The 72,089-nt window shown below is 46.1% G+C and overlaps 1 protein-coding gene and 1 long non-coding RNA gene across 2 annotated transcripts; one reads left to right on the forward strand and one right to left on the reverse strand.

Annotated features, from left to right (window-relative positions):
* Window positions 1–11,135: 11,135 nt before the first annotated feature.
* LOC132248601 (endogenous retroviral envelope protein HEMO-like) lies at window positions 11,136–41,417 on the forward strand. The gene is made up of 2 exons (XM_059722218.1): window positions 11,136–11,233; window positions 37,891–41,417. Exon 2 carries the CDS (start codon window positions 39,599–39,601, stop codon window positions 40,913–40,915), a length of 1,317 nt encoding a protein of 438 aa, XP_059578201.1. The 5' UTR covers window positions 11,136–11,233; window positions 37,891–39,598; the 3' UTR covers window positions 40,916–41,417.
* LOC109285855 (uncharacterized) lies at window positions 28,936–45,431 on the reverse strand. The gene is made up of 6 exons (XR_009459888.1): window positions 45,032–45,431; window positions 32,231–32,435; window positions 31,855–32,057; window positions 30,415–30,738; window positions 30,254–30,322; window positions 28,936–30,050 (listed from the first exon to the last, which is right to left on the reverse strand). It is a non-coding gene; the product is annotated as an uncharacterized LOC109285855 (long non-coding RNA).
* Between the last annotated feature and the right edge of the window lie 26,658 nt (window positions 45,432–72,089).

Consider the following 72,089-nt stretch of genomic DNA (forward strand, 5'->3'; position numbering starts at 1 on the left):
TGGTTGAATGTAGTATCAGACTTAACTGATTTGGGTCAAGCCAGTTCATGCAATGTCTGTCCCAGACCCCTTCCTGATTTAACTTTAACTTTAAACCAGAGTCCCCCAGCATGCTTAACAGCCCTGGGTAGGGCTCTTAGCTCCACAGCACAGCTTTCTCTGCCCCTCTGCTCCCTGGCTGGAGCTCTGGCAGAGACTGGCAGGCACAGCAGTATCTGCCTGGCTTCCCCCTGCCCCATTCCCCCCTGTCACCACTTTCTGCTCAGGCAGGGATCCCTCCCTCGTCTCTCTCCCACAGTGTGGACCATGGCCAGCATGTGGTATGCTAGCTGATGCTGAGAGGTGTCTGTAAGGCAGACAGAACAGTGTCCACTTAGGGTTTTTTGGAGCTAATCAACAGATAGCAGGTAATGCCCCTCCGTTCCTTTGGAAAAAGTTAAGAAGAGCTTAACCTAATGAGAGACTTTCATTTTGCTGGCGGGCTGATAACTACTGTGTAACTCTGCTGTGTAAGTAAATGCTGTGCAACTCCCTGCTGGCTTCATCCCTCGTCAGAGGTGTAGTGAGGGAGGGGACCCTCCCTCAGTCTGTCCTACCAGGGGCTGGCCACAGCCCCCTCACCTTGCCACTGTGGAAGGAAAGGGTGGGCTTCTCTAGCACCCCCCAGCTTCTAGCCTGAGCCACTGCAGGCATGTGTCTACATTTCCTCAATCCAGAGGGGATGTCTTTACAGTTACAAACCAGTTCAGCCTAGCCAGTTTAGACTAACCTGCAAAGATTGAATCAAGTCAGGCTTTTTGAATGTCTGTCCCTAGCCAATGGGATCCTTCAGAGGAAAGTTATTGTGCCCTCCCCCCCTCCCCCCCCAATAATGCATTTAACCAACTAGGTAATGCTGTAGTTGTGAGAGGACCTCTTTTAGATCCCTGCAGCAGTAGATTTAGAATCTAGTATTGTGACAACTCCTTTCTCTTGCATACAAGTGCAAACAGTAGAGCAATTCCAATTCTGGACTCATAAATTGAGCACCCAGAGGCTTGCATTGCTGGGCAGCAGCAAGCCAGCTCCTTCAATGGCAGGCTTTAGAGTACAGACAGGCCAGAGCCTCAATGTAGGTTTCAGACAAGAAATTGGTAGATGCACTTTTACTACCACCACCCCCTTCAGAAATCTATTGGACTGAACACTAGCATTTAGGCACATAGCTCAGACCCACAGGTAGTTCTGCAGCTCAGTGTTCAATTCCTTGGAAGACAATTTGCAGACGCACACAAGGCTACTGGATCTGCATAGTTATGGGTTACAGTGGCTCTGCTACAGAAGTCAGTCCTGGAAGCAGGCTACTTGGCTAACCTGCACCTCTGGATCCTACCCTCACACCCTGATATAAAATGCATGTGCTTGCTTTAATTACAGGTAGCAGTCAAGAGACTGCCCTATGGAGCTTAACTTCTAGGGTAAAAAGATGACACGTAACAGGAGGAGGGAATGGAGAAGAATATGAGGCAAACCCTGTATCTAACTTGTGATCCACTAAAAGCTTGATAGTTCAAGCTACAAAAACACATTTACAGTCCTTAATGACTAACCAATATACAGTAGAGCACCTTAGAAAGGACAAACTCCTTTGACTGCGCTTGGGGGGGGGGGGGGGGGGGGGAGTGGAACTAATGACTGATTAAGTACTGCAGTTCTCTGACGCATTGTACCTGTGTCTGGTGCAAAGGTGTAATCAATACTTACACCTTCACCTCAACCTGCCCTCTGCATAAACTAGTGCAGACAAGTAAGACTTGCTTGACTACATTGAGTAGGCTCACTGAATAACATAGAAATGAGGAAGTAAGCAAAGGCAGCAAAGTTTAAGTATGACAGTGATCAATGACAAGGTGAATGCAGTGTGAGCCTCTTAGAGGGACAATGAGTAGGGGAGATGAACAAGCCTAAGGGAGCAAAGTGAAAGAACCTGGGGTGCTTGGTGGAGCTGCAGAGGCAAAGAGGCCCACCAGCTCAATGCAAACTGGACCAAGAGGTGTGAGCCTGTTCCAAATAAAGCTGCAAAAACAACCTTGTGCAACTGACGCACAATGCCTGGAAAACATCAAGAATATTCTAACCTGCCACAAGTGAAGTACAGGGATGATGGCACTGTCAATAACATGCTAGTGCTGCTGCAAGTACAGGACCATATTCCCAGCTCAGGGAAGGCAAAAACCCCTACAGTCCCTGCCAGTTTGACCATGGTGTTAAAATTCTTTCTTGATGCCAAATGTAGCAATTGGTCTGACCCAGAGTAAAGAAGAGAAATGCTTTAGCCAGGAACCTTTGGATTCAGGTCCTGGCAGGAGCATTGGCATGCTTCAATCAAAATCCCCTGTCTTGGCTGCAACCAAGGAGCAATGCTCCCAGGGAAGTTGGGGGCAGGAGGACACCCTGAGACATGTAGCAGCAGGAGTGGGGAAAAACTCCTTCCCAGCCCATATGACAACCAACAAATCCCAGAAACATGGGGAAAACCAAACACCCTTCACTCTGCACTTCAGCTTGAGAATTGCAAACACAGCATCACTTAACATACACCCCAACTGGGAAGCCAGAGTTCCCCTACCATCTCAGTTTTTGAATGACTTGATTTCCTTGAATTGCCTCATCCATCTTTTCCTCCTGACCTTGGCAGCCTATAATAAATACCCACCATATCACTGCTGTACTCTTTCTTCCCCCCTCCCCCCCATCTTCATCCAACTCAAATCTGCTACCTTCTTCCTTCTTAAGCCAGAGAACAAGTGTGCACATTTTTTACCTGTGTAATACCACTGTTTTTCCCCACCCCCTAATGCTATCCTTCCAAAACTGTGTATCTCTTAATGCTCCAGTGATAAGTTGTCACGCAGCCTCAGTAATACCAATCAAGTCAGTCTGCTTCACAGTCTAGGACTTCAAGTTCATGCTGTATGTTCCCTTGCATTTGTGTACATACATCTGAAGTATTTGACATTTTGTCTGCCTCCATTTCCTTCACATCCCTGTTTGCTGTCCTATAGCTCTACCCCTGAATTGAGCTGCTGCTTGCATTCTTCTTTCATCTTGATTTTGTTTGGCCCATGGCAGGAGGGTTGTGGGTTCTGGGGTGTGTTTGTGTGTATCCCCTATGGAACCTAGTTTAACAGCCTTCATAGTAGGTTAGCCAGACAATGCTCAAAGAACCTCTTCCAGTTCTGATCAGATTGGACCTCATTGCTTGCTAGCAGTCTTCCTTCACAGATCATCTGCCCATTATTGAAAAATCCAAAGCCTTCACATTGACACCACCTCTTAAGCCATGCATTTATTTCCATGATGCAATGGTCCATACCTGGCCTCTTGCCTTTTGACCAGGGGGATTGATGAGATACACCTGTGTTCCACCCATTTAATCTTCCTGCCAAGAGCCCTATAGCCTCCCCTGATCTTAGTGTCATTCCTGGCGGTATCACTTGTAATTACGGGTGCATCTACATGTGGTGCTACTTCACTGTAGTGATGCACTACGGTGACATAGTGACCATATACGTCTACATGTGACCAGCAGCTACTTTGCCATAGCAGTGTGCTCCCTTGTGATAGCGTGCTGCTACAGTGAAGTAATGGCTAAAAATAAGTGTGCCCGGCGTACAGTGCAGTACAGGTGCAGTAGCAACATCACCAAATGGGCATGTGTAGACGCACCTACTATGAACAAATAGGAAAGGGCAGTATCCTTGAGGGATGGATGAGCTTCAACAATATATGGCACCTTTTAAAATACATGCTTCAAGTAAACGGCACGCTTCCCAGGACTCCAGGATCTTGGTAACAAAATGGTGTTTTGTCCCTGCAGGAGAGAGAATCCCCAGCCACTAGCACTCCTCCTCCTCCTTGGTGAAGTGGTCTTGGAGCCCCCATCCTCTGGGCCCTGAACTTCTTTGCCTTCTGGATTGCAGAGTCTTGTCTCTGGTCTTTGCCAGACACTAGTCTTCTCTGCCTCTTTCCACAGCTGTTCTACTGCAGAGTGCCTGAAAGTGGCTATTGACCTCAATCTTGGGTTCTAGAGACCCTCCTTCTGGTAGTAACACTGCAATGTGTCTCTTGCTCTTTGGGATTTTCTGCATCAACTTCTTCTCTTGACTCCTGTCCATGATGTCTTCATTTTGCTTGATAGCATGTAGTGGTGATATCTGTGCCTCCAACATCCAATTTTTTCCAAGATGGGATGCAGATGGAGTTGTTGTTGTGACCTTTTGGGAGGAACACAACTATATTGCATCTGATACAAACAGTTACTACTAATCCATTCTCAGATGGTCTCCTATGATTCCTAGAGGGCACCTAGGTTGTAGGAAGCCTGAGGGGAGGGAGAGGAGAGCACTATTTCACTTGCAGCTTTCATCTGTCTTCTAGCTCCCTACTTGGGTAAACTTCCTTTTCACAAGGGCTGCTTGGTCTGGGCCTGCCTGACTCACCTTAGTCAGCTAGACTAGTCCCATCTGAAGCAAAGCACTCCACACAGCAGCAAGTAATAAACCCTGTTGGGCAGTTGTTCCAAAACAGGCACTAATCAAACACAGCACAAGTCAGATGCTCAGAATTTCAAGTTTTCACATCACCAGCTCCCAGCAAAACTTCAAGGGAATCTTATCACTCAGCTGCTCCTCTCCCCTGCAGCTCTGAGGCAAACTCCTTGTGTTGGCTTCTCTTGTTTGTTGCTTTGGAAATTTCAGACCAGTAACCATACAAGTAACTCTTTCCAGTTATCGGCACTTCTCCTTCAGAAGTCCTTTGCAGCTTCTCACAGTTGTTTTTTCACTGGATTTCCTTGACTTGGTCAAGGGCATTATGTACCAAGAGGTGTCATGTCTCAAGTTCCTTGTTTACCTATGACAGAGCAGGAAAGTACTTGAATCATTGCAAGATCCCTCCCAACTATGGCCCTGTAAACCTATTTCTGCAGCACTGATGGAGGCTGTATTGGTAGCATTAAAACTGCTCTTGTTTCTTTTACTTTTGAAATGATAGAGTTGAAGGCTGGAAATTCAAGTCTAATTTTTTCCACAATTCAACTGAGGCCTTGAACTAAAAAAGTGAAGTATAGTCAGTGTTGATAGAGCACTTTCAGTGCTGTCATCTTTTAGGTGCTGCAGCCTCTATGCTGAAAGCACAAAGATACCATTTATTTTAATTGCCGACAGTATGGCTAGGCCACAGTGAAGTCATTCACAAACTGCTATTGTTGCATGATTTGTCCTCTCCAGTGCTTTTCAAATTAAGTCCAAAGGTGAGGTTCACCAGGTTCAATGGTTAATGTCTCAACTATCAAGTTGGCTAGACCATGGCCACCGTCATCTGTAGGCAGATTTATAGCAGTCCAAATATGCTTCTTTCCCCGGTATCACCTAGATTGTTACGCTCCTAGATTGCTGGCTTGTGAGCTGACGAGATTTTTTTTTTTTTTTCATTACAATCAATTCAGTTGGAACATGCTGACTAAATGCTAGTGGTATTTCTAGGGTTGTGTGAAATTTCCCTGGTTGTTTCTTTTCAACACTGTTTCAACTCATTTTGAGCTCAAAACAACAAAATCAAAATGAAGGACTTTGAAACAACCTTGGAACAAAATGAGGGCAGTCAAAATGTCTTAATGTTTTGAATTTCGAAGCTCAAGCTGGGCTTGCCTGCAGGGAAGCAAAGTAAGGAGAGGGAGGGGGAAGAGAGGGGAAGGACTGCTCTCATAGTGACTGTGTAGCTGGCCAATGACTGTTTATCCTTCCTCAAGGTCCTTTCCAATCCCAGTGCTCTGGGGGAGGGATGGAAAAACAGCATGAAAGGCAGCATTGTTTGAACTGACCTGCTTTGTCACCCATGTCACAAGTTTTGCTTGTCAGCAGCCTGAGGTACATTTTCCCAGAAACCCCTGGACTTATCACCTTGAAACTTGGCAGTCTTCATGGCCTCAGAAGGGGCTACCATCCCTGCACATTTCACCTGAATCAGGCAATAAATGACAAAGTTATAGGCAGTTTTGTGCTTCCCCATTATAGCCTATGGGCGAAACATTGAAACAGCAAAACAGTTTAAATGGAACAAAACAGAACAGTGGTTTTGAAATGAAATGAAACTCAGAACTAAACACTGTCCCATCACAATGGAAGTGGAAATGAAATGGTGCTGTTTCACACAGCCCTAGTATTTTCTAAGAAACCCCAGAAATGGATTTCTTAGTATACTACTAGGAGTATATACTGTAGCTTTAGAGAGGTCAGTAGCAAAATTCATTTGCCTCTGCAGAACTAGGTTTTTGTCATAAAATTGTGTGCATGTGATGGGTGGATAGATGGGTGGGTGGGTTGGTTGGTTGGTTTGTACGTATGTTTACCTTTTTTTTTGGTTGCTTGACAGGTAAATGATAGCTAGTTCAAGTACGCTGCTCCATTTGGAACCTGCTTCCCACATAGTTCACGAATAATGTTACTATTGTTTGAAGTCGGCATCAGCTGCTGTAGTATACTTCCACTAGATTGGGCTTTTGGCAGTATAAACACCAAACAAGTAACATCAAATGAAAGCTTTTGGATGACTTTACATTAATAGAGACAAAAATCTCACAAATGGCACTGCATATTCTCCGCTGGAGCCATTTGTCCCCTTAACTGAGGCAAATGCTATAGTAGAACTACATGTGGTCACAAGACAACATGAAGCTTTGTAAATATTTCTGAAAGCCTGGTGCCCAGAGGAATGGCTAAGGGAGAAGAGCAGCCCCTCTTTGAGGCAGGAGATGGATATCTCATTTGTGCCAAACTTTTTATGTCAGCACAAAAGCTGAGCAAATAGACATCAATACCCTTCGTTGCACCACATGAAAGGAAAATCAGTGGTATAACAAAAGATGGTAATAGACTCTTTCACTTTATTGCAGCGGATATCTATTATCTCTGTGGCATTTTCCCTGCTGCCAGACTGCCCTGGGTTTAGCTGGGTGGGGAAAAGTCCTTCCCCGCTTTCCCCATTCAGCCAGAATCATGCCTCGGGTCTAGCTGGGTGGGGAAAGTGGGGGGAGATCACATCGCCCCTTATCCCTCACCATCAAGGGTGGGACTAGGGGCGATGATGTATTTCACTCAGTGAAGTGGATCAACTGTGCCACCATACCTTGCAGCACAGCTGATCTGCTTCATTTGGCAATGTCTGTTTCTAGCCTGAGAGTTCCTGGGGGGCTTGGAAGTTGAGAAGGGTAGAAATACTGCTGCCACCTGCTGGGGAGGAAAGGAATCTGAGTGGAAATGACAAATGGGCAAGCCTAAATGGGCATAATCTACAGTGTGTGTAAGACAGAGAGATTTTGGGACTTCTTGCTTAAGAATGACTATATTGTAACGTTTGAGAAAATGTCTATACAGTTAGGATCATGTACATGTGAGAAGCAGGCAAAATGAAGTACAAATCTTAGGTTTTTTCTCTCTTGAAAACTTTGAAAAAAATTTTTCTTAGATGCAAATACATACCTTTTATGCATTAATATTCTGCACTAACCGCTCAAATATGCATCAGTGTACACTACAAAAAATACATATTTGGAGCAGGATTGACCAAAATGCCATTTGTATCAAGATTGACTAAAATGCCATTTGTACCACACCAGCTGCAGATGCTTCCTCAGCCTGACAAAGGGCATTTATACCCAAAAGCTTGCAAAGAACGATTTTTCCAACCATTTGAGTTGGTCTAACAAAAGATATCAGATTTTACCCAAAGAACCTTGTCCGCCTGTGTCCTTAGACCAACATGGCTATAACCTATACCCCTGATTAGCCTCTGCACTCAAGAAAGAATATGCATTTGCATATAAATCCTGTGTCTAGTCAGAAGCTTTTAAAACAAGGGATCTAGAGAAACCTACTCAAGTCTCAGCTTCAGCAGTGTCCAGAAAGGTGGCAGATACTATCCAGAAGAACTCTGGAGAGAGGAAGCAGCAAAGGGAAGGAAACGAGCCCTGCAGCCGGACCTACCTAACTATAGCATGCTTTGGTTCTCTGCTCAATGTCTCCTGGGAGTCGGACCAGCTTGCTCATGCTCCCTGGTCCCCTCTTTGCCTCCTAGCTCCATCTTCCATGACTTGATCTTTAGGGTTTTGGGAGGCTGCTGCTAGAGACTGGGGTAGTCTCTCCCTGGGTATCCTTTCTTGGGTGTTATCATCTGGGGTTCTCTGTCCCAACTTCTATGGGGCGGGCTTTTCCTTTAAAACACCTCCAGTTGAGCCTTGGGGGGGGCAATAATCATGACCTCCAGCCACCTGCATAGTCATGCCGATGCCTCACAGATGTTATGCTCAGGGGGCACCTTGTCTTGGTATATAGTCTGGCCTACTCAGTTCACCAGCCTCTTGTCAGGGTCTCAGCCTTCCCTGCTTCTGTCCCCTTTTTCTATCTGGAATCCTTTTAGTTTAGGCTCATGACACTGGGCCCCAGGCTATGATCTCCAGCCCACTTAGATTCTGGGTCCCTGACCCTGGTTTCATTCCTGAAAGCTATGGCTCCTGGACCTTCTGACCTCTGGCTGTATCTGCTTTATGCTCTGCCCTGGCATGATATTAAGCCCCAGTGTGCCCCACAGCACCCCCCTCCTCCCCTGCCCATGGCCTGTGCACATGCCCCTACAGCCACACTCAGTCCACTGGTCTAAACCTTAAATCAAAATATAAGCCCACTGGCTCTGTGGCTTCTTAGGCAAGGGCCCACACTGTTCAACATCTTCATCAGCAACTTGGACAAAAGGGTAAAATGCACCCTGTTCAAATTTGCAGATGACACTAAGATGTAGGGAGAAGTGGGCATGCTAGAAGGAAGGAATAGGCTGCAATCAGATCTAGACAAGCTACAGGGGTGGGTGGAAGTTAACAGGATGGGTTTCAAGACTGACAAGTGCAGGGTACTGCACCTGTGGAGGAAGAACCAGCAGCATACCTACACACTGGGGAACTCCCTTCTTGTCAGTGCAGAGGCAGAAAAGGATCTTGGAGTCATTATTGATGCCAAAATGAACATGGGCCGACAGTGTGGGGATGCGGTCAGGAAGGCTAACTGTACCTTGTCATGCGTCCACAGATTCATCTTAAGCAGGTCCGAGGAGGTGATCCTCCCCCTCTATGCAACACTGATCAGGCCGCAATTAGAGTACTGCGTCCGGTTCTGGGTGCCGCACTTCAGGAGGGATGTGGACAACATGGAGAGGGTCCAGAGGAGGGCCACCCACATGATCGGGGGCAGCAGGGCAGGCCCTACGAGGAGAGGCTAAGGGACCTGAACCTGTTCAGCCTCCACAAGAGAAGGCTGAGGGAGGATCTAGTGGCTGTTTACAAACTAGTCGGGGGGGACCAGCAGGCATTGGGGGAATCCCTGTTCCCCCGAGCACTCCCAGGAGTGACAAGAAATAATGGTCACAAGCTGGCAGAGGGTAGATTCAGACTAGACATCAGGAGGCGCTACTTCGAAATCAGGGCGGCCAGGATCTGGAACCAACTTCCAAGAGAAGTGGTGCTGGCTCCTACCCTGGGGGTTTTTAAAAGGAGGCTGGATGAACACCTGGCCGGGGTCATTTGAACCTAGTACTCTTTCCTGCCATGGCAGGGGGTTGGACTTGATGATCTGCTCAGGTCCCTTCCGACCTTACCAACTATGAAACTATAACAGACCCTCCTCCTCCTGGGTTATTCTTCACTGCAGACACCTTGCTGAGGAGCAGGCCAGAATGCCCTTTAGCCTGAGGGCAAGCCTTTCCATTGCTGCAGTGAGGTCCCCCTTCATACAGGTCTTGCCAAGGAGTTGGCAAACAAACAGGGGCTCCATGGTCTGCACTTCACTGCACTCATATGCATTTGTGTCATTAGAGTAACCCCATTTGATCATGTTTGTTCTTATTTTTCCTATGCAGGCGGTTTGGGCATCACCATGTTGATCAGTCTGTATCAACCCCTCTGGGAAGGTCCTCCTGGGGTTCCAGGTCCATTTCAGGGCATCTGATTGTGTATAATCTTTCCTTCCATAACCCTAATCATGCCTTCTTAGCCATTGTGTCCAACGGTGCAACACTGGTCACACAACTCTTTTGCACTTTAAGCTGTTTGGTTATCTTTGTGTGACCATAGAGTGGATACCTGGCATCTTCCATCTGCCATGATCTTTTACCCCTGGGCCCTGCCCCTTCCAGCCAGTCTAACCTATTAGCTGGCCTAAACACAGAGGCTGCTCCTTAGACCCTGCCTGGCCAGTTACCTTCATCCAGGCCACAAAAATCTGTCCCTTTTAAAGGGCACTTGCTGGCTATAGCTTTGTAGCCCACTCCCAGTAAATGGTGAAAATTCCCTATTACACTGACCCACTGTTGAGATCCTTCGCTTGCTCCAATAGATGACCACCTTGATCAGGGCCAGAAGGTGGTTGAGGTCTTTTAGTCTTGCTTGGCCATGGATGGAATACACATTAATAAGCATTAAAAAAAAAAAAAAATGCATCCAGAGCCTCAACAAGAAACTCAAAATGGCCATAGGGGTTGCAGCTAGTAAACACAGCCAAAGTAAAGGAAGCCAGTTAACTGGCTGCTTGATAGGAAAACCTACAAGCTGTGCTCTGTTCCTAGTCTCAGACCTGAGACTAAAACACCTGCTAATGTCGGGCCTAGTACCCAACTGTCTCCTAGAAAAAACGTGATGCTATCTTCCCACTAAAGTATGCTCCTAGTTTCATTTTGTGTGGCAGTTGCTCACCAGGAAATAAGCAAGATCTGTTCTACCCATTACTGTCAACCATAATAAAAATCTTTACTCCAAAGAGCATTCCCTGCCATCAGCTTCCATTGTTTGGGAAATGTTCTCTATCTACTCCTTTTTTTTCCTTTCTGTCAAAACAGCTTTTTCTACTGATAACATTTTTATAAGGCTGATTTTTTTTGTCTCATAACTTAATTCCAGTGGTGCGTTTTATGTCATCCAAATGAATCCACGTCTAGAGTAATTAGACTTTACTCGGCTGTAAAATATTAACTTCCCCCACATGATGCCTCTGTGCCTGCTGACAACCAGTCATACCCAAGCACAAAGTGAATCAATGGCACAAGATCTAAATTTGGTCTTTGATCTTGTTTGAGATTCGAACGCAGTGGTTGCAGCAAATCAGTTCAGCAATAGAGTACCTGTGAACAGGATGCATCAGAGCAGCCTGAGGTAGGGGGAGACTATATAGTTTTCAGACTGGAGAAACCCTACCTACTGTTTGACTCATTATCCAAACAACAAATGACTGAGCAGTTACCTGTAACAAGGTCAAAGGTACTTGGAGTTGCAGACTTGCCTTTTTAATGTTTTTAGTTTTGTATTTTTGTTTATCATATTTTAACATGCCGAGAAACTCCATGTCTATCCTATCCCAATCGATAGGTAGAGATCCCACTTTTTGTTTTTTGAGTCTCAAATGTTTTCAAGATACCTGGGTGGAAAAAAAGTCTATCAGCATGCCCTGAAAAACTGTTTGGACTGTATGAAAATCTGTTCCACAGTTGAGGGCTCCACAGAGAGGATGCTCTACTGTCTTAAGCCAAGTGGGCTACAGCTCCAGTATCTTGCTTATCTGTAAATGTGGCAGTATGGCATGGAGAGAGGCAGGCAAGGTGCTATGCCAGATGTGACACTGGCAGTAATATATCTTCTATACACATTAATAGTCAGTCACTGTTACTGTCTTGGCATGCAGTTCTCTCTCATAGGCATAAAGGGTAGTCTGTAAATACAGATATGGGACTAGAACATCAGAGAAGCATTTTGGGTGACACATACACTCCAATGCCAGTTGAAACCCTTCCACCGATACCTTAACTTCTAGCCTAGAAAATGACTTGGGAGAGGCAAAGGTTATTGTAGAAGCAAATGCAAATATTAGTCTTGTGAATCATGTTGTCGTGATACCTTACTAGTTCCTCCTATAACCCCTGTGCCTAAGACTTGGGTATTAGAAGAAGTCCCAGGCAGGTAAACTTTAATTCATATGAATGACAAACTTGTGGGAGGCTTTATTGATCACATTCACTCCTTCTCTAAAGACGGCACTCCCGCTTTGAGCTAATAATGCTAACTTGCACAGTAAGCTTCATCTTCAGACCAAACCATTAGTGCTTTTTGACCTTTTGCTTTAACATTACTATGAAAATGGTTTGAGATCCTGTACAGTAACCCCTGCAGAAGTTGGGGGGTTTTTTTTATTTTTTTTATTTTATTTTTTGCTTAGCCTTGCCAAAATGGCCTATCACTCCCCATAGGAATGAAATGGATGCCCTCTAGCGTCTGAACTGTGAAAACAAGGATTTTCTTTTAGTAGCACCAGCTAAGAGTGTTCTCCTTTAGCTCAAGGGATAGAGGCTTGTGCTTCTTAGAGAAAAATGAGAATTTTAGTCCTTTCCTCCCCCTCCCCTTTCTTTGTGTGTACTATAACATGTTTTTATACTGTTAACAGTATATCCAATGCTAATGGTCCCACAGTCCCTGAGAGGCTGCTCATGCAAACAGAAGATGCGATACTACTCCTATAGCATCCTTGGTATAATTGCCATCCTTGCTCCCTTTCTCTGCCTTTTCTAGTTCTTCTGCAGGGAGCAAATTAGAAAAGCCAAGGCTGTAACTGAACTCCATCTGGCTACATGAATCAAAGACAATAAAAAGTCCTTCAGATATATGGGGAATTGAAAGAAAAACAAGGGCAACATTGGACCCCTGCTAAACCAGCTGGGGCAGCTGACTACTGACATCCAGGAAAAAGCCAATCTGCTTAATGATTACTTTGTGTTATAGTTTCATAGTAGCTAGGGTCAGGAGGGACCTGAACAGATCATCTAGCCTGGCCCCCTGCCACAGTCAGGAATGAATGCTGGGTTCACAAGACCCCAGACAGGTAATCATCCAACCTCCTCTTGAATTTGCCCAAGGTAGGGGCGAGGACCACTTCCCTGGGAAGTTGGTTCCAGATTCTGGCCACCCTAACTGTAAAATATTGGCTCCTAATCTCTAACCTAAACCTATTCTCTATCAGCTTATTACCAATGTTCCTCATCACCCCAGGTGGTGCTGGGGAGAAAAGGGCTCTGTCTATTTGCTGTTGATCTCCCCTGATGAGCTTGTAGGCAGCCACCAGGTCCCCCCTCAGCCTCCTCTTGCTGAGGCTGAACAGGTTCAGGTCCTTCAGTCTCTCCTTGTAGGGCCTGTCCTGCTGTCCACTCACCAAGTGGGTGGCCCTCCTCTGAACCCTCTCCAGGCTGGCCACATCCATTTTAAAGTGCAGCGCCCAGTACTGGACACAGTACTCCAATTGTGGCCTGACCAGTGTCGCATAGAGGGGGAGTATCACCTCTCTGGACCAGCTTGAGATGCATCTTTGGATGCATGACAAGGCATGGCTGGCCTTGCTGGCTGCGGTCTGGCATTGGCGGCTCATGTTCATCTTGGAGTCAATAATGACTCCGAGATCCCTTTCTGCCTCTGTGCTTTCAAGACAGGAACTCCCCAACCTGTATGTATGCTGTGGATTCCTTCTCCCAAGGTGCAGCACCTGCATTTGTCTATGTTGAACCCCATCCTATTCTCATCTGCCCACTTTTGTAGTCTGTCTAAATCTAGTTGCAGCCTCTCTCTCCCTTCAAGTGTGCCCACCTTGCCCCACATTTTATCATCAGCAAACTTGGACAGCATGCTTTCCACCCCCTTGTCCAAGTTGCTGATGAAGATGTTAAACAGTGCGGGCCCAAGGACCGAGCCCTGGGGTAGCCCACTGCTCACATCTCGCCAGGTTGAGTATGACCTGTTCACCACTACTCTCTGGGTGCGCCCCATCAGCCAGTTTTTTTTACCCATCTGACTGTATAGGCATCAATGCCACAGTCACTTAATTTATTAATGAGAATGGGGTGAGAGAGAGTGTCAAAGGCCTTCTTAAAGTCTAGAAAGACTACGTCCACGGTGACACCATCATCCAAGGATTTAGTTACCTGGTCATAAAAGGCAATCAGGTTGGTCAGGCAGGACCTGCTTTTGGTGAACCCATGCTGATTGCCCCTGAGCATGATCTCCCCTGCTGGCCCCCCACAGATGTGCTCCTTGATGATTTTCTCCAAGATCTTCCTGAGGACTGAGGTGAGGTTTACGGGCCTATAGTTACTTGGGTCCTCCTTCCCCCCCCTTTCTTAAAAATAGGGACCACATTAGCTAGTTTCCAATCCCCTGGCACCTGACCAGATGACCACAAATGCTCATATTATGGAGCCCTTGGCCCGGCTGTGACCCCTGCCAGCTCCCTCAACACCCTTGGGTGGAGGGCATCTGGACCTGCAGATTTAAAAATGTCCAGCCCTTCCAGAAGATCCCTAACTACATCTGCACGGACTGAAGGCCTGACAGAGCTATCCCCAAGATTTTCCCTACCGCTGGTAGGATGGATGTCCCGGTCCCTGTTCAAGAAAACAGAGGTAAAGAAACTGTTAAAAATATCAGCTTTCTCATCTGGCGTAGCCACAAGGTTACCATTTTGAGTCATGCAGGGGCCCTACGTTGCCTGGTGCCCTCTTCTTGCTCCCAGCGTACTTGAAAAAGGCTAGCGTCCAGGATTAAGGACAACAAATGTCCTGAGTTCCATCTCTGCCTTGGCCTTCCTAATAGCCCTCCTACACTCCCGGGCCAAGGAGGAATACTCCTCCTTGGTGATAGCTCCTCCCTTCCACTGGTTGTACGCCCCACTTTTAGTCCTCAGGCATTCCTGAATGCCCTTCCTGAGCCAAGGGGGTTTTTGAGCACTCTTACCCCCCTTGCTTCTCTCAGGGACTGTTACCCTTTGGACCTGTAGGATCGCCCCCTTAAGGTATGACCATCCCTCATGGACTCCCATCTCCTCTACCTTCTGGGCCCTCAGTGCCTCACCCACTAGTCTCCTAAGCTCATTGAAGTCGGCCCTTCTGAAGTCAAGAGCTTTAGTCTTGCTATAAGCCCTTGACACCCTGTGCTGAATAGTGAATTACAGCAGTGGATGATTGCTATTGCCCAGGTGGTCAAGGACCTGCAGTCCCCTCACCAGGTCATCCCCAGTGGCCAGGACCAGGTTCAGCAAGGCGTTACCTCTAGTGGGGCTGTACAACTGGATAAGGTGAAGGTCCTGTAAAACAGCCAGGAACCTACGCTAGTGGTCAGACCTGGCTGTCTACTCCTCCCAGCAAATGTCTGGGTAGTTTTAGGTCACCCATGACAATGACATCCCTTGAGCTAACCGCCTCCATAAGCCGACCGGAGAAGTCCTGGTCCAGCTCTTCCCCCTGGCTGGGTGGTCTGTAGCAGACACCCACCGTAAGGTCCCTTTCGCCATGCCCACCTTGTAGTTTGACCCACAGTGTCTCCACCCGACCCTTCTCTAACCCAAAGCTAATCCTTGATGATGTGAGTTGCTCTTTGACATAGAGTGCGACTTCTCTGTCCTGTCCCTTCTATATAGGGTGTATTCCCGAATGCCCACTGCCCAGTCATGGGTTGGTCCCACCAGGTTTCTGTGGGCCCTTCTAAGTCTGGATTCTTATTCGCAATCAGGAGGCACAGTTCCTCCTGCTTGTTTCTCATGATATGAGCATTGGTGTAGAGGCACTTGAGGCCTCCTGAGGGTGCATGTGCCTCCCCCCTACTCCCGGGACGTTGTTGCTTACCTGGGCATCCCTTTCTCTTGTCACCCTGCATGCCGGCGAAGTATCCTCTCCACTCAGAGCAGCCCCTTCCCCTGGTGAAGCTAGTTTAAAGCCCGCCGTATGAGATCAGCCAACCTAGAAGAAAAAATACATTTGCCCTTGGGGGAGAGATGAAGCCCATCCCACCCCACCATGCCCTCCGTACAGAAATATGGGTCATTGTTAAGAAACCTGAAGCCCACCTCATGGCACCAGCTCCAAAGCCACCGGTTAACTACATCAATGCAGGCCTTATGACGCCTACCCCATCCACTTACCGGGAGAATGGAGGAAAGTACCACCTGAGCTCCCGTCTTCTTGAGTTGGTGTGCCAAGGCCATGTAGTCTTCCATGATGTTGTCCAGCTTGCCCTTGGACCACAACCAGTGGGTAGTAGTCAGAGGGCTTGATGATTTTTGGGATGATCTCCGTGATGTCCTGAATCCTCGCTCCGGGTATACAGCAGACCTGCCATGCCAAGGGCTCAGAGTGACAGATTGGACCATTGGTTCCCCTCAGGATGGAGTCCCTGATGACCAGAACTTTACGTCTCCTCCTCCTTGGGGTCTGCCTCTTCTCAGCCCATGTTGTCGGTCAAGCAGCATCGATGACTTTGGGGATCTGCTCTTCTGCCTTCTCCTCCAGGGGAGCCAGGGCTGCATACCTGTTCCCAAGGGGTGTCTGGGGAGCAGGCACAGCAGTTGTAGAAGTTGCCCTGGCCTTGACAGGAACCTGCTGCCACCAATTAGTTGGACGTTTTGCTGGTTGATTTTTCCACCAGCCCAAAGGGACCACCCTGCCTAATATGATGTGGGATGACCAAGGTGAAGATTAAATATATGTCCACCATTGGTGTGGATCTTGTGAGGGAGCCTCGTGAGAGGCTGGACCCCCATAAATCAGGTGGTCCAGATAGGTTGCACCTAACAGTGCTAAAGGAACTGGCAGACCCCATAGCACAGCCACTGGAGAGGATACTTGAGAATTTGTGGTGCTTGGGCAAAGTACCTGAAGACTGGAAGAGGTCCAATGTGGTGCCCATCTTCAAGAAGGGGAAGAAGGAAGACCTTGGAAACTGCAGGCCAATTAGTTTGACCTCAATGCCTGGGAAGACTTTGGAAAAAATTTATCAAAGAAACCATTCTTGAGAGGCTAACAGAAGGCAACATTCTGAGGGATAGCCAGCATTGGTCAGGCAAGACGTACCCACAACAAACCCATCTCATTTCCTTCTATGACCAGGTGACATATCATCTGGACAAAATAGAAGAAGTTAATGTCATACATTTGGACTTTAAAAAAGCCTTTGACCTGGTGTTCAATGATGTCCTCATTGGAAAAATTGGGCAACTGTGGCCTTGACTACTCCACAGTCCAATGGTTGGGGAACTGGCTCCGAGGTTGGACCCAGAGAGTGGTAGTTGATGGAACCAAATCAACATGGCACTTGATGAATATTGGCATCCCCCAAGGCTCCGTTCTCAGACCTGTACTCTTTAATGTCTTCATAAATGATCTGGACACTGGTGCCAAAAGCTGACTGGCCAAGTTTGCTGACGACACCAAGCTTTGGGGAAGTGTCCACACTTGGGGATAGCCTGGTGATCCAGGCCAACCTTGATAGGCTTGCAAGGTGGGCAGATGAAAACCTGATGGCATTCAATATGAAGAAATGCAAGGTGCTCCACCTTGGAAATAAAACCCGCACCACACTTTTATAGGCTTGGCAATGCTACGCTCACTAGCACCATGACTGAAAGAGACTTGTGGGTCATGATTGACTGCAAGATCAATGCGAGCCACCAATACAATGCTGCAGCTGGCAAAATAAACAAAACTCTGGCTTGCATCTACCAATGCATCTCAAGCAAGACCCAGGATGTCATCCTGCCACTGTACTTAGCCTTAGTGAGGTCACAGCTGGAGCACTGCATCCAGTTCTGGGCTCCACAATTTAGGAAGGATGTGGAGAAGCTTGAAAGAGTCCAGAGGAGAGCCACGCACATGATCTGAGGGCAAGAGAACAGGCCTTATAAAGATAGGCTGTGAGCTATGGGACTCCTCAGCCTGGAGAAGCGTAGGCTCGGGGGTAACTAGGTAGCCTATAAGTACATAAGGGGTGTGTGTCAGGATCTGGGGGAACACCTGTTCACCAGAGCACCTCAGGGGATAACAAAGTCCAACAGTCATAATCTTCTGCAAGACCGTTTTAGGCAGGACATAAGGAAAAACGTCTTTACTGTCTGGGACAGACTCCCACCAGAGGTGGTGCAAGCACCTACTCTAGACACTTTCAAGAAATATTTGGATGTTTTACCTTGCTAGGATCCTTTGACCCTAGCTGACTTACTGCCCCTTGGGCATGGGGCTGGACCTGATGATCTTACGAGGTCCCTTCCAGCCCTAATGTCTCTGAAATCTATTAAATTTGCTGATTTAATAAATAAAATATCCTGCATCAAGCACAGAGTCCTAAAAAAGATCATATTAGGATAGGATTATGGGGCAAAATACTTCTTGGGCCATGTTAGACTGCATGTCACTGCCATCAGGGGACTGTCCTGAAAAACATTGAGCACAGTCTTGTCTGGCCCAAAGCATGGTTTGACTGTGCCAGGCTGATAACTGAAACCCCCCCTATGCCCGGTCTACTAAGTATAATGGCATGCAAACCTATCTGTGGAAGATGTAATGAGTTTGTCACCATCACGTATGACAAGCCACATTGTCCCCATGAGTCAGCATTACGTCAACACAGTCAACACTGAAATAAAGACTGATCAGAACAGACGCATCTCATTTCGCTTTGGCAAGGTGATTGTAAAACTTCACCTACACCCCCCAAAGAACTTTAGGGTTTTAAAATAAGAAAAAGCACAATGTTGATGGTGAAAAAAAAACCAAAAACAATTATGAGACCCTACCCTGTACAGAAGTTATTATAAAGCCCAGGCAGGGTATGATCTCCCTAGTTATCATGGGATGCCCATGATGTACAGAGCTGGTGTGGAGGGCATATTCCGCAGCCTCTTTAGAGAAGCCATCCTGCTTTTGAAAAGAGGGCTGGAGATTATTAAGCCCCATGTTAAAAATGTAACTCAAAACATAGCCAAAGACGTGATCAGTCGCATCTGGATAAAGTGTGCAAGTCAGCAAAGCAGGAGGGGTCCAGCTTTGTATATATTAATTAAAAGAAGGAGCCGTAAAAGAAAGATGTCATGCCCCCAATGTACAGGCCTGCTCCAACCCCTTAAAAAGAAGTGGGTAAGTCAGCAGGTCAGGCATATATGAAAGACCAAGAAGCAGCTGCCTGAGAGAAGGGGTGCTCTCCTGGGAGAAAAAGAAATAATATTTTAACCAACGTAGCTTTTGTTCACTGCGGGTCTGAAGAGTATACCAAATCCAAGCTGGATTTGTTTCAAATAGCCCCTACACAGACTAGCGTTGAGATTGACTCTTAAGGAGTCTGCCCCCCTTGATTTTTCAATTGCTGTGAATGGCAAAAATCATATGGATTTGAACAACCACTGCTGTACCTTTTTCGTTGCAAAATTGGTTCCGTCACCTTTTACAATTTTGATGATGAGGCCACAGTGGGCCTAGTGAATTACCTGCTGGCCTCTCTTTTTAGCCAGTTGGATGTCACTCTGGGATACTGTCTCATAAGTCAGAGCAACAATTTTTACCCTTACCAAGCCTTCACTGGATTGATGTTCAACTATAGCAATGACACCCTCGCCACCCTATTTTCTGCTGGCCTGTTTTATAAAGACATCCTTGGACAGTATGAAGTGGTCACTCTAGATGATCACGGGTCCCCCCTGTTACTTGGATCACTCTGGTAATCACAGGTTTAGGAAACCATGCAAACCTGACTGCCCAGAGCAGAAAGATATTGTTGCTAAGCCACCTGCACAGTGATTTAATTTTTTCAAGAAAAACTTTTGTTGAGTAGCATGGATGTGAAAATTTTAAACTGACTTACAGAAAAGACGTCTTCTGTTTGATGGGCACCCCAGTGGTTCTACAGTGTAAACTTCAAATTACTTATGCCTTTCTTTTTGTGAAGAAAGTGCGGGTAGTCCCGGGCATCTGACTGGGTCATGTGGAGGCCTTGCTTATAGCCAATGCTAAATACCCCATAGATTATGTGGGTATGAAAGCATTTAGTATCCTAGTTGGTAGCTGGATCAATAATCAAGAGAATTTTGTTTTTGGGATAGTTAAGTTCCTCCTCCTCCTCGGGTTTGTGGATAATGACGCCTTTAGCGGGAACTATGTTAAGAACCCCTTCAACTTCAAACATTACAGTATTAATTTTGTTGCCCTGTACAATGATAGAGAACAAATCCCAGTGAAACCACTACAACCACATTTTGAAAATGGTAACTCTGTGAGCAATATATGTATCTAGAACAGGTGGCCGGTAAACACATGGAAGACCATTCCCTGTTGATCAACCGTGAGGAGTTTGCCTAGGGGTATACCTTGTTTGATTTTGACCTGTCTCCTGACCAGACATGTGCCAACCATTATTCCCTGTTTAAAACCAGGAACCTGAGAGCAGAAATACACTTTGCTTGTGCTTTGCTCACCACTGTCAACATGACTGTGTATGGGGTCTTTGATAACAGTATAGAGAAACCAGCAGAGAAACATCCTGTTTGACTACATGTGAAGATGGACAGCAACCAGCTCTCCTGGGCTTTAACCACAGACCCTTACCCTAAAGAGACTTTCTTAAATGTGTTCTCCTGTGACTGGCTCCCTTAGGCTCAGCTGTCTTGAAGACTCTGGAGCCTAGTGGTCAACATGCACCCATATAATCAGCCTGAAGAACACTGGCTGTTAATTTACACGATGGATCGGAGCTATGAGGAGTGTTTTTTATTCATATGGTCACCTTCCAAGCAGCTCTTTGTTTCCTCAAAGCGCTCTATTTCCTCAAAGTGTTTTCTTTTGAAATAATAAGAATCCTACCAGCAGTGCTTTTCAGATGAAACAATTATAAGACTCCAACTCTGCCTGTGGATACCACTGTGCTTTTCCTTCACCACTGTAACGGGCTATCATTTGAACACATTTTAAAATTGTATTTCAATGATTTAGTACAAAATGATCACATGGGGGTGATACAGTTTGTAAAATATATATATATATATATATATATATATATATATATATAAACAAACACAAATCTTTCCACATGACTGGACCTGCTCAAAACATGTTTCAATATGCCAAGACATCTCATGCAATGACTTCCAGAAAAGTGTTGTTTAAATAAAGAGCCCTGCTGTTGAGGTTTTTTTTGTTGTTTTATTTTGTTTTAAAGAATAGTCCGTGCGTGTGTTTCTTTTTACCCCATACCACTTTAAAACAAAAACCTGCAAGCAAAATTTTGAAGCAGTATAAAATAATTTATTGCAAATGTAAAACTTTACCTGGTGATCCCACTTGTGAAAGATTGTCTCTAAAAGCTTCTTTGGCACTGAGGTTTCTTGGTCTGTGGCACATGCTTTAAGGTGTTCCAAATGATCCTGATTTGCAGCATTGCGCATAATGGAAGATGGTACGTTAAGCTCAGGCATTGCTTTCATAAAGATGTCCCAACCTTTAGGTGGATGTTTACTAGAAGCGGTGCAAGTCTGAAGGGTCCCCCAGACTATGTTGAGCATGTTGGAACCCTTGATGAGCATTCGTTTGTGTACAATATCTTCTTGGTCATCCCAAGAAGAAATATGCTTATGCTGAGCAACACTTTAGTATTTTTCCTGTATTGGAGGTGCATGTTATCCAACACTGCCTGAAATGGTGGGGTCAGGTTTTGTTGGTGTTTCTAAGGGTTTTGCCATTTCTAAGGGGTTCTGTTCTGGCATAAATAGGGTTATTTTCTGTCTATCCAAGTCACTCTGCTTCACATGCATCAGGTATTTTTGAAGTATGGTGGCATATAGTTTAGTTTTATTGTATTCAGCTAAACCCTGGTTTCAGAGAATGTCCTTCTTTTTAGCATCCAATCAGTTCTGATATTTTGCAGGGGAGGGCCCTTAATCACTCCAGGTGGTGCCTAGGCACCAGGTACATTTTTCCCCACATGCTCCATCAGTGCTCAGTTAAGTCCCAAGATCAGAGGGATAACAAAACATAACAGGGGTCCAATTAAATCCCCTAGATGCTTTCACCAGCTGTGTTTGTATTTAACAAGAGCCGCCTTTTTTTTTTTTTTTTTAAACTTTCTTTTTTTATGATTCTGCATCTCTTTCAGCACATGGATTTGGTGGGGTGTCAAAGGGATTTTTCCACTTAAGGTGTTCAAAACAATTTCTGAAATGGCTACTACTACATCAGAGCCCACGCAAAGTCTAGCTTTCTTCTGCAGTGGGGAGAATTGAATAAGCATTTTTGAGAGCCAAATTTCTCTTTACGCAATTAGACATGTTTCCCTTCTGTAGGTTCAGGAGCTAAAAAAGAGCCTGCTGCTACATCATCTCTTTATTTCCACCGTGTAAATTGCTGGCTGATTTTAAGAACTAGGCTTTTCCCCCCCAGTCAAAGTCTCCAGGGTAGGAGTGTTTAAGTCTAATCACCAGATACCCATAAGGCTTTTTAGTGGCATCCTCAAAAGCTTCTAGAAAGGAACTGAGCCTTGCCTGGACACATCTGGCTTGCCAGGGATACCACCTCTAGCTTATCCCTTGGATTTTTAAACAGAACTATGTATTTTGTGTTGAGGGTAACAGTGCAACTCTTTTTCCGCTGACAAAACATTCTGAACTACGTACATAATGCTAAGATCCTGTGATGCACATACTTGGTAAAGGCCTTCTCTATTTCACTACTCTCACAAGCAGAGTCCATCAAGTCATCCACCACAACCATATTTACTTTATTTGGAGGAAACAAGTGGCAGTCCCTCCACAACTTTGATAAAAGGAATTTACAAAGAAGTTCTTTATACAAAGTTTGCCAACAGCTAGAGTGCCACATGATAGTCTCAGGCATAATAAACAACAATCTACCAGCATTATTAAGAAAGGTTTGTTTGTTTGTTTTTTATATAAAGTAACTTTTACTAGTTGCTAGGCCCTGCAAGAATCACCGAAACAGGGTGCTTCCAACACATATGTTAAAAAACTGCGGGGGGACTTAAAGGTTTCTGTGAGGACCCATAAACTACTTTCTGTATTTTCTTAATAGTCTTGTTTTCGATTGTCCATTACCGTTTGTTCTTGACAATAGAGCTCTGCTGTTCTGCAGTTGTTTTAGGGGTGTCTCTGACAAGGTTTGCTCCATAATCAAAAATGAGATTTCTCAAAATAGACTTTCACAGGTAGACACATTCAGGGTAACCCCTTTTTAAGCAGACCTTTTCTCTTGACAGTGTATACCCGTAGGGTTTTGGGCCTGCTGACACAAACTCTGATTGTGTTCATCTGGGGGGAGCCCACTTGTGAGCTCACCTAACTAATCACCTAGCAGGAAGTTCCAGTTTCCCTCGTGGTTCACAAATATCAGTCTGTGTCATGGTACAGGCACCAGTCTTGCAGGCTGTCTAACAGCTCTAAGCAGTCATATATTATGGTGAAACACGCTATAAAGATATTAGTGTTGCCTGAGAGCATGTAACACTCTTTGGTGTGCTTCTAAGACATGCAGGCCATCTCCTTGGAAGTCACAGGAGGAAATGTCGTAGGTGGGAGAAAAGAGAAAGCCAAAGAGATCTCAATACTGGTGTTTGGGAGATTTTGTTCTCTGGCCAAATTTACCCCACAAAGAATTTAGAAATAATTTTGCAATTAGACATTTTGCAGGGTTTGGTTTAATATGCTCAGGTCATAAAGACGCGCCTTCTTTTTGCAAGAAATTGGCTACATATTGGTCTTGCTTTTCTTTGTCAGTACACCAGGTGGGATACCCCGAGGCTTCCTGTTTGTCGGAGGTCTAGTGCCACGTACTTCTCAAAAAATGTGTTACTCACCTCAGGAAAATGCCAGACCACATAGATTTTAGCTACTTTGTACCCCTTTGTGATACCTTTGTTAAATTCAGGTGTGTACCAGGTGCCCAGAAGGGCCCTTTTCTCATCAGTGTGAGTGCACTTTGCCTGGTTTATTTCTGCACAGGTGCAGCACAGCAGGAACATGAGTTTCCCATTCACCCTGACAGGTAACATGGGGGTAGAACCCACATGGCAGGTACAATTTCACCTTGGCCAAACCAAAATAGCTTGACAGGGGGCTGAAATTGTCATGAATGATTTTGGGGTGCCCAATAGGGTATTCCTTTGTTTTGTTGATGAAGGGGTAGAGACTAGTAAAATCATAACAGTAAATTTGCTCACCTGGGTTAGCTTTGTAATACAACCAGTATTAGTCCTCCCCTACAAAGAGAGCATCTCTAGGTGTCAGAGAAGAAGGCAGCTGGGCTCTGCTTAAGAAATCGGAGAGCGCCCCATTGGATTCTAACAAAATCCTCCACTCATGCTCCCAAATGTTCCTGATGGTAAACCCCACTCTAAGATAATTGGCCTTGTGCTGCATCTGATAATTCAGAAACCCATAGGTTGTCCCTGTCAAAGGGTTCCAGTCATTTTCATTGTAGCAGGTGACAACTGCAGAAAAAACAACCATTAAATTCAAAGGCTGTGGGTTTCCCATCAATGTTGGCATAACCATCTAAAAAATAGCCCCCCCCCCCCCCCCCACCAGAAATTCCCCGCCCTGTAAGGCATGCTGAATTTGAATATTTTCCTTTTCAGAAAGATACCTGAGCCACTGGATAGCGGGGATCAAAAAATCTTTGTCTGTGGTAGTTGTCTGGGGGAAGTAGTGCAATGGTCTGGTCTTTCAAAAACATAAATCTGTACATGCCCATGCACACAGAAGCCAGCGTGAGATAATGGAAAGGGTCTATGCAGAGATTTACATGTTCAAGTTTACCCTCGTTTTTCACCATTTCTACCCACCAAGTCATTTTCATAATCTCATTCCTATAGAGGCGACAGGCCTCACTTAAAATGTTTACATCCCCCTAACAATAATAGGCCAGCTCTTTTTGTATATCAAAGGTCTTATCACTGTTGTCCCAGTACTATTCTATAAATTGCTGTCTCTTGCTAGGCATCATGCTTTCAACCCCATAGTACTCTGCTTCAGGGAGAGGCCCCACATAATTCTGATTTTTCCCACGTGTTAAAAAAAAAAAAAAAAAAAAAAAAAAAAAAAAAAGTGGGAAGTGTCCTTTGGATTCTTCAAAACCCATGGCTTGGGGGAGTTTGCTAAGTTTCATAGGTAGAAAGTTTAAAGAACCTATGAACCGGATATCCAGGCTGGTGACTTCTGTCCACATAAGTTTACCTCCCTGGGTGATGAGATTCACGGCCATTTTTTCTTTTAATAGTTGGCAAAAAAGTGAAGTAGCCATCATAGCCCTTGGCATTGTGAGCTATGAAGGTGTAGCCCCGATACTTTTTAATCAATAAAGACCTTAAAGTCTGACAGACATTCTTCACCCTTAAATTCCCAAGTCTGTTTTGTCTCTTGAGTCTTATCCTCCCAAGGGGTTTCTAGAGCTAACTAATCACAAAAATGTAATTCAGTACATGCATCCCAGTCTCCTGCATACATTCAAAATAATAAAAAAATGTAACCCTCCTGTGGAGCCCGTGCCTCGCTCTGCCTGGCCTATCGGGGTGTGGCCCCTCCCCTCAACTCGCCTGCCACGACTTGGATGTAATCGGTTACGTTCAGAGGGGTTTCCAGTGGAGATCTTCATCCTGGGTGGGACCTCCCGATAGATGGTGTTACTCAGAGTTACGGGACGCGGTGATCCACGGGGCTCCGCCTCCCCTACACCCCATCCACATGCCAACCGCTGGGCGATGTTGTCCAGATGTTGCCAGGCCCAGTATGATGGCCCCTGACCAGTTCCGGTCGTCCTCCCTCCTGCTAAGAGGGGTTTCTCCTTCCTCCTTCCTTAAAGGTAATACTCCTCCGAACCAGGGGGAGCTGGTGGGTGCTTCCCCTGGTGCCAGCCCCCTCCTGGGGCCTCCGCTGTCTCCCCTCTCCTCCTGTCCGCAGGGTGCTCCCCTGCCTCCTGTGCGTTTGCCGCTTCAGGATGCTGAGAGAGTGCCTTGGCGTGCACTCTCTGGCTGCCTCTCACTTGGCTGCCGGCGGCAGGCTTCCCGCTCCTGCCTACGCTGCCTGTTTGAGACCCGCAGATGGGGTCCTCGCTGCCCCGTGCGAAAGCCTGCAGCACGGGCAGCACACCCATACTCTCTCTCCCTGGCTCCCGCGCGTTCCCTGTTCTGCCGGCGTTCTTAAATCCTCCTGCCGTGGCCGCTCCAGCCGCTGGGATTGGCTCAGCTGTTCGCCGCAGGGGGAACAGCTGTTGCCAGAGCCGGCGTAATGGCGGCTCGCGCGGCTGCGGCTCTTCCTCCTGCTGCCCCTCTGACGGTGCGTATGCCCTTCTGGGGCTTGTTCTCGGGGTCTGGGGTCTGTGGGTTCCCTTTGCTCCCCCTCGCTTGCCTGTGGGGGCGCTTCACCGCCACACCTCCCCTATTTCAGGTTTAGTAATCTGGGGCATGAAGCACTGGTGCTTGTCTACATCCTTGATCTGCCCATAGCACTACTTGCATTGCCTTCCTTTGCAGTCGTGGTTTTTTGTCCACATAAGATTTACATTCATAACACAAAGTTTTAGACAAGTAGTCAGCTTTGTTCTCAGAAGCCAGAACTGTGTCTCTCTCTAAGCACCCTAAGGACCGACAGACCAGTTCACAGTTAGGACACCTCTGTGCCTCGCCCACATTATCTGCGCAGTCTGGGGTCAGACAAAAGTGGCACTAGAACCTGCAGGAGTGGCTGACAAAGATCACAATAACTTCTTACCCCAAAAATCTCTCACATCCAGAACACCATAATAATGTCCATCAAGCAACATAAGGAAACAGGTGTTTGGATACCGAGGCATGCTGTGTGTTTTAAAGGAACTCCACCCTGTTTTTTTCCTTTCGCATAACTATATGGATGTTAACTGTCACGGCGGGGTCCTTGAGGAGGGCCGTGATCTCCTCGAGGTCCCTCACTCCGTGTCAGGCTGGCCCAAGGCACCCTCTTATTCTCACCCGCCATGTCTTGTTGGTAAATATAAGGTTGGGAGGCTGCCTATGACTCCCTGGGCACAACTACTCGGGACCTCTGTCCCCGTGGTTCTCCTGGACCCCCTGGGGGTCTCCCGATACAACGGGTGCTTCCTAGGCACCCCAGCCTTATGGGCTATGCATGGCTCCTACCTCTCCTGATACCACGCCCCAAGCCTCGCAGATCTTCTGGACGTTGGTCCGTCAGAATACCACGCCCATTATCCCGGGCCTCCTCTGTAATCTCGCCCACTCCTGGGCCTCCCTTGTAGTCTAGCCCACTCCTGGGCTCTCTCCAATACCCAGCCTCTCACTGGGACTCTCGACCAGACCACTCTGGGCCTTCCCTGACGGTGTGGTCCTGCTCAGGGGCTTTCTAGCAGGCCTCCGGTCCTTCAGGCCAACCGCACGGGTACCCTCTCTGACCCCGGCTCCCCACGCTGCTACTCCCCGTCTTCTCGGGGGCAACTGCAGCGCCCTGCCTCGGTCTGAGGGGTGTTGCCGCACTAGCCTGCGGCCGGGCTCGCTATGCCCGCCTCGGGCTCCTCAATGTCGCCCCTCTCTAGGGCTGGGGTCTATGTACCCCGCAAGTGATGCCCTTGCTGGCCTCTGCTGTGCCCATCCTGGGCTCCCTAATATGGCGCTCCCCCTCTTCGGGGCTTGCCGTGCCCACACTGAGCTTCCCAATAATGCAATATGGCGCTCCCCTTTTTTGGGGCTCGCCATGCCCACCCTTGGGTTTCCCAATGAAATCGCCCCTCTCTCTGGGGCTGGGGTCTATGTACCCCACATGCGATCCGGGGTCTATGTCCCCCGTCTGCAACCCACTGGTTGCACCCGCAACCCACTGGTTATGCTCCTTGCCGCCAGTTGCTCCGGTACTGGCGTGCAAGCTGCGCCTTCACTGGCGCTATGAGAATGATGCACCCTCCTGGCACTAGGCCACGCCCTCACTGGCGCTGGGGCACCCCACCCCTCTGGGGTCCCATTGAGGCACCTATGAGGTACCTATGAGGCTCAGCCGCTCCTCTCCGAGCTAACCTGACCCCACGACTCTGCCCTGCAACTCTCATGGCCTAGCGCGCCCTCACTGGTGCCGGGGCTTCACACTCCCTAGTGAGCCCCCGATGAGGACACTGCGCCCTCCTCGGGCACTGGGGCCCCCACACTCCTGTGGGGCCCTTTATGAGGTCAATGCACCCTCCTGGCGCTAGAGCACCCCACCCCTATGGGGTCCCTATGAGGCCTCCTCCAACCCCTACAGCCTCACCCAAGCCTCCGGGTGTAACCAACAGAGCCAAACAAACTCAAAGTACAAGCCTCTAGGCTATAACATAACTACGAGCCGCATGGCCATAACTAAACTCAAAGCCCTATGGCTCCAACGACATTGCTCAATGTAGCTACGGTACTTGCTCTTAAGCTTCTCTCTGCATCCTCATTCCAGGAGCTCCTGCCTCCCAGGCTGCTGGCTGGGAACTGCCAGCAGGGCCTTAGCCCTGGGCTTTATAAGGGCCAGGCCCTGCCCCCTACAGGCAGCTGGCTCCCCTTAGTTGCTCCGGCAACCCGCAGCTGCGCTTGTTACCCTGGCAACCCGCAGCTGTGCTCATTAGGCTCTGCCAGGGCTCTCTCCCTGGCAGTTTCTCCTCTCTAGGAGCAGAGCACCAAGGTGCCCTGCGACATTAACCTTTACAAGATCTTCAAACAATGCTACATCCTTCAACATAACCTGTTTTTGTGCTTACCACCCCAACTTCTCATGCAGTTGGTTTGCACCATGTAACAGCTCTGCATCTGTGGCTCCTCTAAGAGTGGTCAGAGCAAGACTACCAGCAAAACAGACCTTAGTATCAAAGGTGTTCAGATCAATTAAATACAATCTCTTTTTGGCAATAATTTGGGAATAGGGGATAAAACTTATTAGTCTCTGGGCACCACTGCCCACACCCCTTACAACTACCACAGTCAACTGAAATGTTGAATCAAAGAGTATTTCTCTATGACTTTGTAAGAGCTTGCTGATTCACTCTAAAAACAGGTCAGTGGACATGTCATTTAAATTAATAGCTGGGGAATATAAGCAGTTGTGCATACAGTTTGCTTCAATACGGAGCTGGGCATAATCAGCAGGCATGAATAAATGGTGGAGATTTTCTACAGTTCGTTCTACCCCCCTTCTTATGGCTTCAAAAGCCACGTGTACTGATACAAGTTCCAGATTCCTAAAACGAAACTCCTCTATACATCTCTGGGCTCCAAACCTAGCTATAGGCCACTCCTGCCTTCTCACCCATACCATTTCTACATCTGGCACAACATCCTCCACTGGCTCAGGAGGGTCTACATTTAAGGGACCCTCTGAGGCATCTTCTAAATCACTTTCACCATTTTTACTTTCTGATTCCACAGACCCGGGAGGAGTTGAGGTTTTTGAGGGCCTCTCTAGAAGGTCTTTAACATCACATTTGCCAGGCCTGGTCTCTGGCTCCACAGGCTTGGGGAGGTTTAGGGTATTTAGGGTTCTCTTATTCTTTCTCAATAGGCACTTAGCCTTTTCCACCCTCGCCTTTAAATAGGCCCTTACTTTTTGCCCCGCAAGCCACTTGTTCTTAGGTTTATCAAGGCCTTCCCCTCTTACAATGCATACCATGCCTAGTGTCAGGATCATATAGACCACCTCCCCTCTGTACAACATCTGCCCTTTTGGTTGCACAATAATCATGATCTTTCAAGGCTGTATGGGTGCCAGCAACCCTCCAAAATCCCCTCTTTTCACTTGAAAAATAATCATGTTCCTTCAAACACATGGGAAGAACCTCCTCAGGTTTCTCTAAAGTGTGTGAGTAATCAGTCTTGTGTTTTCTTATTCACAGACCGTGACAGCAGCTTTGGAACTGTGAATGTTTGTGTTTTTACACGTTGCTCTCTTAGGGTTTGGTGATGTGTTTTCCTCTGAGAAACCATGCAGTCTTTTTTTTTTTAACCGTGTCCTTCTGCTTTGATTTTGGGGGGGGTCTTGTTCATGGAGTTTCTGATCCTCAGGGTGTGTGTTTCTGTGGTTTTCAGTGAGTGGTGCTAGAGGCCTTCAAGCTGAATCGTGTTCCCCTGGTGTTTCTGGAACATTGTCTCTCTTTGGCAGTCTTGTGTGAGATTGCTTAGGAAACATAACATTGACATCTCAGCATCAGAAATTCACTTTCAAGATGAACACACCCCCTAACCCTCAACCCTACCCCCAAAACACACATTTTTAAAAGCTGCAAGGCTGAAACACCCATGCTTTAAAAGACCCATAGCAAAATTATCCCCATCACCCCAAAAACACTGTTTCAAAAGTTTGATTTCAGAAAAATGTACCTTTCACTACAGGGTAAAGACATGATGGGACATGCTTGCTCTGGTTTTCCATTCTTCAAGAAGGGTTTTCTGTTTGGGGGTAAACAGTTGCAAAATGATGTTCTGACATAAGCCTCATATATCTATATATAGAGAGAGTAAAATAGTGGTCACATACATACCGTCCCTGACTTGGTCTAACCCTTCTGAGGTTTTTCTGGTGTAAAGTTGGGGTGTTACTGTTTCTTGGGGTCTTCATTACAGCAGAAAGTAAAAGATACTATAATGAAATGGAAAAGATATCTATATGCATAGAGTTAAAAAAGGTTACATACCCCTGTCCTGGTTTGCCCCCTCTGGTCTAAAAGTTTGCTGCTCTGCTGTAATAAGGACTCCAAGAAGCAGTAAGTAAAGAAGTAAAGAAAAGTTTATAAAAATTATATAAAAACCTATGACTACATACATAGAACCTGGTGTCTGGGCCTTTAATTCAGTAGATAGTCTCCCTGTAATGAATAACAAACAAAGAAGTAAAGACGGCATAAAAACAAATAAAGATATATAAAACATATGAGTACATCCCTAGATCCTGTCCTGGAACATTTGCACAGTCCTGAGAAAAGGGGTGTTTTCTGCCCTTCTCAGGGTGATATCCTGGTGACTTCTAATTTTAATATTTATGAGGCTTCTCTCACGGATTGGCAGGTCATTATCAGGGACTGCCCTGGATTTTGCATGGTGGTCTTTAATTCATCCCTGTAGACACCCCTTGTGGTGGAGGCTGGCCCTGGTTTTTGCATCCCGCCCTTTGATTCATCCCTGTAGGCCCATTGTGATGGATTCAAACCCCATTTGATTTTGGGTGGTACGCACTCTACCAGTCCCCTTTGTAAGATTCTTAGGTGTGAAAGCAGCAACTGATAGATTCAAACCCCTTGAATTTTGGATGTATACACCCTGCCAGTCTTTTGTAAGGTTCTTAGGTGTGAAGACAATACCTTGTTGCTGCCATCAAGTTACAGCTGTCCTGTATTGTTCCACAGAATTTTCTTGGGGCCTGTTCCAACATATCCTTAGCTGTGACCCTTTATATCCCCAACACCCCTCTATGCCCTCCCTTTTAAAGAATTACATCTGTGAGAATGTGTCTCTAATATGTTATATTTTCATCAGCCTCTGTACAAAATTTACAGGTTTTGCTAGTTTTATACTATATCATGGCTACACTTTTCCCTGGAGCAGGAATTTATAATTTCTTGTTCCAATTAAACGTTCAATGTAGGGTACCAGAGATTTATCCTCCTCATGAAGGACACCATGTAAAGCAGCATGTGGGTCTCCAGCCAGATGAATATGGTTTGTAATTGCCACACCCTGAGCTAAATGTTTCTCAGTGAGGCATAGACAATCCATAAAGTACCCTAATGCAGTTACAGCGTTTAGAATACTCTCCATACACAGTTCAGTACAAAGTTCCTGAATTGTCTGGTTTATATCCTCATCTGTCCTGTCCATACAGTCATGGTTTCCTTGACCTGGTGCATTTAGAAGGCAGCCCCTGAATGCTTCAAAAAGTCTCTCTCTCTCAAACAATATTTCAGTATGCCATAACAAACACATACAAGAGATTTCATGAGCCTTTTACGACCCCACAGACAGGTCCTGTTTGTTCAATTCCTAGTTGTCTTCTAAAGGCCACAGCACCCTCTTCTTCTGAAGCACCAGGCCTCCAATTGTCACAAAAGCAGCTTCTCTTTCCAAATACCGGGCTTATTGGGCTGCTGCTGTGCTACCTTTCTGGTGTCATGAGAGAGGCTTCATCAAGCTGCAGAGGAATTTTTAAGGAAAAACTATGGTCACCCACTGTTTAAGGAGTTCGTAGTAAATTCCTGCCCCTCCCTGCCACCAGTACCCCTAAGACCCCCCCCTCCCCCCATGCGCACGCGCATGCGCGCGCGCACACACACACACACTCCTCTCCAAGTTCAAGACACTCACCAGTGGCTCTGTCCCCCCAGAGACATCTTCTCCCCCAGCATCCAATATGAGGCACCCCTCTTCTCCAGAATCCTCAGCATTTGCTCTGGGCATCTGACCATTAAACATTTCAGGAGATGCTCAGGTTAGGGGGCTACTCTCCTTAATCTCCCCCTCTTCAGAACTATCACTGCAGTAGCATTTTCTTGGCAAACATCTGTCAGGCCTGTGGAATCAGAAAAAATAAATGCCTTGAACTTTGATCATTTGAGTTATAAGATGATATAACCGCTTTGTGGAGAATTGCTGGCTCTGTACAGTAGAACAGATAAGGGAAAGTGTTTCTTCTTTGTAGCTCCTTTGCAACTGCTTTGCTCACCGCGGCCTTGAAGATAGCAAAAAGTATGCACAACTCTGATTTCCAGGTGCAGGCAGGGAGTGTTATTTCTCCTGTTGTCTCCTCCATAGTTCTCATCCTGATAACAGCAAAGAAGTAATGAAGTAATGTTTATAGCTGCTTTTCTAGCTAATTTCACTACATGATCACGTGATTTGTAAGCGACTGTTAAAAAGTATATAAGCTTCCTGATTTTGCTCTTGGGGGGGAACCCCTTCCAAGTGCTTGGGAGATCCATGTCACTTTGGAGTCCCCCCTAACAGCTGTAGTTTCTTTTGAATAAAAGCTTCTGCTGACCTGACCCAAAAGTATGCTGCGTGTGTTTCCACAACAATTCCTGGTGCCGTGACTCGGATCCAGAACACATGTTGAGGAAGGAGGACTGCGGACTGCCCCCCCACCCCAAACCCCGAGGCGCCAAACTTGAGAGGTAAGAGACCTAATTCAAAATCTCTATTGGGGTTTCGGAGGAGGACTGCCCGTAGGCTCCCAACTTGGCCATGGTAACTGGATCCGAATGTTGTTAAAACAGGTCAGTCTGAACCTTACTGCCGGCTAAAATTTTCTGTCTGGTAAAGAATCCAATTTTGTGTCTGGTAACGTACATTTTATTCAGGGAGAAACTGTTTGAAGCACCTTCATCCAACAGCACTTCGGGCTTGTAGTTAATTAACTAAGGCGGTGTGGGGGAGGAAGTCTGGCTGACTGAATGAATGCGCGTGTGTGTGTATTTAGAAATATGAGCCACTGACCAGGTCTGAGACTACGGTTGGGTTCAGCCGCCCCAATTCTGCCTGACAGGGCAGTTTTGAAAGCAAGGGGGCCCAACTGGAACCTCGTGACCCAGTGGACAGGGCTTCAGAGTGATTTTGTCTTTTTCTATCTTGCTATTGAATGAATGTGTGTGTGTGTGTGTGTGTGTGTGTGTGTGTGTGTGTGTGTGTGTGTGTATTTAGAAAAATGAGCCACTGACCAGGTCTGGGACTAAGGCTGGGTCTAGCCACCCCGATTCTGCCTAAAAAGGTAGCGTCGAAAGCAAGGGGGCCCAGCTGAAACCTCGTGACCCAGTGGACAGGGTGTCTGAGTGATTTTGTCTTTTCCAAACCCCTTGTCCCAGTAGCTTCTGCCAACAGCAGGAGTGAAAGGATCCCTCTTGCATTTCCCTCCCCATTTCCATTTTATGAGCCGGTGTCGGGTCAGAAGCCTTTTGTCTGGGCAGTGAAAAACTGCGGGGCAAGGCACTGAGCGGCCCGGACATCCTAAATAAGCTTATCCTATGTCTCCCTGTGTAAATGAAAATGGGAACAAGTCAGTCTAAACAAGTTCCTGCCCTACCTAAGGGGACTCTGGCGTACTTTATGTACACACACTATTCTCCCGAGGCTTGCAAGTACCTGGATAAGTGGAACTGGTATACTAGGGATGATCCCGTGAAGCATTTTCCACAGGAAGGAACATTTGATCAGGATAAAATAGCGCACTTAAGAGGTGCTTTAGAGTCCCGTGGATCCAAAACACTACAAAACCAGTGGGACGCATTCTTTTATTGGTATGATGAGATGTCCAAAAGGTGGACAGAATCTCTACTAGAAGTCTAAAAGACTCTCAAGAAAAATTAAAAGAGCAGTTAAAAGCTGTTCGAGAGAAATTGGCTGCTCCCCCAAATTACACGCCGGCCACCGCTCCAATGTATCCAGCATTGCCCGGGGCACCCCCACCACCGGAGGCAGCAGTGGATATCCTTGACCTTTGTTCGAACCCTGCTCTCCTGGGACTCCTACATCAGCAACAACCGGTTCAACATCAGGCTGCAGCCCAGGCTAGTAACCCATTAGCTGAAGCTCCTTCGGTAAATTCATCCACGGAGCTTAATAGTCCGGACTCATCCACCATATCTGCCACTCAATCATCACCAGTGTGGCAATTTACTCCTGGGTCACAACCCACCACAGGTGTATTTAGAAGAATGGGAATAGGCACGGAAAGATCTCCCATCAATCTTAGATCCCGAGCTGCACAAGTTTACCCCCTAAGACAAATGCCAGGCATTGGCACCAATAGACAAAATATAGTAACCGTGCATGCACCCTGGACTCCAGGTGATCTCTACAATTTAACTAAAAAATTCCCCAAAATCAGGGACAACCCAGAAAAATTTCAGGAAAAATTGCAGACTGTTATAAATTGTTATAATCCAACATGGGCTGACATTAATCAGCTCATGCGATCCATTTTGCCCAAGGAAACTATGCTATGTCTGTACGTTGTCTGTACTTGGCCAGATCAAAACCCAGGGATTGGCCAAGACTTTATTGACAAGAGAAATGCTTTGGTTCAGGCAATTCTCACAATTTGCCCAAAAAAGGCAGACTGGACCAAAATAAATACCTGTAAACAAAACAAAAATGAACACGCCAGCGACTTTTTGGAACGCCTCAAACAGGCATTTGAACGGTATTCAGGAATGGATGACCCAGTCGGAAATGCTAAACGAGCAACAGTGGCAGCATTCATCCAGGGACTTAACCCTAAAATTGCTGAGAAAATTCAAACAGTAATTATTGCCTGGGAAACTAAAGATTTGACTGAATTCCTTGCTGCAGCTAACCATTTTCATAACAAATTGAAACCATCTAAAGACAACGCCGAGTTTAAGTTAATGGCCTTACAGATTTCTCAGTTGCAGGGTCCAGGTAGAGGAAGGGGACAAAGACGGGGAAGGAGAGGCCCGGGTAGATTCAGGGGAAGAGAGAGATCCTCGGGCCCACAAAAACCCAGGCTATGGGAACCAATGTCATTATTGCAAGCAAGAAGGACACTGAAAATCAGAATGCCCCAACCGCCCCGGCCAAGGACCCAGCTCCCAGCCCCCACCTCCTCTTCCTGTCAGTTTTCCAAGTGTTGAATGGGACAGCTGAGAGACAGTGACATCATCGCTCCTTTGCTTGCTACTGACCAATCTGGTCCATTTGTTGAATGCCTTATTTCTGGTAAACCTGTCTCCTGTCTTGTTGCCACCGGAGCGTCCCGCTCCATGCTGAAGGCTGCTGAGTTTCCTTTCTTACCTTATTCTCCTGAAACTGTAAATGCTGTCGGGATAGGTAGACAACCTATCCCGCATCCCGTCTCTGAACCTGTCTCCATCTCTATTGGCCCTTTGTCTGAAAATCATGCCTTTCTTCTTAGCCCCTGTGCACCTGTCAACCTTCTTGGAAAAGATTTGCTGTGTAAACTGGGATACGTGATTTATTGTAGCCCAGATGGTGTTTACCTTGAGGTACCGGAATATAGGGAAACTGAGCTTGTGGCTTTGCTAACCCAGGAGTACTCTGATCCTGACACTTCCTACTTGCAAGAGGAACTGTTGGCACAAGTACCTCCACAGCTGTGGTCCACCCATGCGAATGAAGTGGGGCACATGCTGAGTGCTGAACCAGTGCGAATCACCTTGAACCCTGCCAAGCCACTTCCTCGTGTCCCACAGTACCCCATCTCAAAGGAAGCTGAGGAAGGGACCAAGCCTGTCGTTTCCTCACTCCTTGAGCAAGGGATTATTGTCCCAATACGCTCCCCTTGTAACACGCTTATCTACCTGTCAAGAAACCTGGTAAAGATACTTATCACTTTGTGCAAGACCTTCGAGCTGTAAATGCCACTGTTTTACCCACTTTCCCTGTGGTCCCTAACCCTGCCACTTTTCTTTCCTGTATCCCTTCAGATACTACATATTTCACAGTAATAGACCTTTGTTCTGCTTTTTTCTCTATCCCCGTTCATGAGGGTAGCCAGTATCTGTTTGCATTTACTTATCAGGGATTCCAATATACTTGGACAAGACTCCCTCAGGGATATACAGAGTCCCCCCCCACCCTGTTTTCCCAGATCCTAAAAAAGGATTTGGATCCTATCATGTTCAAAGGGGGGGGTCCACCCTTGTTCAGTATGTTGATGATCTGTTGTTAGCCTCACTCACTTTGGAGGCCTGTAAGCAAGATACTTTGACACTCCTCACAGCTTTAGCTCAGAAAGGCCACAAAGCCTCAAAATCTACATTGCACCTCTGTAAGTCTAATTATTAGATACATTATTTAGGGCATGATATCTCAGCAGGAGAACGACACCTTTCCCCTAGTAGAGTTGAAGCGATCCTCAACATTCCCAAACCTATGACTAAAAAACAGATAAGGGGATTCTTAGGTGCAACGGGTTATTGTAGACAGTGGATCCTGCATTCACTCATGATACCACCCCAGAACCCCTCCCTTGGACTCCTGAAGCCGAACAAGCATTTGTGGCCCTTAAGCAAGCCCTCACTGTTGCTCCGGCTCTTGGACTTCCTAATTATAAAAAACCCTTTACCTTGTTTTGTCATGAATGGGAAGGAATCGCTTTAGGTGTACTCACTCAGCTGCTTGGTGAAAAGCATCGCCCAATTGCGTATTACAGCTCTGCCCTTGATCCCGTGGCTGTGGGACTAACTCCTTGCCTCCATTCAGTTGCAGCTGCTGCCTTGTTGGTTGAAAAAGCAGATTCTCTAGTTTTCGGACACTCTTTAACCGTTGCAGTTCCACATGCTGTGATAGCCCTTCTCCTCAAAGGCAAAACTCAGCACATTTCCAATTCCCGTCTTACTAAATATGAGAAACTTCTACTGTCAGCTGCAAATGTAACCTTAAATCGCTGTTCAATTCTGAATCCTGCGTCACTTCTGCCAATCGCCTCTGATGGTGAGCCTCATGATTGCCTGTCTGTCACAACTCAATTGTTAACCCCTCGAACTGACCTCAAGGACATTCCTATCCCGAACTCTGACCTTGTTTTGTTTGTTGATGGTTCCTGTCTTAGAAATGATGCAGGCAAATTAGTTGTGGGATATGCAGTATGCACACAGTATGCTGTTTTGGAAGCCTGTTCTTTACCCCAAGCTGTTCTGCTCAAGTTGCTGAACTCATTGCTTTAACACGTGCTTGCATTCTTGCAAAAAATCAAACCACAACCATTTATACTGACTCTAAGTATGCTTTTGGTGTTGTTCATGATTTTGGACAAATCTGGAAACAAAGAGGGTTCCTCACTTCATCAGGGACCCAAATCAGTCATGGCTGTTATGTAAAAGCACTCTTAGAAGCTGTTCAATTGCCTTCTGCTATTGCTATTGTTAAATGCAAAGCTCATGAGAAACCCTTTGATGATGTCACACGAAATAATCTGGCAGACCGTTCTGCCAGAAACATGGCCCTTTCTGGCCAACAGGCTCCTAACTCTGTTCTTGTTTGTTTTTCAGCAGACCAGTCTCCTTTGGCTAGCCTTTCAAGTCTGGCCCTTCTTCAAAATCAGGCCCCAAAAAAGGAAATAAATGACTGGCTGCGTGCAGGATGTTCACTGCACCCCGACTCTCTCTGGCGCTCCCCGGACGGCCGCCTGGTGGTGCCTAGAGAGCTTTTGCCACATCCTGCTCATTTAACCCACTCTGTGGCCCATACGAACAAAGGGGGGATGATTGCTATAGTACAAAGAAATTGGTTTGCCCCAAATTTTCCTTCCATGCCACAACAGTACTGTAGCTCCTGTCCCATCTGTTTAGCTCACAACACTGGGCAACGGGTATAAACAACACCCGCAGCCCATCGCCCTCCATGGGGATCGTTTGTGAATCTGCAAATTGATTTCGTGCAGCTACCTAAGTGCTGTTCTTATGAGTACATTCGTGTTATTATTGATGTGTTCTCTGGATGGGTAGAAGCCTACCCGTGCATACATGCTGATTCCATCACTGTAGCAAAAAAATTGCTCAAAGAATTCATCCCTAGATTTGGATCGCCCCTCACAATAGATAGCGACTGAGGCACCCATTTCACAGAACAAACAGTAAAAAACATCTGCCAAGCACTCAACATACAGCAACACCTACACTGTAGTTATCATCCACAATCAAGTGGTGCTGTAGAACGTAAGAACTCTGATTTGAAAACGCGCATTTCGAAGATTTGTGCTGAAACAGGCCTCAAATGGCCTGATGCACTGCCAATTGCTCTTATGCACATTAGGAACACTGTTAACAGAAAACATGGCCTAACCCCTTATGAAATACTCATGGCATGACCCATGAGGATGCCAGCTACACCACCTGTTGCCCCACACCAAACAGACCTACAATTAACTGATGAAACTGTACTAAATTATTGCAAGACATTAATGAAGTATGCCAGGTCTGTTCATTCACAGGTCCAAGAAGCCTTACCTCAACCACTGGATGTTCCCTGTCACAACCTCAAACCAGGAGATTGGGTCTATGTAAAGGTCTATCAACGGAAAAACACACTTCAACCCAGATGGAAGGGACCTTTCCAGGTACCACTAATTCTGCTGTTCATTGCCAAGGTCACCAAACGTGGACTCACGCCTCGCACTACAAGGAGGGATCACCTCCATTGGACCCCGAAGCAGCTGAATTCCAACCAAGGTTGGGATCTTTCCCTGAGGCAAAGGACAAAGACCCTCAGGACCTCACTCAGGCAAGTGAGGCACATCAGGGTGCAAGTGCTAGTAACCTCTCCCCTGAACCCAACACCTCAGCCCAGCCGGATTCATCAGTTGAAGAACGAAGGTATCATCTCCAGCCTCGAAGAAAGTGAATGCTCCCATTCAGAAGATCACCACCTCGATCAAGACCAAGAGCTGACGTTATCAGTCCTTTAGGTAACCTGAGCCTGAGAATGAAGAAAGACTTTGGCTGCCATCCTGGGTTTAGCTGGTAGTGTTCTTTTTCTTACTGGCGCCGGTTATGTTTGTTGTTGAAATTCTTTGTCCCTCCTGTCTCTAAAATGGTACTGATATCCTTATACATCACACTTGGGTATCTCAGTATCACCCAAGGGGGGTGAGAGAAAAATTTGTACTTGCAGATCTCCCTTACGGTGGCTCAAGCTGGAAATAAAAATGACTGCTGGATATGCTCTCACAACCCAGCGCACCTACACCAAGGAATCCCAATGATCGGAGTACCAATATCCCTCCAGCAATGGGGAAAAATAAACGGCGGCTTCGTTAGACCGTACTCGTTAGCTGCCCATCAGTCTGCTCCTAAGGAATGGAGGGCCGCCCCTGCTAACTGGATAATCCCCCCAAGAGTAGAGGCGCCTTTCTGTTACAGATCCAACAACACCAGAGCTTATAATAAAGCCACACCTGTAGGACACTACCCTCATTGCCTAACTACTCTAGACTATAGCCCTAATAGCACAAGTGGAATCCTGTTGGGTAAAGTACCCTCTCTCAATTGTACAGGATTCGTGGTCTACAACTTTTCTAAGGAACCTCATGTTGCTCTCATTGCAAACAGATCAGAATTTTACATTCACTCCAATTTTACTTCTTGTAATATATCTCGGTCCAGCAGGATAGCAGCTGAACATGGTCCGTCCTATACGATGCATGTCATTCGAAAGTGCCGGATATGGCACAACACCTGTTCAGATTTGAGTACCCTTTCTGCCCCAGGCCTTTACTGGCTCTGCGGAAACAGGGCTTATAAAATCTTTCCCTGGAATTGGGTGGGGGCATGCACTCTTGGACGCGTTATCCCTGGTTTCGAAATGCATAGTGCAATATATCTGGAACAAGTAAAAAATTTCAACCATCACATGAAAAGGGCGGTTAACCCCTTAGCTACCAGAAACACAGGGTTCCATCAATTTGTGAGAACCTTCATACTGTGGCTTGGAGTAAGAGAATTGGAACTAGCCATAATTAACATTTCAGCCACAGTGGAAGCTATGGAAAATGCCACTGCGGATGCAATTCAGGCTCTTCAAGAAGAGATCTCCCAGATCTCACAAGTAACTATACAACACCACATAGCCCTAGATTACCTATTGGTATCCCAGGGAGGAGTATGTGCCTTAGTAAACTCCACCTGTTGTGTCTATGTCAATCAGGACATGCGAATAGAAACCGACATTCATAAAATTCAAAATCAGTTAAGCATCCTACATCAAGTGGCCTCAAAAAATACTGACTGGGGTCTAGAAGAAATGTGGTCTTGGCTAACCTCCTGGCTCCCAGATTTCGGGACCCTTGGCAAGAAAATCCTGTATGGAATATTGTTTGTCTTGATAGTTCTGACAACGTTTTATGTCTTAGTGCAACTGATCCTCTGCTGCGTAAAAGCCTGCAGGAGAAGCTTTAGCAAGGCAAGAAAACCCACGGCAGAGTCTAGAATAATGGTGTTACAAAAGTGTGAGCAGATTGAAAGAAAACATGAAAGGCTGCATGATGAAATAGAGGGACTCATGAGAATGGAAGTTTAAGGCTAAAGTGAGACTAAATAGTCTCAAAGGGGGAGACTGTGGAATCAGAAAAAATGAATGCCTTAAACTTGGATCATTTGAGTTATAAGATGACATAACCGCTTTGTGGAGAATTGCTGGCTCTGTACAGTAGAACAGATAAGGGAAAGTGTTTGTTCTTTGTAACTCCTCTGCAACTGCTTCACTCACCGCGGCCTTGAAGATAGCAAAAAGTATGTACAACTCTGATTTCCAGGTGCAAGAAGGAGGTTTGTGAACTAAACTCGCCTCCCCCATAAGTTCCCATCCTGATTACAGCAAAGAAGTAATGAAGTAATGTTATAGCTGCTTTTCATGCTAATTTCACTATATGATCACGTGAGTTGTAAGTGACTGTTAAAAAGTATATAAGTCTCCTGATTTTGCTCTTGGAGCAGGAACCCCTTCCAAGTGCTTGGGAGATCCATGTCACTTTGGAATCCCCCCTACAGCTGTAGTTTCTTTTGAATAAAAGCTTCTGTTGACCTGACCCAAAAGTATGCTGTGTGTGTTTCCATGATAGCACAATGCATACATTAGGATAAACATGTGATAATTTCTTCTCGTAAATGAACTGAAGAGTTTGGAGAGCATCCACTGTCTGTGGTAGAAGACGTGAAAGGCTTCAAAGCTCACCAACAAGATCAGCTTAGTCAATGTCTGTAGAACTACCTTCGTTATTCTTTAATGGCAGCTCTAGCTCTGTACAAAAAAACTTGTTTAAATCTCTGGTAGATACAGTTCCTATTTTCTTCGCATCACACAAAAATCCAAAGATGTTCATGAGCTACTTAATGACTGAAAATGACTTTCAAGCCTCATAATCACACAGTTCAGTGCAACATTGAAAAACTCAGTTCTGAACCTTTGTTCTGCATCAGTGTTAACGTCATCTTCAGCTTCATAGCTGAAGTTGTTTTGGGGTTTTTTTCCTTTTCTTTCCAACACGTGTTTGTGGAAGTTCAGCTGGCACAGACATTTCTTCTGCAAGTTCTTTTGCTTTACAGAGTGCATTTTCACATCCATTTTCTCAGTAACTGAGAAGAGCTTTTTGTGTGCTTTCAACTAACTTGCTGGCAGAATGAATATAAATTGTTTTACTCTGCATCGTCTTGCTTACCAAATTGACTTGAAACAGTATGTCATACCATACAATTAATGAAGTAAGGAATCAACCAGAAGAAATCTCTATAAGTGATCCAGCCTCTGAATGTGTCAAATTCTTGTAGTTTCTGAGTTTCAGCAGTGCTGATCTAATGTTTTCTGTCTGGAATCTCACAGCCTTGACACTCTATTTTGCATTCCCATCTGGTGTCTGAGAGGGGTTTCAGAGTAATATTCACAAAGGACTGCAAAATAGCCCATCTACTAATTGATGAGGCAAATACATTGTACATTTGCCCCGTTATCATAGCTCTGTCCCCTGCAGTTTTCAAAAGGTATATCATATATTCTTGTAAGAGCTGAAGCACTCTTTCAGACATGCAGTCCAATATTATGGAGAAATTATTTCATCTTCTTTACTTCATGCACAATTGATTTAATAACCTCTTAAGACAATGTCAGAATCAATTCATTTTGCACTTTGTGGCTCAAATAATGGTGATTTTTTTTTATTTATTTATTTTTATTTCCAACATTAACGAAATGTTGTACGTGTTCTTTCATGACTGGGTCAAACGTTGCCATTAACTCAATTTGTTCCAGAAAGTTGCCATTGCTTTGAAACAATTTGTCAGTGGTCCCACAGAATACAATGCATCTCTCAGCTAAATTGCACTTGTTAGGTGGATCTGTTTGATTTCACATAATGTCTGAGAAGTACTATCAAGCATAACATTAGTTTTTAGTTGAATTTTCATCTCTTTCCACTTCACTATACAATCCACATGGACTGAGCTATTTTCATGAGATTCCAATGTTTTATGCATATATTGCCACGAACAAAATCCCTCCTTAGAAAGCTGATGTTTGTGTAGGACTGAAAAGCTTGCAGCAGTAACAAAATGCTGCATCTGCTTTCACAGACTAGACCAACCAGCAACATTTTACTTTTTCACCATTCTTTAATTTTCTTCAGTGAAAAATCTTCCCACAGACATTTCATTTGTTGGAAAAACAAAGCTGTGACTGTCAGATTTGATTTTAACAGGCCCATGTCTTACTATTGCACATCTTGTGTTGTTGTCAATGGGCTCAGACCAGGTAGCAGGGTCAGAAATATTAAACAGTTCTGTATCTGTCCGATTACGGGATATCGCAGTTTTGGTGTTCTGAAATTTCGCCAGTTTCACCAATACCAATCTCATTACCTGGCACACGTGTTGATGCACAGATTTCTTCTTCCTCTACAGAAAAGCTTAAAGTTAGAAACTTGTCTAAAGCGCCTTTTTGTCTCTTGGTTTCTTCTTCTTTTTCCTGATTTTTCTTTTTGTTTTTTTGCCCCCGACATTTTCTGAAAATACTCACTGTTGTATTTGTTACACTACCATGTTACTCAGGGCTGGCTCAAAGTTTAGATATAGATGACTGATACGAATTCAAAAAATGCAAAAGAAAATCCTGTGCAATAGTAGAACACTAAACGTAAAAAAGATAACAATAATTCTGTGTTTTACATTAAAAACGTGGGGCTGGGGCCCTGGATGACTGCTCCAGTAATGCAGCAGGGGTTGCTATATAAACTCACTGAAATAAAATAGTTGGGGCCGGGCTGTGCACAAGTGGGGTGCACTGCAAGGGGTATGGGGTGGGGGCAGCAAGTGCTGGGGATGCCTGGGCTCCCTCCCCATGGCCAAGGCAGGAGCAGACCCTGGAACTCCTCCCTCATTTTTCTGGGAATGGGCTCCCTGCTGCATCGAGCCCTTTAAACATGGCATAGGCAGCAGGGGGCAAGCGAGGCACAGCTCCTTGGCTGCAGGGCCCCCTGCGGCCACAGGTTCTGCAGGATATGATGGGCCAGCCCCTTCCCTGCCAAGGAGCACTGTGCCCAGTGGGGCAGCACATTGCAGCTCCCTCCTTGCCTACCCTGCCTCCACACACAATAGCTGCTCCAGCCCCTGCCAGTAATGTCCAGAGCCCCATGTTCCTGTTGGCCATGGTGCTGGCTCTACTGGCCCCAGCAGGCTCCCCCCACCCAGGCCCCAGGAAAGCCATACACCCACCAGCAGGGGCCAGGGCACTGAGTGGGGGAGGCTCTGGCTGATCCCCTCCTCCAGCACTCCCCCTTCTAGCCCACTTGCCCTACCACTCTCAGGCCAGGCGCATGTTTGAAACAAAGTTTTATTACTTTCACAACATCCACCCCCATCCCTCCCCCCTCACCAATAAAAAAGCACCCTTCCCAAAGCGAAAACTATTTACAACAGTCTCAGTCTGTGTCCAAGTCGTGAGTCACCAACCCCTTCCCTGTCCCTCCACCCCACTTGGAAGGCACCAGTCGCCCATGTTGCAGAGGATCTGAGATCAGCAGAATCATCCTTCAGGCCAACTATGGGACTAGTTTAGCCTTAGGGTTTTAAACTTTGCACTTCTAAATTAAAAAAATCAAACAACCTTTAGGATTCTGCAACATTAGTCTAAACCAGAGGTTCTGGCCTTCTTTTGCACTCAAGCCATCCCTTGGGAAATGCCAGCTCTTAGTTGGTTGAGAATCGCTAGTCTCAATTTTTTTAGTTAGGTCTCCTACTGAATTACAGAAGGTGTGATTTGGTTTGTTTGTTTTTTAAGTATTAGTCTGAGGTTTTTTATTTTTAAAAAGAAGCTAAACTGGTGTATTTTTTAAATCAGCTACAACTATGCAATGCTCTTTCCAGTTCATAAACTTAGCTCATGTGTATAGTTAACATTTCAAGGTTAGAGCTCTTGCTCTACTAGGTTTAATTTAGGTTTTAAAAAGAAAAGGGATTACATTTTAAATTAAAATGTCTGCTTATCTAGGGAGTTAAACTGTTGGGCCCTAGAATCTAATCTTTACCTCCTAGGTTTAAAATAAGAGGCCTACATTTTGTAAAGATAAAGGATAAGATCTAACTGCAATTCTTGTGTAAATCTGACATGATTTTGTTTATTTGTAAAGAACAAGTAAAGAGTACTTACCTGTCTCCTCCCACTGCAGCCAGTCTCTTTCCCTGGTTAGCTTACTTTGTTCTGGAGCACTTTGAGATCAAGCCTTTCCCAGATCTTCTATGGCAAGGCCTATCAAAAGGTCTCTAAACCCTTCAAAGAGTGTGAATTTCAGAAGTTCATGATCTAAAGCAAAGCAATACAGAATCATAGAATAACATGGCCGAAAAGAGACCGTGGGAGCACCATTCTAGAGCCAACCCCCTGCCTTATTTGAACTATTTCAGACAATGTTTGTCTAGCCTCTGTTTAAACTACCAATGGCAGAGATTCCACAACCCTCCCACACAATCTGTTTTGGTGCTTCACAAAACTCATTTAGAAAGCTCTCCCTACATACCTAATAAACTTCCAGTGCAAGAGTGAAGCCTCATAAACCTCAGCCTCCTCCACTCCCAGTACTTTTCAAGTGCTTTATCAGTTTGCCACTATAAACAAGCATCTTTCCAAAATGCTTTGAGCAGAAAATAGCCTCTACAGAACAGAGTGCCATTCTACACATTCTGACTTCTTGGCTGCATTGTCCAGTGGGTTGACATCTAGTCAGACTTTGCTTTTCCTGGCACTGAGAATTAGGACTGGAACTTCTAGTTTAGAGCTTAGTTATTTTGATTCTCTGCCTATTTCCTGTAGCAGTGACTTGGCTGGTTTCTTGGATTCCCTCCCAAGGTTCTGACCTGTTTAATCAAAGCACCCAGTCTATTCTTTTTACATAACATGCACCAGAGCAAATATTTCTGGTGGAGTCCTGCTTTGTCAGCCCTTGCTCACTGCAGTGGACAAATGCACTTGAAGACTTGAGACCTTCAATTTGTCTCCCTAGAAAGCTGCTGTTCTGAAGATGCTCTAGCACAGGGCTTCCCAACCTTTTCTTTGGCATGACCCCATTTAAACATTGGAAATGTTTTGTGACCCCAAGATGATTCAGACAAGATCAACAAGTCATAAATATGGCATTACAATGTTTATAGTTTTTATATTTTTCATTTAAAACATTTAAAAACATTAACTTCTTTTTAGATTTAAAAAACAGCATGGAATACAAAGTCTAAAAAATCTATTAAATGAATTTATTTGACATTTATTTCAATTGCTTTAATTCTGGATTGTATTTACTGTGTTGCCATACCATTAAGCAGCCCTAGATGTCACGGTTGCTCAATTGAGACTTAGAAGTATATAATACACAGAAATTATATAGGAAACTAGACTATCATTACTGTTCACTGTTAATGTTGCTATGCTTGCTCAATACAACCGTCTCTCTAAACTCCCACTAAAAATAAAGCAATATAAATTAAAAATAAATAAAATGCAAATGCATCATACTCAATAACATTTTCTTTTAGCAAGTAAAACAATAAGTGCCATACTATATTCAACAATAATATGCTAGAGAAATTGCATAGGTGGATAGATAGATAATCAATGCAAATTATAACTCATTCTAGCCATAATCTTAAATCACAAAATGCACAGAAAAAGCCCTGACACTACCTAGTGTAGGAATTATTTAGCAGATAAATATGGTTATATGGAAATTTGCGTGCTGTCACATTTAAAGCTTTACTATTACCTGAACTACTCTTACCTGAACAGCAAATGCTGCAGGCATATGTTTGGTGTTTCTTCTTGATTTGCAGCAGTCACTTCTACCCTATCCTTGACTGTATTGTTAGAGAGCGGTATTGCTAAGGTTTTGGGTTTTGCTGTATTTTCCCCAAGCATAATTCTGACCATGTCAATGGCAGTTATTCATACTGCAATGCACAACTCACTTATTTATAACCAGGAAGTGTATTCATAATAATTGGAGTTGGTCAACACTGAGCATCTTTGTAACCTGTTTTATTATCATTGCGACCCCAAGGTTGGGAACCACTGCTCTAGCAGCTCAGATGTTCCCTGTGCTGTCTCTAATTGTATGATCAAAGCTTTACTCCTCATAAGACACCATCATTTTCAGTGCACATAGTCTCACCAAATGATACCTGACTCCTTTCCTACTTGGCTCATACTCTACTGATTTTTTTTCCCTAGGTTTCCACACTGGAGGGTGCTGTCTGACCTTTTGCAGGGACTCCAGAGGCCTGTTTTCTTAATGGCATGCTCTTCCAGGTTGTCTGGGTCCTAGACAGAGGTGGCACCTGTGGCCTAAATAATGCAGTAAATTTCCAAGACCATGTGGACCAATTCTATAACTTTTTTCATTAACCACTTTAACCAAATGACCCTATTTAGCCACATTCAGTTCTACAGTATGCCAAGTCCCCATGATGGTACTCTTCTCATCAGTGCAAGTCCACTCCCGCTCTCTTGTTTTTGCACATGTGGCACAGCAGGGACATTCCTTTGCAAAGCACTCTGAAAGGGAAAGAGATTGGAGGGGCGGAGGAGAGAGGTGAAGGTTTCATCTTAATTTAAGCAATTCTAAAATAATTCAAGGAGGTGCCAAATTCCTCATGAATGACTTCAGGATGTCCCACTGACTAAGGACTGTTAAAATATAATAGGGGATTTCTTTGCTAGGCTTAGCTTTTTAATTCAGAGGGTGCAGATTTCTGTCTCTCTCTCTGTCTCTCCAAACAGCAGCCCCAGGTACCAGTGGCTAAGCCACTTGGGATTTATTTGAAGAACATAAGTTTCCTATGTGATTCTAGCATTGCCACACTCATGCTTCCAGAGCTCAGGCTGCAAACCCCACAACTTCTAAGTTAACGGTTATGACCTGCATCTATCTGGTAATAGACAACTTCTAGTTTTCTTTGTCAGAGGATTCTGTCCTATTGCACGGTGGCAGGTGACACAGCCATGGGAAAACACCCACTACATTTTAAGGCTGTAGATTTCCCATCAATATTGGCAGAACCATCTACAAAGCTGTGGAATACCTGTAACTTGGCCTGTCATGTATGCTGAATCTGAGTATTTCTTTTGTGCGAGCTGTATGTTAACAACTGAATAGCTGGAATGTAATATTTTTGTCTATGATTTTTAACTTTTTAGAAGTGCTATGGTTGGGGGTTTTAAACATAATCCTGTATGTGGTCATGAAGAACAGTGATGCCAGTGATATACTACAAAGGGGCTTAGACATTGTTTTGTTGCACTGAACTGATGCTCTATTTCCTCTAGTATATGTTTGCTTCATCACTTCCACAATTTCTCCTCTGTAGAGGCTGCAGGCCCAGCTCAATGTTCACATCCTGCTGATAATTAGTAGGCAGGCTTCCTCTGTCAATCCAGCATCCCTACCACAGTTGTTCTGCCATACTAGATATCCTTTCTTCTCCCCAGGCATCTTGCTCTCAAAACTGCAGTGCTTTGTCCTGCATAAATCCTACAGAATTCTGTTTTTGAAGTGTTAAAAATAGATTAAATATAAGTGTTACCAATAGGGAGGGTACAACTCCATGCTGCCTTCCTTGCTGCTGGGTCAGGTCAGACTGTAGCCCCTGGCCCTGCCATTGGCACTGAAATTGTGGTGCTGTAGCCCTGGTAGTGCCCTGCCATTGGTGCAGAAATCTGGGGAGGCACATGCCCCCTTCTCCCCTCCCCCCATGTTCCCAGTCACTCCACACATCACTTACAGTGTTAAATGTAGGGAAAAACAGCTTTTCACAACTCCTGCACCCCAGAACCTCATTAGTGTTAAAAAAAAAAGTGCATGAAATGAATATGAAAATTAAATAAGTGAAACCAGGGATTTCACTTACTTATACACACTTTGTTTACTCTTCTCTCCCTGACTGATCTGCTGTGTGCCCATTTTTCCTTTAGTAGCTGGCTAATGAAGTAGTAGCCATCATAGGATTTGGAATTGTACACTGAAAGTTTGGTCCTTGATACTTGTCTATTAAAATAGACAGACTCTTCCTTCTAACTACTCAAGATTTATCCTGCTGCAGCTGCATTGCAAAATGAAATTGGGTATGTGTGTTCCTCCTTCTACAAAATTCCAATATCACAAAAAGGGCTCGTCTGATCTTGGTTATCCACATCAATTGATGTTGTTTCAACACTTTCCTTCATACTTCTACTTTTTATCCATGTAAGACAACACTTACTACATGAAGTTTTAGGCAAACAGTCAGCTTTTGTTTCTTGGATGTCAAGTTGGAGGGATTGTCCAAATAATTTTTGGATGGTTAACATGGGCATGAGCAAGGGAGTTTGCAAGCATGTCTAGGACTGTGTAGAAGTCTGACAAAGCTCACTGAAATTTCTTGGTCCAAAAACCTTTTTCACATCTAGAATACCATACTAATGTTTGTTGTACAATGGGATGAAACTGGTCTTGGGATACTGTGAGGCATCATGAGTTGCAAGTAAACCCAGCCCATTTGGTCCATATGCAGTGCTGCCTGAATTTTGAATTGTAAATCATAAAATCATACAGCAGTAATGCTGGAAGGAAAGTCATGTAGTCCAACCCCCTGCATGAGGCAGGATCATCCCTCTCTAAACCATCCTATACAAATCATTGTCTAACCTACTAGCAAAATTACATGGTCAACACTGACACATCCACAAGATGTATAACATCTTAGCCTGCCAGAGGTAAAGCAGGTGGACCAGTGGCCAACATCCTGCTGCTGCAAAGGTACTGCAACATCCTGCTGCAAATTAAAATATGCTTGAGACATCTACAGAGCCCTGACAGCAGAGAGCAGTATGTAACAGCAGGAGGGGAAAAATTCTTCCTGGCCCCATGTGGAAACCAGAAAAGCCCAAAAGCATGGGGAAAACCCATGCTAGTACATTGACAGAGCTATTCCTAAACCATGCCTTACCAATGCTTACCCAACTGTAGGCTGTAATACCCAAGTTTAACCTATGTAGCGCTAACAATTGGAGCTAAACAACAGAAGGCCCCAAAGCCTGTGTCTGAGTGACTGTCGTGTGAACCTGTGCAGATGTAACTAGCTTGGTTAGCAAAGTAAAAGAAAGCCATCAACATGCTTAACAAAACATAATTAAACAAAGCACAAGGCTTAAAAAGACATGATAAAGATTTTATAATATGGCTTTATCTTAAACTATTAGCAGTAGCGTGTGACCAAATGTGTTGCATGTTATTTTGCTATAATAGATGTATTTTTGTTAAAATGCTTAGATGATTTGTAGAAACAAAGCAGCCTTGTCAAATGGAGCAAAGAAGTAATAGGTCAGTGTTAAACAACATTCTACAGTGGGAAGGAAGAAAGATAAGAAGTCCTCCCTCTTGTTTTCCCAAGCCTTCTGAGCCCACGAAAGATCTTGTTCAATCCAGTTTTGAAATTTCTTTGTTTCACTGAAACTTTTAAAAGAACCAATCAGAGATCATTTATCAGAACATGAAAGCCAGCCAAGTGTAAGTATTGGGCATAGGCACAGACTTCTCTAAAGCTTGGCATACCAACTGAAGCCCCCAAGGGAACAGAGAAGCCTGGCCAGTGACTTCTTTCCTGAATCTTAGGCTATGTAAACATAGTCTTTATTGATCCAAATAAGGCTTTGCTGTTGCATGTCCTACTAAAGCTTTTGAGTTGTGTGACTGGAATGGTCTCATTGGTCATAGATTTCTTCTCATCCACAGTTAAAATTGAGAGTAACAAAACCTCTTCTTGAACACCTCCAACAATGGAAAATCTACTATATCCCTAGGGGTTTGTTTCACTGCCTCACTGTTTCATAGATTTCATAGACATTAGGACTAGAAGGGACCTTGAAAGATCTTTGAGTCCAGCCCCTGCCCCAGGGGCAGGAAGCCTGCTGGGCTCATAGGATCCCAGCAAGATAAACATCCAGATGTGTCTTGAAGGCGTTCAAAGTAGGTGCTTGAACCATCTCCCGTGGCAGTCTATTCCAAACCTTGGGGACTCGGACAGTAAAGAAGTTCTTCCTTATTTCCAGCCTGAAACTGTCACGGAGGAGTTTGTGACCTGTTCGACCTTGTCATCCCTTGGGGTGCTCTGGTGAACAAATGTTCCCCCAGATCCTGGTGAACACCCCTTATAAACTTATAGGCAGCCACCGGATCAACCCTGAGCCTGCAGTTTTCCAGGCTGAAGAGTCCCATAGCTCTCAGCCTGTCATCATAAGGTCTGTTTTCCTGCCCTCTGATCATGTGTGTGGCTGTCTTCTGGACTCTCTCAAGCTTCTCCACATCCTTTTTGAATTGTGGAGCCCAAAACTGGGCGAGGCTGCAGCTGGAGTACTGCATCAAGGCAGAGTACAACGGGAGAATGATGTCCTGGGATTTGCTTGAGAAGCATCTATGGATGCAAGCCAGCGTTTTGCTCACTTTACTAGCCATAGCATCACATTGATGGCTCGTGTTCATCTTGTGGTCAATCGTGACCCCCAAGTCCCTTTTATCCATAGTGCTAGGCAGCATAGCACTGCCGAGCCTATAAGCATGCTGCGGGTTTTTCTTCCCAAGGTGATGAACCTTGCATTTTTCGATGTTAAACACCATCAGGTTCTCATCCGCCCATTTCCTGAGCCTGTTAAGGTCAGCCTGGATCACCCTCCTGTCCTCAGGTGTGGACGCTTTACCCCAAAGTTTGGTGTCATCGGCGAACTTGGCCAGTCTGCTCCTGATACCAATGTCCACATCATTAATGAAGATATTAAATAGGATAGGCCCAAGGACGGAGCCTTGGGGGACCCCACTGGTCACAGCACACCATGACAATTGACTTCCATTAATCACCGCCCTCTGGGTCTGACCACAGAGCCAATTCCCCAGCCAGCGGATTGTGGTGAAGCCACAGTTGACCAGTTTTGCCAAGAGCTGATCATGGGATACCAGATCAAAGGCTTTTTTAAAGTCAAGATATATGACATCAATCTTTTCTCCCTCGTCCAGGTGATAGGTCACCTGGTCATAAAAGGAAATAAGATTGGTCAAGGAAGACCTACCCGCAACAAACCTGTGCTGGCTATCCCTCAGGAAGTTGCCATCGGCCAGTCTGTTAAGAATGGTCTCTTCGATAATCTTTTCTAAGACCTTCCCCAGGATAGAGGTCAGGCCGATGGGCCTGTAGTTTGCAGGATCTACTTTCCTCCCTTTCTTGAAGACAGGCACCACATTGGCCTTCTTCCAATCATTGGGCACTTCACCAGAGCACCAAGAGCTCTTGAAGATCCATGCCAGGGGCTGAGCTATGATGCTTGCCAGCTCCTTGAGTACCCTGGGATATAAACTGTCAGAGCCAGCTGATTTGAAGGTATCCAGTCTCTTAAGGTGTTTCTTTACAAAGTCAGCATTGATGGAGAGTAAGGAATCTCCCGCAGCCAGGCCTTCCCGTCCCGTAATGGTCAGGGGCATCCCTTGGGACTGGTGAAAAACAATGCAAAGTACCCATTTAGCAAGTTTGTTTTTTTCCTGGGCATCAGTTGTCAGTTGTCCCATCTAGTTTAGCAGGGGTCCAATGTTGCCCTTGCTTTTCTTCCTGCTCCCCACATATCTAAAAAAGGACTTTTTATTGTCCTTGATACTTGTAGCTAGTTGGAGTTCAGTCGCAGCCTTGGCTTTTCTGGTTCACTCACTGCAGGTCTGGACCAGTGCAGAATACTCCTCCCTGGAGGTGGATCCCATCCTCCATCCTTTGTAGGTCTTATTTTCTAGACGCAGAAGGTCCGCTAGTTCCCTGCAGAGCCAAGGGGGCTGCTGTGCCCTTTTGCTGCCTATCCTCTGAGATGGAATAGATTTAGCTTGTGCATCCAGGATTGCTCCCTTGAGAAGCAACCACTCATCCTGAACTCCCCTTCCCTTTGGGTTGTGGTCCCTTAAGGCCTCTCCAACAAGCCTCCTGAGCTCGTCAAAAGTCAGCTTTCCTGAAGTCGAAGACTTCTGCATTGCTGACTGACTTGCTAGCTTTACGGCGGATGGTGAAGGTGATCAGCTCATGATCGCTGTCACCTGGCTTCCCTTCGATCATTAGGTCACTAATAAGGTCGTCCCCCATTGCCAGTACCAGATCGAGCAGCGCTTTACCTCTCATCAGCCTGTAGATTTCTTGTGCATGGATGAGCTCTATCTGACTCATGAGAGAGCTCTGCGACCATTCGGATTTGGCTGAGTGCTCTTCCCACAAGATGTCTTGGTATTTGAAGTCTCCCATGACAACCATACACCGGGGAGCACACGGCCTCAGCCAATTCCCTGGCAAACTCCTGGTCAAGGTCTTGACCCTGGGTAGAGGGTCTGTAGTAGACTCCCACCATAGTATCCCCTGGGCTGTGTTCCCCACGGATTTTAACTCGGAGGGTCTCAAGTCCACTGTGGGTGCCAATGTGGGTTTGCAGGGATGCATAGCTTTCCTTGACAGAGAGAGCTACACCCCCGCCCCTTTTGTCCACTTGGTTCCCTCCTATACAGGGTATAGCCATCTATATCTGTGGTCCAGTCATGGGTGGAGTCCCACCAGGTCTCTGTTGTCCTTCTGCTAAACGCAAATAACTATGATGTCATAGGGATAAGTTCCTTCTGTTTGTTCCCCAAGCTCCTGGCATTTGTGTATAGGCACGCAAGTGTCCCTTTGGGGGTCCTTGCCTTGCCTACAGGTTGTTCCAAGGCTGGGACAGGGGTGGGCTCCCTTAAGTGCCTTGGCCTGCTGGCTTTGCAAAGGTTGCTCAGTGGGCCAGCAGTGGTGGCAGTCCCCCCATCCCCTGGCAGGCTTAGTTTAAAGCCCGATGAAGCAGGTCAGCCAGTCTGGCTCAAAAGAGCCTCATTCCCAGTGGAGAGAGGTGGAGGCCATCCCTTCCCAGCAGCTCACTGCCTCTCTCACCAAAGAGTGGACTGTGGTCATGGAAGCCGAAGCCTTCACGATGACACCAGCGCCACAGTCTTTGGTTCACTACCTGGATCCTCCTCTCCCTCCTCAGCCTGTAGCCCAAAACTGTGAGGATCTAGGAAAGTACCATCTGTGCCCCATCCCCTTAAGCCCCATTCCCAAATCCCTGTAGCGTTTCATGACCCAGCTGGGATTGCTCCAAGCTGTGTCATTTGTGTTAACAGTGAATAAGTTTTTTCAATGTCCAATCTAAATCCATCTTGTAACTTCATACCACTGGTCCACATTCTGCTTTCTGCAGCAAGAGGGGGAAAGAAGTGTTTTTCCTCTTTCTGGCAGCCCCTCAAATATTTGAAGACTGGCTATCATGTCCCCACTTGGGTGTCTGTTCTGCAAACCTCTCCTTGTATGACTTGCCTTCCAAGTCCTTTATCACTTTTGTCACCCACCTTCAGACTCTCTCTTTTTCCATGTCCTTTTTTTAAAATGTGAAGAACAAAACTTCATACTATACTCTAGATGAGGCCTAACTCCTGCCAGGTAAAAAGGTACCATTGCCTCCCATTTCTTGCACCTAACACTTCTACTGATGCATCCCAAAAATATACTTGCTTTCTCTGAAGCTGCATCTCACTGAAGACTTCTACTGAGTCTGTGATCTACCAAGACTCTCAGCTCTTCCTCCATAGTGCTGCCATCCAGCTAGGTGTCACTGGCAATCCTTTAATTTGAGGATGATATCTACCACAGCTTGTTGGTGGATCTTAAGTTGACTTATGAGTCCAATTATTGAGCCACAGATTCATCCACAGAAGTTGCAGGTCTTTTTCCACATAGGCTGTAGGTTGGGATTTCTCTCCTTTTCCTTCCTCTGCTGTCTTCTCTGCTTCAAGGGCAAGAGACTTCACCTCAAAACTGGCTGCCACTTGATTGAGATTACAGCACCATTGCAGCCAGCTCCTCCAAGCTCTTGATGTCAGCATCCATTTTCTTGAAGTATGCCTTTGGTGTGTCCTTGTAGCATTTCTTCTGGCCACTGCAAGCTCTCAGGCTGCAACCAAGCCAGGAGTTAGAGTACTTTTGGGGGGGAGTCAAGTCTTGGGCATCTGCATACATTATTCAGTCTGGTGAAATGGGTGCTTGAGGCTTACTAACTCCAGTGCTGGTAACATTGGCTTCAGCAAGGATGCTGCTATTCGTGCAGCAATCTTTCCATTTGATGTGGAGGATTTCTGTAGGCATCCTTGGTGATGTTAGACATAAAACCAACACACAGGTTCAGCAAACCGTGGTTTATTGCATAGTAATGGGCAACTGAATCAGACTATTTAGCAGCACGCCACACACCCATATCATACACTCATCATGCACACCATTCACATTAAGTCGCCTATCCACGGCTCTTGGAGTTATGCTGTGATGGCCAGTTGCAGGCTTCTTCAAGGCAATGTCCAGTCGAGAGGGGGCACTGGCTCGCTCTCTCTTGACGTGTGGGTAGGTTAGTGTTGGTGTTTACGGTGCTTGTCAGGCTGGTTTTTCAATGCCTTTTTATCTCTTTTTGGGTAGACTTTGACCAAAGCCTGGAAACTTCTGGAGGCTTCTTTACCAATCACCATTCACCTTTTTGCATATGTTTATTTTGGATTCTGTTACCAGTCACGTGTTGTCTTTCACATTCCAGGCTGTTTTTCAGTCCCATGTTGTACCATGTCCACATTCCTAAGACCCCTGTATCCTATCTTGTTACTTACTGTAGCTGGTTTGTACCAGCCTCCATTCAAACCATTGTTCTCACATCATTCATAGCACACAGACTCACTTGCTGCTTTTAAAATGGTTGACACTGTTAAGATGGCTACTTAGCATAAGCAAATGGCTTGTGCACCTGTTTGGTTTGATATAGGTGATCTCTAGTAGCCTTAGAACACATGCCCAGTTCAGGCCGCGGGACATTTCCCTGGGACTTGGGCTCTGGGTTATGTTCGATCCCCAAGGGAGGCCCCTAAACTCACCTGCCATGACTTGATCTTCCTTTCAGTAGTGGGTTTCTCCCTCATGGGACCTCACAGACTGGACGGTGCCCCCTGTGGGCTATCTTGGGGCTCCACCTCCCCTACACCCCAGCCATACGCCAGCCCTCAGGTCGACCAGGTGATGGGTTGCTGGCTTGTGTCTTTGGTATTCCCTCTTGCTCTTGTCCCCTTCTTGCCCATCCATAAGTGTCTTTCTTCACCCTGGGTGTCTACGGGGTGTGGGACCAGTCCTGTCTCAACTTCCACTTTGGCCCGATCTCCAAGCAGTCAGGTTCACCAAGGCTGCCTCCACTCTTCTTCTTGCCTCTTCGGGTCAATTGGGGAAGCTTCCCTGGTTCGGGCTCTGAGTGCCTTTCAAGATACTAATGTAAATCAAGAAAAGAAAGAAAAAGGAGAAAAGAAAGGAACAGTAGAGGTTCGGGCCACAGCCCACCCTACTCATGGGTCCGGGGTCTGTGGTCGTCAGGATTCCTTGACGCCATCTTCCTTGGCCCGGCTGTTGTGCCAAGCTGGGTGTTTACCCTTTTAAGAGAGCCGGGACCCTTCTGGTGGGTCCCCATCTTGACTCCCACGGAACCCCTTCTCTGGTGATCCTGCAGCCGTGGGGGGCGCAGCTTCGCCTCCTATCCCTGGTTTAGCTGTCACCCCCACTGTTTCCCCCACCACCAGCTTTTGAATCTGCTGGGCAGCGGTTTCCAATGGCATCATCCCCCGGCGTTGCTCCCAGCCGCAAATAAAAGTGGCTGATGAACCGCGCCGGTGGTTCCTCTTGGCGCAGCACAGCTTTTCCTGCTGGAGGTAAGTAAGCCCCCTTTTTAGAGATTTTGGCCTCATCTTTCCGTGAGCTTATCCCAGCCTCGGGTCCCATCCTGATGGGATGTTCCAGAACCATTGTTTGTGTCCCCCTGGGACATGTTTTGCTTATGAATGCTTACCCCAAGCAAGCTAAGCAAAGTCACAGCATAAGTATAACATATTTTAAACAATAATAGCAAGTTCCAAAATATTTTCTAATAGTGATGCCTCTCCAGGCTCTTTAGATGATGATGGTAAGTTACCCACATCTGTAGAGGAGAGTGGGGACGATGACTGCATTGTAGACCTGGATCTTGCTGTTTTTTCAGAGATGACAATGAATAAAGATGCATCAAAGCAATTTCACAAAGGAGGCACTTACACTCTACTACCTCCAGGGTCTCTCCCTTAATAGTAGTTTGAGGGTGGTGAGGAGGGGGTCATAGAGCAGGCTGATGAAGCACTTCAGCCTTCTCAGTGTTGAAAGAGGCTCAACGTTTGATAGCCTTCTCTAAAGACCTCCATCATAGTCTGGAGGTTTTCATCAGTGTGCACAAGGACAGCACAGCCATCAGCATATTGAAGGTCAAGGATGGTTGTTTTGAATACTTCGGTCTACAAGCAAAAACACTGCAGATTTGAAGTGCCCTCCATCCATTCAGTATTCAATGTCAATTCTGGAAGGAAGGTAGTCCTTAATGAGAACCAAAATGACTCTCAAAAAATGGAGAACAGAGTTGGGGTGATGACATATCCTTGCTTGACCCTGTGGTGAGGTGGGCATCTCTCACTAGCCACAGCTAGCTCCCCACCTGCCTCTGGACATGGCATCTGCCTGGCTCGCCCGCCACACCTTGTTGGTAATTAATAAAGTTTGTTAACTAAGGTGGGAGTCTGGCCATTGTTGCACCCCGATATTGGGGGGTGCTATCCGTGGCTCCGTTCCACCCCTACACTGCAGCCCAAGCCTCACAGATGGCATCTCAGGCAGTTAGTTAAACCCTTGCCTTCACCCATTAGCTGTGGCCCCCAACTGTGGGGACCTTCGGCTTCTGTAAGCCCTGGCCCCATCTCAGGCCCAGTTGGGACCCCGAGCTTCTGTGCTCATCATGGGCGTCCCTCGCATCCCTTAGGTCCTGGCCCCAGCATTGACCAGTCAAGTCCCTCAGCAGGGTCTTCACTTCCTGCCTGCACTTCTGGAGTGGGGTTCCTCACTCCTGGCTCAGGTGCTCCTGGGAGCATGCCTGACCCTGCAGGGTCTCTCCCCAGCTGGCTCAGGCACTTAAAGAAGCTCACCTGGCTTTATACTCCTCCTTTGATGTTCCCCTTCGCACACACCACAACTGGTGCTCCAGGGTCTCACAAGAACTCTTACTCCCTCCCCCACCGGAGCAGCAGGTCATTGTGCTTGACTACTGATCTTATTCTCAATGCACCCAAAGGTGAGGGCTGGGGTTAAGGCGCCCCTACTCACCTTTCACTGGGGTGGTCACTTGCCTGGCATTTCCTGGGGCTCCGGTGCCACTGAGAGCCCCACCAGGCCACCCACTCCTGGCAGGGTGAAGTTTTAGGTCATGCCCAGGACCAGGAGCCTCTAAGCCATCCCCTACAGCTCCTGCCATTACCTCCAGGATGATAGCTGTAGCCTTGCAACCAGGCAATGTTGTTACCTCTTCTGCCAGCAAAAAACTGATCTGATTATAAAGGCAGCCAGGGATCTAAGATGGCTGCTGCAATCAAGCACCTGCTGGCAGCTTGGCTCAGGCACTTAAAGTGGCAGGCACCTACAGTGCCCTGCCACAGACCCCAGTTAGGATGACAAACGGATATGTGTGCAATTCACTACAAAGAATAGTCACGTATCATCTGGTCATGGAGAAGCCTCAGGACCTTGATATACTTTTCAGGACATCCAAATCTGGCCAGTACTTTCTACAGGGCTTCACAATTGATGGAATCAAAGACCTTAGTAAGATTAATAAAGGCCATATACAGGTCATGATGTTATTCCGAAAGCTTTTCTTGGACCTAGTGGGTAACAAAGATCATGTCAATTGCTCCACGGGATGGTGTTATGACTCTCCAGAGAAGGTCAGGTGTACTTGTTCCCTGACTACCTTTCTTTTCTGAACTGCCTGTCAGTGGCTCACCCATCACACCTTGATGAGATAAGCTGACACAAGCTCAGCCTTATGGGGCACCTGGGTTGCCAAACACCAGGTCCATGTCTGGCCAGGGTCACCTAGGCCCCACCTAAGTTTGCTCTAGCTGCACTGGGCAGCCCGGGTCCCAGTGTTCTGGGCCACAGGCTCTCTTCACAGTAGGATGCACTCCCATTGCAGGACTGGTGACCCAGAGACTGATCATCCCTTTTATGCCTCTGCTGACCCTTCTGGGTCTGGCCCACAGTTAATTTCTCATCGCCCTCACCCAAAATGGTCAACAGTGGCTTCTCATCTGCCATACTGGGTGTATCCCTTTGTCTCTATGCACTGCTCCTCACAAGTGCTGCAGTTCAGGGTGTTGCCTTTGCTCCTCTTCTTCTGGCTTCCTCCACCCCTTCAGTCACCTTCTGATCCAGCAGTTCAAGGATCCCCATTCGGGCTTCAACTTGACTGCTAACACAAAGTATCCCTTCTGCAGGTTGGCGTCATCCTTGGGCCATTCTTCTTTTAGTCTGAACATAAACACTGAAAAGCAAATAAGGCTCAACACTTATCTGTCTCATTGCAGCATTTCCGTTGGTCTTCCTTGTCTGGCCAGCATCCAAGCCTACCTGCAGTTATTTTGCTTTTGTTCCTTTACCTCTCTTGCTCCCTGCAGGACTCTGGCTTAAAAACTGGTGTTTAAAGGTTTGCTTTTTGGGAATTGTCTTATGGGGGGGGGGGTGTACACGCATCTAATATATACAGGATGAGCAGCAGGGGTTAGCTGATTTCTAAAAGACTGGGGCTCTCTCTCTCTGTTTTCTCAGCTTTCATAAGTAGATCCTCCTCCCCTAGTGTTACCTCCACCCCTAAGGGCCCTCTCTTTTCCCCCTGGTTCATGTGTAAATAGTTGCAGTACATGTCTGGTTTTGAATAAGTTTGTGCATGGTGAACTGAGTGAATGGTGGTGGGGTTCTGGAAGGTCTTGCTTGGGGTATTGTTGCAATGTTGAGCTGTTGGTGTTGGGGACGTTTTGAGGAGGAGGAGGAAAACAAAAGCAACTTTATTTTTCAATACAGTCATACTGCCTATGTTGTTGCAGTGATGGCAGTGGGCAGGGATGGAGGCCCCTGGCCAGGCAGCCTGGCACAGGTGGTGAGAAGGCTGGTGCCCTACTCAGTGGGATGGGCCTGCAGATGGGAAGTGATGGCCTCACGCGCTCTGGCTCCTGCATGTCCCCATCAGAGGGGGTGGTCCTCACCTGAGACCATGTTCCTGGCTGGCCAGCTCTGCTGCCACTGTCACTGGATGCACCATGATATGCAGCAAGCTGCCTCCATCCACTGGGGTGTTCAGACCTCTCCCCAGGACTCTCACACATCGTGGAGGACACATGCTGCAGTGATGATATGGGGTATGTGCTGTGGTGCTGCCTCCAGGTAGGTGGCAAAGCTCCACCAGTGCCCCTTAAGATGGAAAAATGCCTGCTCAATAATTCATTTGCGCAATGGGTGAGGGCCTCATTTTACCCTTGCTGCCAAGCATCCAGGTGCCCTGGGAAGCGGTGCATCAGCCAGGGGAGGAGTGGGTATGTAGCATCCACCATAACCAGTGATGGGAAGGCAACATTCCCAATGATCTGGTCCTCAATCCCTGGGGTGAAAGTCTGCACTTCCATCAGTCCTGGGAGTGGGGAGTGGTGCAGCACATGGGTGTCATTTGCACTCCCAACCCACCTAGTGTAAATGTAGGTGAAACAGCCAGAACGGTCCACAACTGCTTCAAGCACCACCAAGTGGGCACTCCACCATTTGACACAATTTTATAGTTATTTGGAGCTAGAAGGAACCTTACAGATCATTAGGTCCAGCCCCCTTGCACTTCAGCAGGAAAGACTGCTGGGATCAGATGACCCCAGCAAGATGAATGTCAAGATGCTTTTTGAAGATTGCCAAGGTGGGTGACTGTACCACTGCTGGGCGGAGTCTGTTCCAAACCCTCAGCATGCAACTTGTAAAGAAATTTTTCCTATGTCCCATCTCAAGTGATCTTCAATCAGCTTGTGCTCACTATTTGTCCTCCCCTCTGGGGCCTTGGTGAATAAATGCTCTCCCAAACCTTGATGTACACCCCTGATATACTTATAGGCTGCAACCAAGTCCTCCCTGAGTCTTCTCTTCTCCAGGCTTAACAATCCCAAGTTTCTCAGCCTCTCTTCATATATCTTGGTCTCCAGGCCTCTAATCATGCATGTGGCCCTCCTTTGGACTCTCTTGAGCTTCTCCACATACTTCTTGAAGCACGGTGCCCAGAACTGGACACAGAACTCCAGCTGCAGTTTCACCAAGGCCAAGTAAAGCGGGAGGATGACATCTTTTGCCTTGCTCGAGATGCCTCAATGGATGCATGCCAGTGTTTGGTTAGCTCTGCTAGCTACAGCATCACATTGATGGCTTGTGTTCATTTTGTTGTCAGTCATGACACCCAGGTCTCATTCAGTTGTGGTGCTGGCAAGCAGAGCATTGCCGAGCCTGTAAGTGTGTTGTGCGTAATTTCTCCCCAGGTGGAGCACTTTACATTTCTCTGTATTAAATGACATCAGGTTGAGGTCTGCCTGCTTCACAAGCCTGTCCATGTCGGCCTGTATTGCCAGCCTGTCTTTGAGCATGACAACACTCCCCCACAGCTTGGTGTCATCATCAAACTTTGCCAGATTGCTTGTAATACCTGAATCCAAATTGTTAATGAACATATTGAAGAGCACTGGTCCAAGTACTGACCCCTGAGGGATGCCACTGGTCACACTCTGCCATGATGACTCAGTTCCATCAATCAGTACCCTTTAGGTCCTATCATGGAGCCAGTTACCTAGCCACCGGACCATGAAGTAGTCCAGGCCATATTTTCCCAATTTGACCATGAGGACATTGTAGAAAACCAAGTCAAAGGCCTTTTTGAATTCCAAGTGCATGACATCAACCTCATTTCCCCTATCCAGGTGGTGAGCAATCTGATCATAGAAGGAAATGAGGTTGGTCTGCCATGACCTGCCTGTGACAACCATGTTGACTATCCTTCAGAATACTGCTTTGTTAGCCTGTATATAATGGTTTCTTTGGGTTTTCTCCAGGATTTTACCTGGGATTGAGGTCAAACTGATTGGCCTGTAGTTTGCTGGATCCTCCCTTTTCCCTTTCTTAAAGATAGGTGCCACACTGGCTTTTTCATCTTCTGGGACCTCTTCCAAGCACCATCAGTCATACAATGACATCAGCCAATTCTTGTAGCATTCTCAGTTGTAGTTCGTCCAATCCAGCTGGCTTATAGATATTTAGCCTTTGTAAGTGCTTCCCCACAAGATCCATGGCAGTTATGGGGGTGACCAACTTCCCATAGTTGACGTAGATCTATAATGCAGCTCTCCACCATGGGGGCGGAGGATGGGGATGCAGGTCCCATCAAGTGCCACAACACAGTTGGTGAACCTAAGGGCCTCAAACATCTCCCTAGGGTTGGCCAGCCAGATGACCCAGCCAGCCAGGGAATCCTGAACAGCTCCACAAACATCCAGGGCAGCCTGGCCAGAAGTGGATTTCTTCACCCCAAAGCGGGTGGGCCACTTAATTGATGCTGGCAGGCATGGCCAGCCTCAGGATGGTTGTGGCCACATGCTTCTCCAGGGTGTGGGCCAGGCACTGTGTCCTAGCACTTGATGTTTGGAGCCAGCTGAGGCACCAGGTGCATGAATGTGCCTCTTGACATTCTGAATGGCTGCAGCCAGCAACCATCATCCCAGGTGGGGAAGGCTACATGCTTCCATCAATGTTTACTGCTGGCCCAGGTGAGATGGCAAGTGTGGAGGGTGACATCAGGATCTTCATCGTTGTCCTCTTCTGTGTATGGGTCCAGGCTTACAGTGCCGGGGCAGAGGGCAGCAGCAGGGGCCTAGCAGGATGGGCTTCATCCTGCCCGGCAGGGGCAACTGGTACTCACAGGCCTAAGCCAGGCAGCCGACTCTAGCCCTGGACCAGGCTTCCTGCCACTGACAGCTGTCCCAGAGACTCAGGTGAATCTGCTGGGGTGTCCATACCACACCCCAGGTGGCTGCGTGGTTCCCATCTGGGTTCAGCAGGTGTGAAGCCATGGGGCTGCAGGTCCAAGGAGGCAGATGCTGTAGTAGGTGGTAGCAAGTCTCAGTAAGGTAGCAGTCCCTGCTGCCAGACTGCTGCAGTGGGTACAGGGTTCAGGGACCATGCTAGGTCACGACTGCTTCAGCAGTCCAGCTGGCACAGGGGGCTAGTGTCCCCAGCTACTGACTAGCTGGGCCTGAGAGCTGCTCACCAGGCCACCAGCTTATACTTCTTGAGCCAGCACAGGTGCTGGTCCCCCTGGCTGAATAGCTGGAGGAGCTGGGCAAGGGCAGTTTGTAGAAAGTTGCAGGACAAATTATGCTGCAACAGGCACATGCACTGAGGGACAAATTACCAGCACAAATTTGTGCCATTACTACTTGTGGTGCTACAAGTGCATGCCCCTGAATATGTGGACATGACCATATAGGCTATAGAACATTACTCTCCCCTATCTTGTTGAAATAACACAGCCCCTATTGCCACATTGGATGTGTAATTTTGCACCCAGAAAAGCTTTGTAAAGTCAGGGGCATGTATCACTGGGTGTGCACACAAGATCCCTTTTACTTTATAGAATACTTTCCTGGTCTCCTTTTGTTAACCAAATTTTATTCAGAGCAGCAGTCCTAGTTAGCTCATATAAAGGTGCTGTTATTTCCAAGAACATTGGCACTAGATGCCAATAATAATTGGCCAGTCCTAAGAAAGCTTGTATTTGTCTTTTTGTATGTGGTAATGGATAGTCTTTCAATGCTCGTACTTTATCCAGTAGTGGCTTGATTTGGCCATCTCTTAGCATAAACCGAAGGTATTGGGCTTCCTGGTGGCCTAAAGCAGCCTTAAAGCTGGCTGTGCGCAGTTCCATAAGCAGTGTTTCCAGGGCTCTTAGATGTTCCATCCAACCCTTAGACTAGACAATTACATTGTCAATATATGCTGTTGTGTAGCTCTGGTGTGGGGTTAATACATGCTCCATCAAGCGTTTGAACGTAGCTGTGGCTCTGTGTATCCTGAAGGACATGCATGAAAACTCAAAGCCTCCGTGGCATTGCAAAGGCTGTCCTCTCCCTTGACTGGGTTCCAAGGGGATCTTCCATAGTCTTCAGATAAATCTAAGGTTGAAATAAAATGGGCCCTGTCAATTTTACCTCCCCCCCACCCCTTTCCCCCATGGAATAAGACCTGGAAAATATATCATGGGAATATGTTGAAAAAATGAAATGAGAAGGAAACCTTACTCATTGCACCTGATTCAGAACAACTAGTTTGGGCTGCAGGCACAAGCTCAAAAAGAAACAAAAGCAGTAAGGATAGGAGAACATCTATCAACAGCACAACAGAGCCAGTTGGAAGCAATAGTGAAGAAATTCCCAGAGGTATTCTCTACCAAGCCAGAGAGTACAAAGCTGATTGAAGACCAAATTGAAGCTCCATCAGGCCAGGTGGAATGGAAAAGCTGGAAACAAATCCCTCAGAGACTCCAGTGTAGTGCAGGAAGAGGTTCAGCAGATGCTGGCTCAAGGAATTATCCAAGAAACAAGGAGTGAATGGCAAAACCCCATTATGATGGTGCCGAAGACGGACAAGACCCTGCGCCTATGTATAGATTTTTGATAAAGTAAATGAAATGGTGAAATTCAATGTATACTCCATGCCATGGGTAGACAAGTCCTTCCTTGGATCTTGCCTTCCAAGGGGAGGATCAGTGAGAACACCACTTGTGCTCCAAGCTTTTTAACCCTCTTGCCAAGTACCTCATGGTAACTTCTGATCTGCTGAGTGTTATTCCTTACAGTATTGTTGGTGCCTACATGGAGAAGCAGGAAGGGGTCATGGTCTGAAGGATGAATGAACTTTGATAGCCTCTCTGTGATGTCCTGAATTTGGGCTCCAGACAGACAGCACACCTCCTGAGACACTAAATCTGGATGACAAATTGGTGCCTCTGTCCCTTCAGCAGTGAGTCAGCAACCACCACTACTGTTCTCTTCCTTCTTAATGCAGTGGCCCTAGAGCCCCTGTCCCCAGGGCTCTGCAATTCCTGCTCTTTAGACTACCTGTATTTCCCATCCTGTATTTCCTGACTTGACACATGCCAATTCTGAAGAATGTCTTTGTGTGAGACCTACCTTAACCACTGAGTAGGTGGAGTCTAATTTTTTTTGTTTGCAATAGTTGTCTGAAAGAAGCACTATGACCTGGATTTTTAAAAATAAATCTGTGTAGCCATACAGATCGATGCCAGTGTTTATATATTGGAGAGTCTAGCCATTGTTTTGTCCCCACTGAATTTATGCCCCTTCTCTCCAATATCTGTCTTCTGTCATCTTCATGATCTCTCTTCTGTGGAGGCTGCAAGCTAACCTCAGAATTTGCCTATTATAGTCAGCAGAAGATCCAAGCATTCTTGGTCTGTCCAACATCCCCATCACAGCTGTCTTGATGCCATTCTAGAAATTCTTTCTTCCCCCAGGCATCATGCTGTCACCCCTGTAGTGCTCCATTCCATGCATAAGTCCCACTAATTTTTGCTTTTTCAGTGTTAACCACAGGGAATACTCTTTTACAGCTCTCCCACCCCAGTGTCTGGGGGATTATAATGTCATCAATGTATACTGAGGTGTACTCTTGATGGGGCACAAGAATTTTGCCCATCAACCGTTGGAATGATGTTGCCACCCTGTGCAGTCCAAAGGGCATTCTTTTGAAGTGAAACAGCCCCCACAGCTTGCTAAACACAGTCTTTTCTTGGTTGTTGCTGGCCATAGGTATCTGCCAATACTCTTTGAGATCAAGGTTTGATTATATATTTTGCTGGCCCAGTCTTCTCTAACATGTCATCTATCCTCAGCATGGGGAAAGCATCAAAAATGGCTACTTCATTAACCTTACGGTAATCCACACAGTCTTATGGACCCCCCCTGCCCTTCTCCCCCGGTTTCAGCACAATCACTAATGGGCTCCTCCAGAGACTCTGAGATTCCTCTATATCTAGTTGCCTTATCTGATCCACTTCTTTCTTCACTGCTTACCACAGGTACCTGGGTTTTTGATCTGATGTTTGATTCCCCAGGCTTCTCCATGTTGCTCATTGAATACATCTTGAAATTGTTCTATGATTTTAGATGGATCTTTTTGTTGTTCCAGTCTCAAAGTCTCTTCAACCCAGAGTTGGGTTCCCCGGCCTTGGCTGAGTTCCAGCCCTCCCAGAGGGTCAGGGTTCACATTACTTCACATTCACTTACCCATCTTGTTGGTGCCACTTCTTTAGTAGGTTAATATGATATGTTTCCTTCAGACAGGCTCGGTCCTAGGTATAATTAATGGGGCCAACCCTTCTTGTGACTCAGAAAGGTCCTTGCCACTGTGCCAGGAGTTTGTGTTATCAGGTAACATGACTAATACCTAGTCACCATCCTGTAATTCCCTCTCTTGGGTGTGTTTTGTCATATAGTCTTTTCTACCTAACCTGACTCCTGCCTAGGTTTTCTTAAGCAATGCTTTGGGCCTTTTCCAACCTTTGTCTGAAATCTGTCACTATCCTTGGGTGGTCAGGCTTCCCAGGTTCTGGTTCTGACCTTCCTTCACAAATGAGATTTAACAACCCCCTGGGCTTGTACCCATAAACCGCTCAAAGTGTGTGTACTGTGTAGATGCTTGGGGTGCACAGCAATGGAGAAAGGAATCACCCTGTATGCAGGCTCGAATCATATTTTTCAAGGTATGGTTAAACCGTTCTACCAAACTGTCAGTCTGTGGATGATATACAGATGTTCGTAGTTGTTTTATTTGCAGCATCTTGCATACACCCTTGAGGATGTTTGACATTAAGATTTTTTCCCTGATCAGTCAGGATTTCCTGTGGGATCCCTACCCATGCTATCCATTTCAGCAGGTCTTCTGCAATTTTAGGAGCTGTTATAGATGGCAGTGGGACAGCCTTGGGGAATCGGGTTGCATAGTCTATAATGACTAGAACAAATTGATATCCCTCTCTGCTACGGGGAAAGGGTCCTGCTATATCAAGTGCTATCCCGCTGAATGGATGACCAACTATCAGCAATGGCACTAGGGGAACTTTAGGTGGTCTTGTCCCTCCTGTCTTTTGACAAGCCGGGCATTCCTGACAGTATTTCTCGACCATTTTAAATATACCAGGCCAGAATACCTATTGCATGAGCTTGGCCTCCGTCTTGTCTCTTGTCATATGGCCCCCCCTTAGGGAGGGTATGTGAGACCCACAAGGTTGCCTAGTAGGATTGTGGCACTAGTATGTCCTTTCTTCCCCATCCCCTCCACGCTCAATGTAATACAAGATGCAATTGCTTACCTCAAACCAAGGACTTTGCTCCATTAACCCAGGATCCAGGATTTTCTCTTGGGCATCCATTTTGTTGAAGGCCTTATAATAAAAAAAAAGAGATGGGCAACTTCTTTTTTTTTTAAACTTTTTTCTTTAGTTTTCTTTTCAGTAGCCCCTTTCTCTTTAAGAAGAGTTTTCGAATGTCATGTATAGGTCACCATACTTTTATCCCCATTTGATTATCATATTTAAAGCAGTTTTAGAGCTCCAACAAAATTTAATGGTATTTATAATGGATGTTCCCTGACCAACATGTTGTTCAGTGAAGTACAGACCTTTCATGGTCTACCCTAATGCAGTAGCCATATTTTAAGGTGTTTTTCTTTTTCTGAACACAGCTCAGCACGAAAACCCTCTAATGTTCTGATTTATATTTTCATTGGACCAGAGCAGTCATGGCTGTCCTGCACTGGCACATGTATGAAGCACCCCACACCATCTTCAGCAAGTTTTTCCCTCAGGCAGTTAAAAACACCATAAAAAGACATGTAAAATAGCTCTCAAGTCCTCCTCATGCCCATGTGGAGCAGGTTGAGTTAGCTTTATGACTGTCTCCCTCCTTAATATCCTCAGTATTGCAGCAAACATCTTGGACACCATGTTGCTGGTCTGAACAAGAACTGTTTGTGTCAAGATTGACCAAGCCGTGGGCAGTCATTTAATGAGTTACTGTAGGCAGGCTGGGGTCACACCCAGTATCTGTTGCAGTTTGAGTCAGCAGGCCAAGGATTGAGGCAGTATTGTGGTCAGGGCAGATGGTAGATCAGAGCCAAGAGTTCCATATGAAGCTGGGCCAGGGCCTGTGGTGAGGCTGCAAGCAGGGCTGGAGTGAGGAAGGAGTGAGGCAGAGGTCCAAGAAGCACACACAGGAGTGTTGATGCTGGAACAAGTCCCACAGGGGGTTAGAGGGGTTTTATAGTCCCCCTGTTTATACCTTGTGGTTCCCATGGGTTCCATCTGGTGACCTGACTCTTCTTATCAATGTCCTCATGGAAGGAATCGGGCTGGGCTGGAGCTGGTGTCTCACCAGGTGTCTGGTGGTGCCACAGGCTTTGCCTCTGCCTGCTGGCTTGGCTGCTCTGGATTCAAATCCCAGTGGTCCTAACAATTTGATTCTGCTGATCCCATCACCACAAAACTGCTTATGTGTTGGCTGTCTGGTGGTTTTAGGATTCTTCTATTTGCAGAGGAATTTCAAACAAGAAATTCTAGTTAGTCAAAGTTTTAATCTGAACATAGGTAATTCCTACACCTTCTTCTGACCACCAAACCCGTTTCAGCACATTGGTGCCTGCAGGCATCAGATAATCTTTTGAGGTAAAGTGAAATCTGCAGGTCTCTACACTAGTGTAGAAATTTCTACACACTATAGCGTAGAAATCCATGTGTCCTCTTGTCTGCATTATCTCTGCCTCAGAAAACACATAGATTCTTTCATGCTTTCAAGGGCTTCTTGGTGCCTGAGAAATGGTCAACTTGTGATTTATGGCCTGGATACCTGCACTATGCACTACATTTATTCTAATTGGTCCAGGATCTCTTTGGGGATGGCATTGGGGAACCTGTGGATCTGAAACCCACCCCAATGGATAAAAAGGCAAGTTGTTAGAGAGATCACGCAGCCTGCTTGCTGAAGGATCATACTACCCAGAATCATCAGTGTTACCAAATTTGCCCATTACTTTGGGGTGTGCTAATTTATTAGGGATAGTTTCTAGGGTCTTGGTGATTCTGTCAATGTGCTGCTTGTGTTACTATACGAAGCTGTATCTCTCCCTTCTGCAAGCTCTCACCCCCAGTGGAGCTATCTTGCAGGACTCAATCTCAATGGGACTGGGTTCCTCCAGTCACCAAATCAGTCATACACACAAACACACACAAATTAACGTGACACGCCTGACCTGGCCGGGCTGATCAGCATGGACAGGCTGACACCCTCATATGCCAAGAATCAGTTCATAAAAGCAACAATAAAATGCAGTCAGACACAAGCACACAGGTAAACAGAATCCCTCTGAATCCGGCTGGGTGTCCAGCTGACACCCTCATGGGCCAGCATTCAGTTCATAAGGGCACGTCTGAGTCAAACTGGGTCAATCAGCCTGTACAAGCTGATCCCCTTATGTGTTTCAAACTCAGCACGTCCCAATCTTTGGCCTCTTGATGAGCAGACCCCACAATATTTTTGGGCTTCACAGGGATCTTTAGCTTAGGTAAAAGAAGTGTTGCTGCAGAGCACGGGAGGAAAGAGAAGCAGAGAAGGAAAAATATACCCAATTACTACCAGTTTGACTATAAAAGTTATTTATTGCTAAGCATATGAAATATATAATAGTACTAGTAGTAATAGACATGCAAAAGAAAAACAAACACAAACAATGACAATACTACCCTGGTTTCACTAAGTATTTGGGGAAACTTAGCTCAAGCTTAACTAATACAGTTCAAGTTCAGAAGTTTATGCCTAGAGAGAAGAGAGAGAGAGAGCGAGCGCTGGGAGCTTACCTCGTCCAAGATACTCAGGTTGCAAAGCTGACAGGCACAGTCCGTAGCACAATCCTTGAAGAGAGAGACGATCTGTTCTTCCAGCGTCCCAAGAACAACAGGGGATGGTGTCAGCACAGGAGTTTTCTTCTTCTCTTCCTTCTTCTTCTTCTTCTTTCTTCCTTCTTCTTGAAACACACACACTTTTTACAGATTTTTATACCCTCAGTTCAGCTGCTTCGAAGCACCCTCAGTAGTGTAAATCATTGTCTTTTCTATTGACAAGGGGTTATCTGGTTTGGAACATCTCAAGAAACTGATTGATAATCAGAAAACACTTAAGATTAGGGAGTAACCAAATACTTGGGAGCCAGCTTGAGATTCCTATGGATGGCAGATATACTGATGGGATATCTCATGGTTTCTTCAGAAACAATAGATAGTTTGCAGCATCAGGATTTTGGATTTTTACCTGTTGTGCACAAGCCTCAGCTTAGCATGACTTTTCCAGATCTTACTGTAGTCTTTTAACAGACTTAAAGCAATTATTGGGGTGCTCATAACTTTTGTGGAGAGGACTCCCACCAGTCGTCTCGGGAAAGATATGACAACACCTGTGATTAGGGTTCCAACAGGCTGGACATTGTGATGAACCCTTAACCATTGTTCAAATGTTGCCCATACCCCCTCTGACTCGGTCTCTTGCCTCAGCATTCCCTAACCCAGCAACCGAGTTTTAGTCAATCAAGTTTAAATAGGCCTCCCATAGTGGGACTGGGGAATGTACGGCCCGAGATGCCTATTAAACTCAGAGCTGTGTGTGTGTGTCTGGGGGGGAAAAGTCCTTAGTAAATCCAGATTAGAACTGGTCTGATAAATGCTGAGCTGGGTGTGTGTGAACATGGGTTGATTAACATTTGGAGCACAGATTCCCCATCATGCAGTGCTCCCCTGCTTCTCTGGTCCCAGAATTCACTGCGGTCTCTGCTTCAGGCTTTCTGTTCTCCATCTCCCATGTAAATGAATGGTTATCTGGTTCCATCTTGGATGCAAATGAGACCTAGGGCAGTTGGTTCACTCTTGTCACCCTTATCTGGAGGGTCTTACATGCGTCTCTCACTACATCTTAATCAGTTTCGTTTAGGTAGAGGAGGGGAGGGAGGGGGGGGTGAGTCCTTTGTGAGTCAGACAGACTGCATCCTGTGCCAGGGTTGCCTAAGAACACACAGCTGAGACGTAACATCAGGGCATAGAAGTAGAACTAGACTTTCACCTTCCAAAGGAACTAGATGTGAGGCTGGAAAAAAACCACCCCTAACCCTGTATTCACCGAGGGCTCCAAGCTCACCCCAGTTCCTTGGACCCCACATAGCGAGGGATGGGTTCTCATGTGCTAGAGATGCTGCAGTGGAACAGCTGACTTCAGACCTAAGACTGACATTTTACTGGGTCAGACGATAGGTCCATATATCCTGCTGAGTGGACACATCCATGGTTTTCCATCCCTTGCTCCTTTTCCACTGCAGCTGCTCCTGACTATCCCCTGACAGAAGATATGCACGCCTCTCTTTCATATCCCGCCAGGTCTGCAGAGAGAGAAGGTCACAACAGACTTGCCAAAACTCCTGCAAGGAAAATTCCATCGAGCCCACATCAAGTTATTGAAATGCCTGGCCCAGGTTTGTTATCATCCATATTGCCATCGCCCTGGAATGCCACTTTTCTGGCCTAGTGCCGTGACTGGACATAGGTGCCAAACTGGGTCAGACCAATGGTCTACGTAGCACAGTACCCTGTCTGCAACAGTAGCAGAAGTGGATGGTACAGAGGAAGCATATTAAACCAAATATATCTAGAATGATCTATTCCCTTTTCAATGTTCTCTCTGGAATCCACTGTTATTGGTTTAGAAATGCCAGAGGAAACATCTCCAACTATTCTGTTCAATAGCTATTAATAGATCTATCATCCATTAATTCATCTAGTGCCTTTTTTGAACCTGGCTATTCTATCTGCCTTTATCACCTTGTGTGTTGATGAATTTCACAAGTTTAACTCTGCGCTGTGTAAAAAAAAGAAAAAAAGAGCACGTCATTTTAAACCTATCACCTACTAATTTCAGTGGGTTCTCCCTAGTTACAGTATTCTGGGACTTGGTGAACAGCAGTCCTTTTTCACTTGGTCCATACCCTTCATGATTTTAGAGACCTCTATCATATCCCTCCCTCAGCCTTTTGTTTTCCAAACTGAAGAGTCCTAGCCTTCTTAGTCTCTCCTGATATGGCAATTGTTC

The sequence above is a fragment of the Alligator mississippiensis genome, chromosome 2, assembly GCF_030867095.1.
Source record: "Alligator mississippiensis isolate rAllMis1 chromosome 2, rAllMis1, whole genome shotgun sequence".
In the NCBI taxonomy this organism is placed as follows: Eukaryota; Metazoa; Chordata; order Crocodylia; family Alligatoridae; genus Alligator; species Alligator mississippiensis.

Bases quoted from the DNA above. Each gene is read 5' to 3' on its own strand.
- LOC132248601 (XM_059722218.1), top strand. From the start codon at position 39,599: ATGATCGGAGTACCAATATCCCTCCAGCAATGGGGAAAAATAAACGGC.